The 71619-nt window shown below is 38.1% G+C and overlaps 6 protein-coding genes across 7 annotated transcripts in view; 3 read left to right on the top strand and 3 right to left on the bottom strand.

The window, feature by feature from the left end:
* LOC108779562 (uncharacterized) overlaps positions 1-1809 on the bottom strand; it is a 43763-nt gene extending 41954 nt beyond the window's left edge. The window contains exon 1 of the mRNA XM_018546991.1: positions 1750-1809. The gene's annotated coding sequence lies outside the window, so the exon portion shown is untranslated. The remainder of the gene's footprint in view (positions 1-1749) is intronic.
* Positions 1810-13814: 12005 nt separating this feature from the next.
* Positions 13815-17444, top strand: LOC108779496 (uncharacterized). The gene is made up of 4 exons (XM_018546918.1): positions 13815-13910; positions 14503-14769; positions 16390-16650; positions 17315-17444. The coding sequence occupies exons 1-4, from the start codon at positions 13815-13817 to the stop codon at positions 17435-17437; spliced, it is 747 nt and encodes a 248-aa protein (XP_018402420.1). The 3' UTR covers positions 17438-17444.
* Positions 17445-24145: 6701 nt separating this feature from the next.
* On the top strand, positions 24146-35494 carry LOC108779583 (breast cancer anti-estrogen resistance protein 3). 2 transcript variants are annotated; one of them, XM_018547026.1, is made up of 7 exons: positions 24146-24216; positions 28097-28319; positions 30893-31007; positions 32232-32471; positions 32767-33928; positions 34122-34424; positions 34676-35494. In XM_018547026.1, exons 1-7 carry the CDS (start codon positions 24174-24176, stop codon positions 35005-35007), a joined length of 2418 nt encoding a protein of 805 aa, XP_018402528.1. In that variant the 5' UTR covers positions 24146-24173; the 3' UTR covers positions 35008-35494. The 2 variants fall into 2 exon arrangements, with proteins under 2 accessions (XP_018402528.1, XP_018402527.1); XM_018547025.1 differs by lacking the exon at positions 24146-24216 and having other exon boundaries at positions 27901-28319.
* Positions 35495-36534: 1040 nt separating this feature from the next.
* Positions 36535-38142, top strand: LOC108779543 (protein phosphatase inhibitor 2). Its single transcript, XM_018546971.1, has 4 exons — positions 36535-36825; positions 37353-37523; positions 37633-37712; positions 37784-38142. The coding sequence occupies exons 1-4, from the start codon at positions 36746-36748 to the stop codon at positions 37996-37998; spliced, it is 546 nt and encodes a 181-aa protein (XP_018402473.1). The 5' UTR covers positions 36535-36745; the 3' UTR covers positions 37999-38142.
* A 76-nt stretch (positions 38143-38218) lies between these two features.
* On the bottom strand, positions 38219-41001 carry LOC108779542 (tRNA pseudouridine(38/39) synthase). Its single transcript, XM_018546970.1, has 7 exons — positions 40913-41001; positions 40669-40799; positions 40029-40597; positions 39661-39952; positions 39440-39576; positions 38703-38767; positions 38219-38227 (listed from the first exon to the last, which is right to left on the bottom strand). The coding sequence occupies exons 1-7, from the start codon at positions 40985-40987 to the stop codon at positions 38219-38221; spliced, it is 1278 nt and encodes a 425-aa protein (XP_018402472.1). The 5' UTR covers positions 40988-41001.
* A 4762-nt stretch (positions 41002-45763) lies between these two features.
* Positions 45764-71619, bottom strand: part of GABA-B-R2 (gamma-aminobutyric acid type B receptor subunit 2) — a 29171-nt gene continuing 3315 nt past the window's right edge. Inside the window, exons 2-19 of the mRNA XM_018547002.1 lie at positions 66353-66598; positions 64514-65011; positions 56972-57109; positions 56611-56778; positions 55622-55975; positions 54869-55102; positions 52934-52994; positions 52203-52437; positions 51829-52069; positions 51622-51744; positions 51348-51458; positions 51048-51272; positions 50284-50466; positions 49548-49647; positions 49165-49276; positions 48213-48763; positions 47101-47367; positions 45764-46044 (exon numbers count right to left, since the gene is read on the bottom strand). Coding sequence (XP_018402504.1) covers positions 45851-46044; positions 47101-47367; positions 48213-48763; positions 49165-49276; positions 49548-49647; positions 50284-50466; positions 51048-51272; positions 51348-51458; positions 51622-51744; positions 51829-52069; positions 52203-52437; positions 52934-52994; positions 54869-55102; positions 55622-55975; positions 56611-56778; positions 56972-57109; positions 64514-64903 — 3687 coding nt within the window. The 5' untranslated portion in view covers positions 64904-65011; positions 66353-66598 and the 3' untranslated portion in view covers positions 45764-45850. The remainder of the gene's footprint in view (positions 46045-47100; positions 47368-48212; positions 48764-49164; positions 49277-49547; positions 49648-50283; positions 50467-51047; positions 51273-51347; positions 51459-51621; positions 51745-51828; positions 52070-52202; positions 52438-52933; positions 52995-54868; positions 55103-55621; positions 55976-56610; positions 56779-56971; positions 57110-64513; positions 65012-66352; positions 66599-71619) is intronic.

The following is a 71619-nucleotide window of genomic DNA, read 5'->3' as shown; positions in this document are numbered from 1 at the left end:
ATGTGCGCTCTCTTTGACTGTCATGCACTCCTTTACTATCGATAATATGTATGCTCTATCTATAGCAACAGACGGCAATGTTTGATACCGTACAGAGTTGTAATCACAATTCCAATGCAATAACGACATTAAACTGGTGATTACTCTCTTTTTCCTATCTCTACACACAAACGAAGAGAACATAATTCTTTTACCCGTATTAAATTTCATAATTTAATACGCGCGCAGGAGATGTTTAATATCGTATGACTACAATTTTAATTAGAGAGCCGCTCTAATTCTGATTGTTACATCAGTAATTATTCAGAGCCGACCGTTAATCACGGTTGGATATAATAGTGTGCGAAGGAGCCAGCATTTGGCACGTGATAATGTCAAATGTAACTGATCAATATAATGTGGTAACTTCAGCAAACTACTCTTATACATTCACTCTCCTCCAAGCAAAGATTTCTTCCTTTTTACTCTCCGTTCACTATACATGTAGGGTGTAGACCGAGGCGAATCGGATCACGGGGAGAATTGGATCAATATATATTTTGAGACAGTTAATCGATATTTGTCATTAGTTTCATTATTTATTTGTTTTAAAGAAGCTATTTTTGAGAAATAAAAAAAGTAAAGATCAATAATAAATATCGATCTCCTCAAAATTTACATTAATCCGACTCACTCTACGATCCAATTTGCCTCGGCATATCCTACTGCTAAATTTTTCCTCTCTAAAATATTAATTTATTGTGCTCAGGAACGAATTGCAATCAGAATATACGACCACAAATGCTATAAATACCTTCATTCAATGCGTGTGAGCAGGCACGTACAGTGAGTGAGAACTTTAAACACGTTGCCTTCTACTACGTGATTGCGACCGACGCTCCAATCAGGAGCTAAGAGAACATCGTTGATTCTCGGTTTATTGGCGTGCGTGCCAACGATGTTACCGTCGATATGAAAGTTTCGCGCTCTTTCCTCATGGGAAATGAGATCGGTGTTCTGAAAGAGACAGCTATATCTGACTGTCGCCGTGAATTCCACTGTTCTTAATGAAGATGATAATTTCGGCTTTTATCCAATAATTTGATTATTCTGTTATTATACCAATTTGTGTTTTAGCTTAACAATTATCATCAATAACTGTCTCGTATACGATTTCACATGTATAATATATCGAATAAAGGTATTTAAAGCAAAAATAGAGATAATTTGAGAGAAAATAACTCTAATGTTTTTGAAAAACAGTAATTTTTAAGAAAATATTTTAAATATACGTATATAAAAATTGCATGATTTCGAAGAGAACATTGAATGACTTCAATACATATTTCTTGTAAAATATTGTCATTTTTAAATATATTTCAATTTATGTGTGTGCATCTATAATAATATTAAATAAAACTGTGGTCAAAATACATAATTTAAGAATGCAATATAAATTCAATATAAATTTGAAGCGCTTTGAATTTACATGGTTTCCAGTAATTAACTTACACTGAATAATCAAATTTTAAATAATAAAGATACAGGATATCTTTAGAATAACATGGTCGCGTGCTCAGTGCGGGCCGCGCTCACAAACGAAGTGAAGCACTGGCATCAAATATTATCAGAATAAACCGTTAGCTAAAAAGATCTCATTTAAAAGAAGTCGCTATTAATTGCTCATTAAATCTCTTGTTATCTAAAAATCTATCAAACAATGTGTCAATTATACGATACGTTTTTTTCTCGGTTTTTCTATCTACTTACCTTGTAGGAATTGTGGACCTCCGAGAGAAGAAACATCGAAGGTTTACAGGACTCTTCTCTGTCTTCTCCTTTGCTAATACGTGTATACACCTCACGTACTTTTTCTCCAGAAAAGAAGGTTTGAAAGGAAACGAGAGAGAGAAAAATAAATAAAAGCAAAAGTAATTATCAAGCTGCAAATTTAGAAAAAAAAAAAGAAAGAAGAGGTAGTCTCAAGATCGCGCGCGTATGGGAGAGCTTCCTCTAGCTTGCGACGATACGCGAACCGCAACGGCCAAGTGGCGCAACTGAACTCAGCTGAACCGAGTCGGAGCTTAAATTACCGAAGAGAGAGAAGGCGGCGAGGGTGGTAGCGGCGCTGATGGTGGTAGTGGTGGTGGAACAGAGGGTGAGAATCGCGTCGTCTCCCTCGCATCGATTTACTGACAGTGGCGCGCGCTTCGTTCTTCACGAACACTCGCGAGAGAGGCTCGTGCACTCCAGAAAAAGCGCCAAAACGCCGCGAGCTATCTCGCGAGAAGAGCGTACTTCCAGATTCAGAAATTTTTTCTCGCACGATTTGCCGCTTGAATATCGTTTATGTTGTGACTTTCTTTTTGTGGAAAATTGAGACTTTCCAGAGAGAGAGAGAGAGAGAGAGAGAGAGAGAGAGAGAGACAGAGGTTTTCAAAACACTCCCTTGAGCATATCAAGATTATCAATTTTCAAGAAATTGCTTGTAAGATGAAAATTATCTCGTAGTAATAGTGATTGAAAACGTTCGCTCGCATTTTAAAATGTAACATGATTTAAAAAGATAGAGAGAGAGAGAGAGAGAGAGCGCGAAAGAATATTATTTTTTAAACAAATGACTTTGAAGAAAAATTGACAGTAAATTCTATTCGATTTTTACCGCCGATTCGCTAAGTTAATTTTTCAATATTTAAACAATTATTATTCGTTTTTGTTTTATAGAATTAAAAAATATTTGAAAAGTTGCATTAAACAAGAAATATCTTAATTATTTATAAGTAAAGTTTTCACATAGTATCCATTTATAGAAATTTAGAATTTATAGTCAAATATTTATTTAACTCAGAATTAACAAACAATTATAAAAAGCAATTTTGAACTATAAAATCTACGAAACGTTTCTCCTTTTCATTCCGTGTTACTTTTAATAAGAACCGAAGGACCTCGTACATTCTGCGATCGATTCGCTATAAGACAGTACCTCTTATGCGCAGCCAAAAGCCTTATGGCAGTTGGAGGGCAAGAGGAATGGAAGATACTCAAGATATTTTGTTCGAAATGAATATTACCCTCTAGAAAGTACTAGTGGCGCAAAACTCGCAAACTACGGCACGGTTATATCATACAATGAAAGTTACAATGAAAGTTAAGTTTTAGAAACGTGAAAATTGAGGAAATCGATGAATGCGATAACCAGCATCGAGAAAATTTCAGGAACATAGGAATGTAACTCGTAATGCGACTGACAAAAATCTGATGATAAACGATTCAATTTCCAAGCAATCTTATTCATTTACTCGACATGTTTTAAGCAACATTATTCATTGTATCTGTATAAAATATATAGTCGGTATATTTTATAAAAATATGAGATGACTGAAATAAAAGAATAAGTCTAACTTTAAATTATGTTTAAAAATTAAAATAATGGAATTTCTATGTTTTAATTAAGTATTTACATCAATTATTTCTATATAACATAAAAAAAAATCAAAAAAATACTAATTCTTATAAGCGACATTTATAAAAAATTTAAATTAGAAATAGTGACTAAAATAATCTGAAATAAAAAATAAATATTATGTTCTTATTTTTTGTACTTACAGCTATCTGTTCACGTATAGAAAAATCAGAATTTTTCTATACGTGATTTTTTAAATTAAAACTTTTTTAAAATTTTAATTTCATGTTTAAAATTTGAAAAACGGCAAAAAGAACGATCATTATCTTGATAAAAAAAATTAAACTACCAAAATTTTTTTCAAACTTTTGCGAAGGCCAACCTTTAATGAAAATATCCGTGGTATACCTATATTCGGAACGTATGTAAGGTTTTTTTGTATAATACTTCTCGATGGTGTTTTTGGTTAACCAATGACAATTAATTCCAACAACAAGGTTTCAGTAATAAAATTCACCACGTAAGTGGAAAAAGGTCCCCACGGGAAGAGATACTCTTACGGTCGAGATTCGTCTTTGCTGAAATCAGCGTTTTCCGAAACGCGATCTCAGGATGCTCAGACCCATGTCTACCGTCGATATGCTTCAACCACCATTCGCTTGTAATTGGTATGATCGTTATTTCGGCACTCATACTCCCGACTGAAATTCCCCGTGCTAATTAGTATTTGAAGCTCGCGGCGCGATTATTCACGATTTGGCAGTGATATTCCTGATAGCTGAAGGTTGTATTGTTATAACCCTTTGGTGAGCAACATGCCACAGTTAAAATACCTCGAATAAGACTATAACATTTAACGTTGAAATTCTCAATACTAAGAAACCAATATCCCTTTTCTAGAGATATGTATAGCTTTGCACGTCAAACTATCAAATTTCTGGTATGAAACAACGCATCTCAACTTAACTTATCTCATTAATATACATTGAAAGTTATACATTATTAGTGCGTCAACTTAATGCACACAAAAGTGAGTTGATTATGGTGCGCTTGATTACACCCATTACTGAAACCGGTAGTGAAGAACCGTGCAAGGTTAACGTGCGTGATTAACAATTCAAGTTTATATAACTTTATTATCGGGCCTGTGTTCTCGAGCGCTTCATTAATAATTCGGCGAAAAAGCAAAAACGCGAGAATTCGCCAGGGAGAGGAGCGATTTTGCATGCATCATCTTGACGACCTTCTATTCGTCCTGCGCGTGACACGCAAGTGATTGCGTTATCGCGCGATGGTAGTCCAACTGAGAAAACGAAAAAATATATAACGAACATAAAAATAACGTTGGTAACGATAAAAATTCGCACGGGAACGAGCGACACGAAAACCGTTCGAGTTTCTGCTGTCGCTTCTTCCTTTTTTTTTCCCCCTGGCGCAATGAGGACAATATATCGGGGATTTGGATTTTAACGATTTTTCAGCAGTGATGTTTTGCAGCAGTTTGCTCTCGGTGTTGTATATGTTCGAATAAAAAAAAAAGGCGCCGACTCTTGTCAAGAAAATTTGTACAACTATTTTACACAAAAAATATATTACTTTAAAATTTCATTTCTTGTGCTACACTTAGCGGTACACTTGAAACCTGTACTTCATGCTTTAGTCGACTAATTAATAGTTTGAAAATATTAATTACATCTAATGAGTTTAGTCTCGATATGATATAAACGAATGAATAAACGATAGAGCGACGAAGAAAAAGATAGCCTTTAGCATCTTTATGAAATATTAATTTTTTACGGTGACAACGTGACAAATGGACCACGCGTCTTTTTCTCACACATTTATTTCTGTTATATTTTATTCGTATATCATCTGTATATTTTCTACTCCTAAAATAAATTTCGTGTTTCATCAAGCACAAATAATTTACAGTTAGAAATTTCACATAATTAGATTTTACTTTTATGAAATTAGAGTTTGAATTTTTATTACAAAGCTCAATACAACACTTTCTCATAAAGTTTTATAGCTTTATTATAAAGATATGTAAAGATATATACAGTGAGTCAAAAAGATTTTTCCAATACAGGACAACCATTCTTATTGTCCTTAAAGACACATAATACCCAGTTAACCATGCAAATAATTTCAAAACATCCTGTATTTAAACATGTAGATGACATCTTACAAATGACAGAAGCAATTATTCTTTCATTTGCAGTTACTACTCATCAGCGAAACAATCCGACAACTTGATTCTTGCTATTAACGGTGTAATGAGTATCCGTCCGTTGTAAATTTTTAATTAAAATATTCTCCTTCAAGGATCCTCTGGGATTTCAAGCAAAGAGATATGGAGGTCTTGATGCGGGAGGTCGTGGATCCATTTAGAAATCTCGAGTCTGATTACATGATAAGAGGAAAAATTCTCGCGGGAGGCATTGACGGGGTAAATCGGCGGGGTGACAGATAAAAATAGTGTGAACGAGGAGTCGGCCATTGCGGGAAAGACCAATATAAATCGAAACGGTTTCCTTATCCATCTTCCATAACCGATAGCTCATCGTTTCTGCAGAAAGGCGAAGGAAGGTCGAATCCTGACATCTCCCGCGGCGAGTACCTCTTTACAGTAACGTGTAACTGCACATCTAAAGGGAGATTTAGAGGTTTACCTTTCCCCCCTACAGGATGCTCGATCGCATTTTGTCAAGAAGGAGAATTTTGTAAGAAGCGTTTTTCAATCGTGAAAGCGATTCTTTTTACAGTAACTTCTTTTTACAGTAATCGTGAAAAAGAAAAAATAAGAATTATATAAAAATATAAGAAAGAATTATATAAAATTTTCTTCCGTATATATTTTATTTAAGATAATTGAAAATTTTTCTTTATTATTATTATTATAAAAGTTAATAAAATTATATAAGAAAATATTTTTAAAATATATACAGAGGGTTTTTAAATCACCGGATATTGTTTTTATTAAGTCTTTAGTCTATATATAATCAATTTCTTTCCAACAAAATAAAAGCGTATAAAATAAATAAAATGTATGCGATTAACTTTTAAGAAAGAAAAAGTAAATATTATAAATTGTAATATATATGTATAATTTTTTTAATAATCATAATCTTTAATTAATTAGAATTAGAATTTATTATAATAAAGTCTCAATCAAAAATTTTTAGTAAATAAAAATGAGTCATATTAAAAATTGAAAAATTGTTATAAATTATCTCTTTGACATATTTTGTTAAACAAATTATTATCCCTGTATTGGATGTAAAAGCAGCACGATCGAAGAAACATTTAACATTTCCGAGATACCTTGTACTATTATCTTATTTTATGACGCGTTTATTGAATTAAGTTTCTCGATTGATTAATAATTCGCGCATCAAAAATTTCATTCAGTGTAACAGCGGTTGAGTGGGTGAACGGAAGAGAAGGCGGTGGTGGTGCGAAAGGGGTGAGAAGAGAGAACTTGTGCTTCGTGGCAGGCCGGTTAGGGGCGCTACACCCTTGCCAACATGGCTGTCGCGGTCTGATACTCCGCACGAGTCACCACGCATCCAGGTACCTGTGCCACGTCTGTTGCCAAGAAAACGCAGCGATTCGCGCGAGCGGAAAAATCACGTGAGTACAAAGGGTAGCGGCAAAAATCCCGCGCCAATGCACATTCGTGGATATAAAAATCCACTCCGGAGTAACGTTGCAAAACGTAATATTCGCGTTGAACGGAACGAGTGTTATCCGACAAGGTACAGCTGCCCCTGCGTGGTATATGTGTGTGCGCGTGTATACGTTCGTGTATATCCCCATATCCTTGTACGTACAATTGCGTCGGAGCTTCGAGACGCGTGTCTACATCGGCGATCAATAAAATGATGGCGGAGAGGAGAATATTTTGACACAATATGCGTGTATTTTTGCGCCCGCTAAAGACACCCCTGACATCGTCTACGTGCCATCGTTCGATATATATTCGCACCCTGTTTGCACCCTCCAACTGCATCCGTGTGTTATCACCTCCCACAAACTGTCTCTTCCCGGAAGTGATCATTCTGCTCTGGCCTTATCCGCTCGCCCATATATCGCCCACGAGATGTCGCGTTAAGGGGGATTGATAACGTCGTGGATGTTTCTTCGTTATCGCCCACGTCAAACGATAAGTGGCGAACGCTTTATGATTCAAAGAACAACGTCTTGGGAAAGTTAGAGATCTTAAATGTTTCATTATATTTTACAGTTTTATATAAAAAGTAATAAAATAGATTACACGCCAAGTTATGGTATTGTTGAGGACACGTGCGACAAAAAGCACATTTATCTCATCTGTCGATATCTTAGTTCGTAATGTTCGCATTTTCAATACTTTTATAAAACGAGAATTTCATGTCTCGTGAAAGATAGCAGGGTTCTTGTTTAGAGTTAGAATATTTTGTTTATTTTATCGTTTTCATTAAGAAACACGCACGAATCTGACCTAAATATATGTATCAAACATCTTACTCATCTAACCATCAACAAGAGACGCAAACTTCGTCTTTCTCGACCCTCGCAGTATCGACTTACAACGGCAAATACAATCTCGCGTGGAGATATAGAGAATGTATCAGAAATGCGTTTTCTTTGGTTGCAAATTCACTCAGATAAATCCAAAGTAGATTTTGCCAATTAATTAAGATTTACTGGCGAACGCAGCTGCAAGCTCACGCAGAAATATTAAGCGGGCTGTCTAAAATATTGAAATGGGTCACATGTTTGAAATAAATCAAAATTAATTGCTACGCGTATTTTATTTTGCTTTATAAAGCTATAAGTAAAATGGTCCTGAAGTAAATATTTGAATTTTTACAAAATTTGTTTTATATAAAAAAAAAGGATTTACTTTATTTTATAAAGAGTATTTTTTGTTAATAAAAATAGAAAAGAAATTCTTTCGTAGATTAAAACCAAAAACTATGAAAACGTGGAACTAACGTTACGCCTTACAGACATAACATGTCACCGCGACGTAGAGGCTTTCTCTACGAACGTCAAAGAGTGTCATACGGTGACACGTTGTGACAACGACGAAAGTGCAGCCAGAAATTCGACGAATGACTCGCAAACTTTTCAGTCCGAGGCGATCGAAGGCATCTCGTGAGAAACCTTGACGTACTTTTCACCGAGATATCCAGTTGCAAGTGGTAATGCATCCTCGATATGTATTCCCAACACGTACGATACGTAGGTGGAATAGTGCAATACGGGTGGCGCATCAAAGATTCTACACGGATATCTCGACACAATAATTAATAAAATTTGTCTACATCCTTGTTCGTGATAAATTTTTTATTTGAAAAAAGAATGCGTGTATACGAAGAATGCTAAAATAATACGGAGTCAATTTAAATAAAACATATACACTAAAAATCCCACTGTCAATTTATCCAATTTATGATATTTTTTGGCTGTCATAAATTCGTTACACGATAAGTTCATAAGTGTGTATTAGGCTTTTAAAGATAATTTATAAAAGTCTCCATTAAATATAATTTTATATATTTAATTAATGTTACAAATATCATTATATACCATTTTAAGTTCTCAAATTATTTTTTCCAAAACTTACGATACGCAAAAAGAATTTTGTTGCATACTTTTTTAATTTATTTTTATATGAAAAATTACTCTTTTTAATATTTTTCTTTCTTCTTTTAATGCCTTTTCGCTTATATAAATACACATAAAATGCAGACAGAAACTTTTTTTTGTAAAAAAAATGGTTTGGGTAAATATTCTTTTCTGATTTTCAAAATTATTAGTTCCAGTTTACACTTTGATCGAAATAATTAAAGCACACTCTTGGAATCGTATCCTATAGAATTTTCCCAAGTATTGTGAAAGAAGCAAATCTCATTGAAGGGATGGCATCGAGTCGCCATCTTGCTTGATAAAATTGATACTAGGTCTCGTAGATTTTTCTCCTTGGAGCCCTTTGATGACGATGTGTATCCGATTTCACTAAGGATATCCTCCTTTATATTCTTTGATAGTGATCAAAATTGCAACAAAGTTGATTGAAGAGTCGATCATCAAGTTTCTTCAGAAAAGTATACACTACAACGTATCAGTTACAATGCTCGCAATTCTGTCAATATTTTATAATTAATATAATTGCCGCGGCGTTCCTGTTTACTTTGCGTAAATAAGACAAAATTGCATAAATTTATTTTCGTTTGACTGATAAAGCGCCGTAAAAGTTCCTATAATTTAATGGCCAGTTTTAATGGCCGCTTTTATCACTCTTCTGAGACGCTTTAACGTCTTCTTTTTTACTACTCTGTCACATTTATTATTCATACATTCACTATCTGCTTCAATTCAAACCCGCTCTTAAGAAATTTATGGTTAAACGAATTTATAATTGATGTTGATGCATAATTTATATATATGACGATAATGAATATTACTTTTAAATTAGACAAAAAAGAAAATTTATTTAAATTTTTGTTTAAATGTTCTCTTATTCAAATCCGACTCCTTTCGTAAATATTTAATTAGCAAAAATTTTTGCAAAGACTTTTTATGATTTTTAGAAATTATTATTATATAATCTCACTTGAAAATTTTTTATACTTTTAGGATAATTACTATTTTAAACATTAATACATAATTTTTAATTGAAAAAAATTGATTTTGTCATGTTTTTTATTGTATTTTATATTGTCTATTTGTATTGTATCACATGCTATAGAAAATAAAACTTGATATTATTATTTAATTTTTCTTTATCTGCCCTCATACTTGTCGCTGAAATGATTTTATTTATAACAAAACTTAAGTTTTGAAAATGAAACGTTTCTTTTAATTAAATAGGCTAATTAAAAATAAAAAATTAACATTTTATATTTCACTATAAAATAGCTAAATTTATAATATAGGTACAACAGAGACAGCCATTTCCAAACACAATATTCACTTGGATGCGCGGTCGATCGTGCAACTTATGTAGTTACAATTGTTTTCATTCGTTAACATATTACGTCAGCGTGTTCTCGACACCCAGTCCGGAGGTGCGAAAAGTTTCAATAGAGAGTGTATGTTTCATCGATGGGCGAGACATAGGTAAATGATGTGGCAAGCAATGGCGTAACGTCCAACAACGTCAAGCATCGTTCGATTGTTTCAGAACAGTTTGCGATATTTGTTGCTTGTTGGAAACGCATTATGAGGCGTTGATATTTTAGAGGACTATTCACGAGAGGTGGCTGTTAACAGAGATTATTATGGAAAACTTACGATATACGTCCGATGTTTGACATGTGATATCTGATATTCAATAGAAAGATTCGTTTTTCAGAGAGAAAAATCTCGTTAGAATCTGCAGATGTTCCTTCATTGGATATCGGAATGTCAAATATCTGCCATCGCACATAATGTGAATTTTCCATTACACGTACATTTAACGACGAGAAACGTCCGCCATGTGCATTTGATCCTTACTTTCCGAGAATCCTTCGTATTTTGATAAAAAAGAAAATTACCATTCGTATATCGAATGTGTAGTATAAGTTATGAGGGTTGAATAAGGAATGAATTATTAGTACTGTCAGTAGGAAGTTTTAGAATACCCCGAGTACGATATTTCACTTGCACTGCACAGCTGTCGATTAATGCACCTTCGAACCTAGGATACCGTCGAATGACCCAAATCCACTGGAAATTTTACAATCGGATGTCACTGGCATTCCATCGCCATCGGCGACACAATTATCTCTTACAAAATACGATCCACGCTGAAACCAAACTCGATCGCAAGACTTCCCGTGGGCATTCAAACTGCGCATTCGTTTTCAAACGACTTTTATGCTACGTCAAAGCGTTAACTATATTGCTTCTGGCATGCCAAGAAATAATAACGGAACATTTATCGGTTTATATTTAACGCTTATGTATTTGACGCTCGATTTAATGCTTATGTACCTGACGATAAACAAATGGAATAATTCCATTATATTAACAAGTCACGCCACTTTTTTCCTCGGCCCTGAAAATCCTACTTTCCGTTTCGATGAGGGTTCTCGTAAAAGCCCCCCAGGGCTTTTAAAACCACGGGACCTTGTTTACAAGAGAGGTTTGACAGAAACGTGCGCGTAGGATTGGGAGAACTGACATAGATAAATCCTTTTTCGTCTCTCTCTATTTGGTACATCACAAAATTCACAACTGGGATGTCGATTAATCATTATACGACAGACGAACAATGATCACCTTCGTAAATTATTTTACGATTTGCGGATGGAATATTCATAAGAATCTGACGTTCTCTGCTACTCGGAAAAGTTTTAATAAGATCGCACAATACATGTCGCTACGATTTTTCAAATAATTCACGTTTTTCTCATAAAACTCATAATCCCGTATTTACATCTCGCGACAATAAATAATAATACAACAGTAATAAATAATTATTCATTGGAGAAACAGCATATCAAATAAAAAGAATTTTCAACTGTAATATATTTCTTCTGTTAACCCTAATTCAATATTCAAAATTTCTTTATATGAATAGTATTCGCTAGTGTTTTAAATTAATGTATATAAAAAAACATTTGTTATAACAGTTTTCCATATCATAATTGAAAAAAAAAAAACACTTATATTGGACCCACGAATGTCGATAAGAGTTAATACCATCTCACAATGGATTTCTTTTTTATTCAGCAAATGATTAACTTAAATTCTTCATCTTACTGATTCAAATTGCGTTTTTAAACGTCGAAAAGATTGGGCGTAAATTCCTAGACAATAAGTGGCATGCCTCTCGCAATTTTCGTCAAAAACGCCAACTAAACCGTATGAAGAGAAAATAAGAAAAAGAAAGGAGAATACAAGCAAGAATATTGCGCATCTTGTACGCGTCCTAGCAAAACTGAGATGTAAACACGTCGAAATGCCGTAATGGAACGAGAAAACAGAGAAACGACTGAAAATGCACCGAGCGGAAGACAGACGCGGCTCCTAGATATACACATATAGAGATTGCCAAGTAAAGAGAGAGGAATCGGTTGATGGGTACCTCTTGGACACACACAGGGATGAAAGTAGCAAGGGGGTGGGTGAAGCCAAGCGAGAAGGAAACTAGGACGAGAGGTGTTGGCCCAGGATGGGAGTGCGTTGGTACTAGCTCGGGACACTGACACGCCGTCCAGTCCTGCGCAGGAGTAGAGGTGAGGGGGAGGGGGAGGGAAAGGAAGGAGCGAGAGACGGATGGAAACGCGTGGATGGATTCTCACCTCACCGAACGATGCAACCTACTTTGTCGCCCGTTTCATTTGTACGATAAAACGTCGTTCTATCCGTCTATCTTATCAGTTGAGCGGTGATTTCCGTCCAGATGGAATTTTTCATCAGAGCTTTACGCTCGCCGTCTGTTTGTTTGCACGAGTTACATTCCGATTAAAACTTGGCTGTGTTTCGCGCGCGTGCGACGGAGACTTTTCTATATTAAACTAAAATGTTTTTCGTGATAATTAAATATCCTCAGAATTGATTACGCAGAATGGAATATGCTTAATAAGCAAGTTTCTTTGTTCCCGCTGCAATTGACATAAAACTTCCGTTAAATTTCCTTAATCCTCTGTTAAAGTTAAGTAGAGAAGCGTAGCTGTTCCTGCAAGTTCTCGAATACTTTTAAGCTCTCGTTATCTTTTGTTCGAACGCGATGGTCTTCCTACTTTTTTCGCAATCACGCGCGCTAAGGATTGTAATTCCAGCGTTATGCCTCCACGTGCAAGAGCGGGAGGAAAGAGATCATTTCGAGAGATGCAATTCCGTTATGGGGAACGGCCATTGTCCAAAATGGCGAATGATCTCCGTCAAATCTCAACAACAGCTGCCGTTTATGGCATCGCGACACGTCCGGCTGAAAATAGGTTTGTTCCACTTGCGAATATACGTATCGGAAAACCGTCCGTGCTATTGTTCTTGACTTTGTCAACCGTGCAAGGATCCGGTGACACAATTTGAACAGTAGGAGGCCTGACCTTAAGTAGAACTTACTTCATTTACGGGAGAGATGCGAGGGATGATCAAGATGATTTCTAGTTCAGTCTTTATTAGCTTATCGATTTATCTGATGGTTTTACTCCGACATGACGACGAAGACTAGCACTTTAATCTCCTCTGTTTATCCTGGGAACTTGCAACATGAAATTCGGAATCTCATTATCCTTCATCCATCACGTTCAATAACGAAATTCAGTTAATTATTAACGGCTCCAACAAATTCAATCATTTCAGGTTGAAATATTAATGTGCGTGTATACGATCTTTATTAATAAGAATATTTTAACGATATAATTCAGAAAGCTGACTTAATATTTTATTTGAAGCAGAGAACTAACGACGGGGCAAATATTATTTTCACGTGCCGCATCGAATCGAAATGATAATATCGAGCGGCACAACGTGCCAGAATCATCGTTCGGGCTCGTCCTCGATTCCACCGACCTCTCCTTTCCGGAAGGAGCTTAAGGGCGGGGTAAGCTTCGCGTCTATAAAGTCGGCCGCAAATGCACCAAGTCGAGTGGCGGCGGTACGTCGACCGCCAATATCCGCAAACTCGGTCAGTAGGTCAACGACAGATGCATCCGGTGCAGTTGCGTGATCTCGCGGGTATAGAGTAAAGTTCTCGTTCCGCGAGCTAAATCACCTCTATTTCAAACTAAAAAATTTCAAGTTGTTATCAATCAAAAAAAAAAATTTTTCATTTTCGTTCCTCCATTTGGTCCATATTGGTCTCCAATTTTTTTATATTTTTGTTTTTGTACTCTTACACATATTTTAGATTGGCTCTTGCATTCTTGTCAGTTATTACAAAATTCTTTTTTTCATCGATGTTAACATATCTATCGCTTCTATCTTCTTAACGTGTTTTTTTTTTACCTAAATTCTCGTATTAAATTCTCAGAATTATGCAACTGTTATTTAAAAAAATTGGCTCGAAGGGTAGAACAAACATTTCACTTTATATCCGCGAATCCTCGAATATGCCCGTTATACTCTTGCAAAATGACTTCTGGAAAAACCCATCTCGCGATTAATTCGCAAATGAAAACTCGTCCTCTTCATAGGCCACGAGAACGAAGAAATTCGTCAAGCTGGCGCCGTTCAAGCTCCGTTTCTCGAAGATGCTGAAATCGCGCAGTTCCGGCGATAGTCGCAGCAACAGCGTGGAATCCGAGGAACAGCAGCGGCAAATTAATCAGTCGTTGCCGTCAGGTACAGACGAGTTTGCGGATGCACCCGAGACGGAAACGGACAAGAATTGTTTGTCGGTTAGAAACGAGCAAACAATTCCCAGCTCACCTCCACCCTCGTACGAACACGTTCTCGAAGAGGTGAGTGCGCCATACCTCGGATGGAAATTTAATTGATTGTTCTCGCGCGATACACGAATCAAATACCACCCAGTGGGAGACTAAAAAATGTAGTATGGTCGACGTTCTCGATTGCGCCAATCGAGAACTGTTTATCGCAATCAGAGTTCAGTTTCAAGGATTATATGTGTAGCAGATACGCTCGAATAATTCTACCTGGGGCTGCGTATCGGCGAAATGCGAAACATACGGCCTGAAGCGAAGTCGATATCCATGACAATTCACTGATGGAAAATGTAACGAGCGGGATTAACGACATACACGTGGACTGTGTAGTTACCTGTGTGATCCGCCGTGTGATAATTCGCGCCACGTTGTCTGTACTTCGTAATGTAACAAATACAGTCGCGTCACACGTACTGCTACTGCCAGTAGCGATCACTCGTCATAGGATCTATGCTATCAAAGCATTTCATATAGGGGCCGTCCATATACCTATTATGTGAGCAAATTTTTGGCCATTTTTAACTTTCTCCCACCCCCATCATGTAAACAAATGTCAGGATTTCTGAGATCCTCCCCCTCTATAATTACGTAAGATTTTTTTGATATGCTTGATGTAAAATAAAAAAGAAGCTACTTTGCTGATATTGTTAGTAACAATTCGTTTTGGCATAATTTTTTTTCAACGTAATTATATAATTCTTTCAATATTATTATTATATTTAAAAAAAAACATATACGTACTATATGTACGGCCTCATATACGCGTGTAAGATGTTGTTTTACATAATTTTTTATTGATATTATAAAAATTCGGAATCCGACATCTCGAAGTTCAATATTTTTTACCTTTATTTCAATTTTTTTTTAAGTGGTTCTTTAATAAATTGAAGTTATCATAAAAATGTCTAATTTTTTTATATAATGAAGTTGATGTACCGAAATTAACGTGTGCAATATTCTAGAATAGGTTAACGGTAAAATAAGAAAAAAAAAACAACGTTGAAAATGTAATTTTTATATATAACACACTTAATGACAGATAAGGCTCGAAGACGCTTCTTTGACGAACTGCACTCAAATCTTACCACAGACTTTTCTCAAAAACGAGATTATAATAGTTTAAAAAATTACGATTTTAATGATTACAAAAAAGTAATAGGTTCACGGTCATTTTGGAAAAATATTATTAAAACAAAATATTGAGTGAAATGTAACGACGACAAGTGACAGATAAATCTGGCAACATTGCTAGAAGACACTTGAGCGCTGCAAAGGACGCGAATGTTTGAACGAGTTCAAATACTTTCGCGAAATAGCAGAAACCCGTGAACCGTAAACCGAAAAGATGAATGGGGAAAAAGAAAAAGAAAGACGATGCAACGTTGCTAAATTATCATAAGAAATTGTACAAGAAACCATTTTTTTTATTTCGTCATTTTTGACATACTATTTTTGCACAATATCGTGTATTTCACTACATAAAACTACGGATATATCATTAAGATATATTCGTTGTTTTAGTATTATATATTTTATCCAAATTATTTGCAGATATTTATAATTTTGAATGAGGCACTTCAAATTTTCGATACTTTACTAAAGAACCACCTTAATCATAAAAATATTATAATTTAGACACGAATGGAATCATCGGCCATTGCACTACGAGAAGCAAAGGAGAGAAATATGGAAAAGCAGGTTTCCAGTAATGAAAAAAATACGGAGGACGTTGACGACGGTGATGGAGGTGACGATGGCAGTGGCGGCCCAAGAGGTGCGGACAAAAAAGCCAAAAAGATACTCCATAAATCGAGCAAAGAATTCTACAAGGCGATGGCAAAGCAGTGGGGCATAACTTGCAAAATGAGTGATCATTGCAGATGTTTGGATTGCCAGGTATGTTTGTAAAGCTTTATTCTATTAAGTTCAGATAGATTCAAGCTTCGAAAATTCTGATTAAAAAAAGAAAAAAGTAATTTGAATCGAGAGATTAAATCTTACATATATATGTATATCGATGGAACTGGACCTAAAATTGATCACTTTGTCGCTATGTTTGAGCCAAATAATAGGTTACCATTTCTACGCCCACCTATTCATACATATATACCTAATCATATATATGTATATACAGTATGCATTGAATAAGTGAACGTAGACAAGAACTTGTCGACATCACTTTTGTCTGTTTCTATCGCATGTAAAATAATCGAAGTGCGAGTAGTTTAGTTAGAATTTACCATTTGTTGACAAAGTTGACACAAGGGTCCTTCTATCTTTGTTACTTATTGAATGCCAAGAAATATAGATTGATGTTTATATCGATTTGTGTCACCAAATGAAAAGCCTTTCGAAGTCTACGATTGTACCGATACTAAAATATATAATACGTTGAAAAATTCTTTGTTTTCTTTTGCAAGCAAAACTGACAAAGTGAGAGGGAGAAATTGAAATTAGGATGATTGATAGCAGAATTATTTCGTTGACTCGCAATTTTATATTTGAAATTCGGAATAGTTGCAAGCTGTATCACGTCATCATAAAACGCGTTCTGTCGCAGAGCCATTACTTCGACTGTGACTACGAAAAGGACGAGCAAGCGAAGGGCGATGGCGGTCTTAGCGCCGGTACGCCGATGTTCATCTCCGAGGTGATGCATGGCACCGCCTGCGCCCTTCTTTAAATCGCCCCACTCTTCCGGTTCCGCTTCTTCCCTCGACGGGAAAGATGTCTACCTGACTACATACGTAGAAAGACGTCTACCTGATTACACGCACAAAACGGGAATCAGCGCCTAAAGAACGACGGGGGAGCTTCATACATTTATATTCTGTACAAGATACGCGATGTCGGTGAGACGTCTACGTGTATTTCGACGTAAGAGAAAGAAAGAAGCTACTCATGCGCGCGATGAAAATATAAAGGGCATCGTACGTTTGCGGCGTACAAAGATGCGAGATAAATTATTTTCAGATTAGACTACTAAATCTGTGTACACGAGAGCACATCAAAGACAACCGATGTATAATTGCGCTGCTCTTGTGCGAAAAGGGGAAACAAAAAGAAAATTCTTGGTTCCTTTTTGCATAAGAGTTGTTCATTTATCGGACATAAAATAAAATAGGAGGAGATACATTTGAACAGTACACAATTTTGAACAATTTAAATATCATCTTCGGATAAAAGGTTTTCAACATCTTTTGAAAAATTATTTTAAGAACCTAAAGAACACTGAAAATTTTCTATTGCCATATATTTAAACTGTTCAAACATGGCCTAACAGTCAAATGTATCGCCATCTCTTTTACAGACATATTTTTTCAGCATTCGATGTAATATGTGTCATACTACGTTGCAAAGAGCCGCGTCAACTGGCGAAACGTGCAAGGCCACTTTTACGGGTAACATTGCAGAATTTGCGACGCGAGTCGTTTATCCTTATCGCGACTGGCGCTTAAAAATTAAACGTAGAGATCCATGGACGTGCGCTTTATTACTGTCAATTGCATTGCACTCGTTCCGGTTGGAGTTTTACGACAGAGTTAAAAAGACATAAAAAAAACATATAAAACGCCTTAATTCAACGCCGACATTCAATTCTCATTTTTTAAACGTAATTGATTAATTACAAGATTTTCTCATTAATTTCTACACTATATTGAAATTTTTCGCTTTAAGATTTAAAAAAGTACGTAAGGATAATATTTAACCTTCCGGAGCTGACAAAATTTGTAACACAGTTACTAACGCTGGGTTTGTAAGACCCATTTAATTTATGTTAATTGAAAGGCACTAATTGATTTTATGGAGTCAAAATAACATAACTCTTACAAAGAATTAAATACTAAGTATATTTTACAGTTATCGTTTACACTGCTACAAATTCAACTGTTTTAATTCTTGATTTTATTGTGACTTTTTATACATTAATTTGTTGTTACCATCACTATTGTATACACAAATTTTATTTTCAAAGTTTCGGTTTCGCCCTCACATTCTTGGAACTTACATGACCGACCTGCAGCCTTGAAACTCTCTTCAGTGTTTGTCCGGAAAACATGAGATTATCGTATACTGCATATACAATATTACATAATATCGCTGAAGATGATCGAAGCAGAACCGAAACATTCGATCATTCTCTAATTATGTATTACTTTAAATTCAAATTTATAATACACAACTAAATAACTATAATTTACATATTATTTATGTACTCTCATTGCTAATTATTATTCTACATTCTTGTATTTTTAAAGTATATTTTAATAAGAATAATCTCTCTAAATTTGTAGATGTAACATTAAGAACATCGAATTAATTGATATCATTGATAAAGAGATTTATAATTGAGTGAATTCAATGGATTCATCATATACTCCCCGGAGGGTTAAACTTTACTCTTATTTAATGACATATGCTTAAGATATTATGAAGAAAGAGAATCCATACCAGAGCATGAAAAATCTAATAAAATCCGCGTATATGAGCGCAGAGAATCAGTTATTCCATTATTGGATGAGACGCAGGCTTCACATATTCTCCCGTAAAAATTCAAACGATTCAAAGATCGCCTTACGTCGAAATTCTTTTAAACCGGCTTACGCGTTCAAAATACGTTCATGTATTTTCCATTATCCTCATTGTGTGTCCAGCATAACAGTAATTATGTTAACAGTGGTATAAATTGTTTCGTGTCGCGTTAGATCTACATTGAAGGAAAACCAAAACGTAGGTATACGATTTATAACAATCGGCCTATTTCCAATGCCGTTTTTCAACGCGAAATTATTTATCCAGCGTTGGATTTTTCTAGCCTATACATTTTGAACTTTGTAATTTTATTCATCAGTCGTTTTTCGTATTATGTTTACTGTGTCGTATACATATAATATCAAGGTTCTAACTTGTACTACGCAAATGCGCCAAATTATCTTTGAATGTAGATCTAACTATCAGACAAAACAAAGTACTTTGCATATTATTTACGCGTGTCAAAAGGAATTAATGAATAATATACTCTCGCAGGAGGAACTCCAAACTATTGTAAAGTTCTTTTGAAAGGAACGAGTGTTGAGAAGTGCAAAGGCTCCCAGTTTTCTATCTCGGGGAGAAAAATAGTTAAATAACTAACATATGTTAAGAGTAGTGAGAGATTTGCCGTGAAGATACGTTCGAAGAAATCGAAAACTCATGAAACACATGAAAGTATTTTAGATGAGATTGTCGAATCCGTGAACTCGACGACGTTAATCGTGGACCCTTGGAGGGCAAAGTAGTGAGACAGTAATCGAGAAGAATTCCAGCGAAACATAACACACAGTACCTGCCTACACTTGTTTTTACAAGAATCATTTCTTTTGTATCTTACAACGCGAAAGGAAGACAACTGTACGCAGACTACACGATATTGCCGTACTTCCTTTTATACAGAACATCCTCAAAATACTTGTACTTCGTATCGAATCTTAAAATCATACGAAATCTTCTAAAGAGATCCTGTTATTTTTTAAGTTTCACAACTTGAAGAAATAATAAAATGCTACAAATTCTTAATTCTATTATTTAGCAATGTTGTACAGATTATTTATTCTTTACAATTAGTTTTAGATAAAATAAATTAGTTATGAATTAAATTAAGAAGTGTTGGGTCTAAAAAAGTATTTAAAAAATTTCAATTTTTTATTTTTATTATATTCTTTTTTATAATATGTTTCCTATTGAAATGTATAATACTTTATTCTTTCTATTTAAATTACATTTTAACTCCTGATTATCTTTTTATTTTTCTTCTTCTATCTACTTAAATTTTCTTTCTTACTTACTATCTCAGGAAATAAATATTTCCTCTTAATTCCAAATAATCGCACATTTTACAGCTGTGAATTTTGTTTCTCTTCTAATCTATATAAATCATCCTTCTAGTTATTAAATGAATTTCCCTCGTCGATATAATTTGTTATGTGTGTTTCTACGAGAATATACTCGTCTTAAAAATAAAAATCAAATTTACGCGATGTTTGCGTGAATAATTTTCTAATACAAACGTAAATAATTTTCTGACGAGCCATTTCTTCATTCGGAAAGTTGGAATGCGAACGTCATCGGGCATTCGTATATAATTATATGTTGTACATCGTTCGTCTGCCCGTTTATAATATAGTATACGTATCTCTTGTGTGTCTGTGTGTGTATATACAATACAGAGGCAAATTAGAAAATAATAAATGAAGATTATATGTACTATCTCTGGGATATGTACAAGAGGAATATTAATGAATCGATTAGATCGCGAGGAAGAACTGCGACGTGACTGTTTAGCGTTATAGCGTTACAATCGGTGCTTCCGATTAGCCTTATTATTACAAAGTTATATTCACTCGCTCCTTGTCGAGTAAAATATGTTGCATGGACGAATCACTAATTACTCTTTTGATTTTAACAGTTATCTCGTTTCTATTTTATAAATATACTCTAAGGTACGATGAATGAAAGAACGTCGTTGATCATTTAAAGCATTAAAAGAATGACGAAAAATGAAAAAATAATAAATGAATTGTTCGAATTTCATTTACAAATTAGCCTCTGATCACTTCGGAATTTATTTTTATTGAGCAAGAACTTTTGCAAGTGGGTTATTTACATTGATTTTTCTCTCTCTCTTAATTTGTAGCATAAAATATTTTGGCAATGCTAATCAGTTAAGAGTCGCTACACGATACCTTTGTGTAATTCTCAGTACTGCATCTACCGTGTCTGTAAATATTTCAAAGTGTCAGAGACAGCAAATCCACCTAAGACAAATATTTATGTAATCGCCGATATTCAATCACTGCACGCGATAGACATCGCTCATGGGTCTAGTTGGAGAAAAGCGCATTTATTGCGTATCGGACCACTCTAATGAGCTGAACTCTATAAAACTCGTACTGACAATTAGATTCAGTTACGACAGATCGGAATACAGTTAGCCTGCAGGAAAATATGTCAGCAATCGACGTCGTACGTTAGAATATTAGATCCCGTCAATTAGCCACACATATTTTTCGGACAGCTCTCCAGAAACAAATATCGGGAAAAATAGACGGGGGAGACGAAAAGTCAATTGGTTTGTAAAGGAAGTGTAATTTGTTTAGCAAATGTATTTCTCATTCAGCGGAATACGTCGTGAAACTGTTTCTCGTATTAAATCAGCGCTTTGCAGCCTAAGTAAAACGACATTATAAGATCTAGTCGACGTGTGTCAATACAAAATAACTATTCTGTGTATGTATGAAGTGTATAGAGAAAATGTGTAATACGGCAGAAATTGTTGTATAGAAAATATTGAATGTAAAACTTGATGTATTCTAACAAACAGCACCAATAAACAGGGCCTAAACGGTAAGCGGTATCTTGTTGCGCGTTATTTCCAGGTTTAGCGTAACAATCAACCTTCTCTATATAGAAATATAAGCATATCCCACGCTAATAAAAACGAAAGTAAAAAGTTGTCGAATGGAAAATTCCAACGTTTTACTAGAAATGCTTTTTAAGTTTATTTCCACACAAACAGAATTATGGTTAATTTCTTCTCATTGCGATAAATGAAAATATGCTGTCACCTGTCGATGAGAAACTCTTTGCCGCCATGTATGTTCAGAGCTCGAAATCCAGAAAATATTTTGCATTTGAGAGAATTTGTTAAAATCAAAAATGCAATCGTTATAATACATAAATGTAGTAAAATATAATCTTCTTATATCAATCGTTAACGCACGATAGCGCCACGCATTGATATCTTTCCATTCTGCAACCTAATGTCTAATCGATTCTATCATCACTCTCTATTTATAAATAACTTCGCGAATGAAGAATGTGACGTCGAGCAAAGTGACGTGAATTCAGCGAGATACCGGTATGCATGTCCGCGGGAATTGAAATGTCCAACAGGTGGTTCGCAATTCATAATTCGTCGCTTATTGCATTTCCTTGTGAAACCTGCTGACACGGCGCAAAAGAAACCTCGGATTAATGCGAAGAGTTACATTTAGCTGGAACAAGGTCCGGGTTTCCGATGACATCACAACCATGCAGTTGACTCCTCGGAAAGAATCACGTTGCCTTGCATCCGCGTGTCGAGCACTTGCGCACGTATCTCTCTCTCTCTCTCTCTCTCTCTCTCTCCTCCCACTCCTCACTCTTTCTTTTCCTCTACGGTCAATGGAATTCTTTACACTTACTTTCTCGTGAACCCAAGTTCATTTTTGAGATTGTCTAGGTATACTAACAAAAGAATCCTCTATTAAAAGCATCCCGTAGGGAGTTTCAGAGATGTTCTTTCCTTAAACCTGTTCTGTACCTGTATCTCTGTATTGTATACATCTATATTTTAAAATTCCAAGCAAATGGTACACAATAGTATTCAAACAATGAACAATGTTTTTCTAAAAAGTGTCAAAAGTATCGATTAAAATATCAAATAGTTTGTCTTTATTTCTGCACCGCACTAGAACTTCCTTTCTAGCTTTTGACAAATGCAAACATGTACCTGTCTCACTTTAAGTTCCAAAAGTATACACTAGTTCAGCCATAGAAAATTGCAAATCTAATAAATACTCTCAAATGCGATCAAATATGTTCCGTTTATCGCCCTCGACAATAGCGAGAGATTCAGCTCGTTCGAGCTTAATTATTTAAATAAATAAAATATATGTCGTGTGAAGAGGTATAGATTTAACTGTTCTTTGCAAAATTATTCGACGCGGCTCATTTAAAAGTTACTTCCAATTTTAAACGCAGTGTCGCAAATCCATATTACGAGAAAAATATCGAAGAACATATTTTATAGCGTTGTTCAATTCGAAACGTTCAAGAATGTATAAAGGCTCGAGCATCAGTCGAAGGCCATTATGCACTATACGTCTGGCGACAGTATCGTTTGTTAAACGGCAGTCGTCTCTGCCATTTGCTTTAGCTTCCTCCTTTTCTACCACATAACTCTCTCTCTCTCTCACTCTCTCTTTCTTAAGCCAGTTATATCTCTTTCCACCTATCTGTTTCTCTTTTTCTATCATTCCGTCTTTCTCTCTCTCTCTCTCTCTCTCTCTCTCTCTCTCTCTCTCTCTCTCTCTATCAGTCTTCCCCGCACCCTGCGTCTCTCCTCATGCTGTCGTTCTCCTTCTCCTACTATAGCACCGCTTGCGTATCTGTCGGTCGGTCGGTTGGTCTGGTCCCTTCTTTCTAGTGTGTTTGTGCTCGGTTAGCTCAGTATCGCATTATGCTACGGTCAGATCGCGTCGCAGGGTGCTGCAACTGTTCCGTGTCAGTGCCGCGCCAACCAAATCGTTCCGTTTCCCGCAGTGCACCCTCGATTGAATTTACCGGCGGGAATTCCTGCGGTGCGCCCGGGAAGCCGCTGGCATGCGACTGGCGGGAAAATGGGAAAGACCGCCAGCAAACTGAAGTCGCGAAGAAGCCAAAGTCAGTGCGAATTTTCCTATACCACTCGCCACGTAGTACACGCGGTGTCCCCCGTGTTTGCGTACACGTCGTGCGTTACTTCAAGCACGAATTCGAGTTCGCCGCCCTTTTTCGATAAGAAATATCAACGGGCGGTGAACACGCACGATATCGCGCCGAGATTCTCGCTTGTGCGTAACGAGGTGCGTATTTGTACAAACTAAAGACGAAGAAAGCGACTGTTCTCAAATTTCAACAATATTCTCGACAACGTTTTCGCTGTATCACTGAATTATTTTTAAGTTGATAAATCATTGACGAGAATCATTAATGTGTCGTGTTCTTACTCCGAGATTCGTGATATGCTCGTGTGCTCTATACTGGCAAGAGAAAGGCGATAGTGCACTTATCGCGGCATACTCGCGGATCGCGTTGCGGAGACACGTGTGCGCTCCGCTTTTGATAATCCCGTCGTTATCCGAACCCCGCATCCGTATAACGTTACAATCGTCGAGGAAAACCACATACGTAAAGCGTAAACGTTACGTAAATCCTACGACGAAAGGAGGAATATCGGTCACCGTCAATGATTCGACACGTGTGACCGCATAAAAGCCAGCGTGATTACATAATTACTGTTTTTAAATGATTACGCTCCTTCCGCGATAGCTGGAAATGAATTGCAAATGATTATACAGGGTGATTCATTCTAATCTCAACAGGCAAGTATTTTGAAATTGTGCTGCAATTTTACAGAAAACATTTCAAATAAAAATGTCTAGGATGAGAAAGTCTTCTCTATACCAGACAACTTTTATTTAGAATGTTCTTTTTCTTTTACAAATCTGCACATTTTCGAAATATTTGCCTGTTAAGATTAAAATGAATCATCTTGTATGTGTGCACACACATATAATCAGCTGTACTCCAAATAATCATTGAACGGTTTTCACGAAGCAAATAATAAAAATCTCGATACATTTATCGTCGACGCCTACGACTCGGTCGTGTAAAATACCGAAAATTGAAGTGGATTCAATTATCATTCTGAATCGAAGCTCGAAACTAATCCAGATAGAATCTGATATCTATCAAGAAGACCGATTGATCGTGTTACGAATGTTTTCCAGTCGAACGAATAAAAGTATAGAAAAAAGTAGAAATTAAGGAAGAGAATGAATTGTTTTCAGTAACTGGTGCATTGGAATCCACGTATATAATATAATAAACATACGACTGATCGCGCATCATATTCGCGTGCATGATGTAAGACCGTGGTGAAAGTAGAACTTTTCGCTCTGTTCGAACGCGATGTGTAATTTACACGCCGTTACATAAATCGCATTCTATCGCTATCATTATTTTGAAAACCGTGACGGTGAACGCGCATTTCCCGCAGTACTGTAAGTCTCGATAAACGGCTCGTTTTGATTGTCTTTTTCTCTGTACGTGACTCGATTGAAATTCCTTTTGCGAAGTACACGCGTGTAATTATACGACGACAAAGGAAACGGAGACCTTTTGGGCGCAGGTTACGTTCAGGTAAAGGTACTGTTTCATGAAAGTAAACGTTGACATTTGAAAACACACGCACGGTATCCTCACGTTCTAGTAATAACATTCTTTACTTGGAGGTAATCTTTTAACAAAAACATTATTTCTCATATTTTCCAGTTTTTAACATTAAATATTTTCAACAGTAATCGTTAAATAGCCAATCTGTTAATTCATAATTTATTTAAAATTAAACATACGTTTATATATGGTATTTATTTATTTTCAAAAGAAAATTGCTGTCTTATTACTTAAAAGCTATTGCGATTATACATTCAATATTTTTGTCAAGAAAAGAACAATTAAAAAATCTGTAAAAATTAGTTTAAACTTTAAATCTTACCATTCTGTAATATTTTACAATGTCTAATTAGAGTTATTTTAAAATAAAATAAACTTTATCATCACAGTTATTTTCCAAAAAGGAACATCTGATTTTCACAGTGGAATAATTTCCAAGCGAGCTAAATGTGAGAGATAAAGAGTGACGAACAGATTGTGAACGTTATCAAGCAGGCTCCACATCAAGCGGTAAAATATTTAACTTGGTTTATCTCATATACAACCATATGCGCTACCGTGTATGATTAAAGTACAATATATATGGTCTGCAAAATTTCACAGCTTTTTTTTTTTATTGAATTATGAAACAATCTTTTATATTTATATATGACTAGACATTTCGCTACCGGTGAATTCTCCATTATTTCTGTTTTTGAATTTTTTTTAACTCTCGTCCGTGCAGTATCGTCGTTGACAATAACTGACGTGTCACAAGAATTAGATTAAAAATCATTCGGTTTTAAAATCACAATTATTATATGTAGCAATTTTACAATTGTACAAAAATTAATAACTTTGCTGCGACTAAAAGACTTTGGTTAAACTGTTTTTCGCTTTTATACGATCGATGGCACTTCTCTCTCAGCATCGCATCGATATCTCCGGTAAACGGGGACGTTATCACCATCAGCAGGTATTATGTTCGCGAGGGATACGAACAAGAAGTAGGCAGAAAAAATATATATATATATTTTTATATATATATATATATATAGACAGCCAGAGCGGAACAAACAGGTAGACGCAGCGAGTGCAAAGGTGAGAAAGAGGTAGGTAGAGAGAAGCCGGGTAGCGGGTACGGGAGAAAGAGAGAGAGGCGAACGACTTTACAAACCGGCATTCCTCTACTCCGCTTTTTCAAACGCGTGCAAGCCGCTGCATCAAGAGACCGGCCCCGCTCGCGGTGCATTCAAGTTCGACGCGAGCCGTTTACGTGCGCGCGTCTTATAATGCGAGCTCAATGAGATTGCGATCGCGCTCGTCATCCACCGTCGTGCGAAATCGTGCAACGCGATGTGAACACGATCAACAGGATGGAATTTGTGGATTCCATAAAATTAGGAGACGGCGCGATCAGTATATGTGAGTGCACGCCGGAACACAGTAATCTTCATTTTCACATCAGCCAAAGATTTCAAGCTGCGTGCGCGAATGGAAATGTCAGCCGCGAAACGTTTTATCTATAAAATTACATTGGACACGATTTTGTATATACTGAATTGTATGTACAGCGGTCGTAAATCAAAATGCTAACTGTCTTGAGACGAGGATTAATAATAAGTGAAATACTAATTAATACGGAGAAATTGAACGAAAGTATATTAAGCAAGCAAATATGCACCTCGTTCTAAGTCGCTTTGGAATTGCTTTCTTTTAATAATATGTGGGTGCTTGTTAATTGTTCGACTAACACATATCGACATAAATGTAACATTATGCATGATTAAATTGGAACTAAATATGCATTAATGTGTACTATGTACTGTTATATACGTGGACAAAGTTGGATTTATCGTTTAACATCATGCTTGATATTTTTCAATCCGTGATGGTGATGGAAACTGCAGAGAGAATTTTTCTATCTCTCCTGTACCTTTTTTTTTTTGTTTATAACCCGCCGCGTTAGTAACTATTTAACTGTCACTATAGGAAACACGAGCTTACACAGCTGACTATTATAGCTCTCAAACTAACAATATAAGTAGAGATGTGTAATGTTGTGTCGACGGCAATTGGAACGCAAAGGTGTCTCCAATCTTTCCAATCGCGATATTCTGTCAGAATATCGCAATTGGAAAGCATCAGATATTAATCAGCATTGAGCGCGTATTTATCGGTGCCATGTATCCGATAAATCGCCCTTTATTATTCATTCGTAAATTTATCGCAGTTCTCAATTTCGTCACACTATTTCACATCTACGGCTACATTGTATACGTCTGTCGATTGAATTCGAGAGGAACGATAACACTTTTACACGTAAATTTCTTTACGGCACATTCAGGCATAGCATGGAGCTTTCGATTCCCATCTATGGGTACTCTGCAGAACCTAGGTACCAACAGCCGACGGCGCAAACGGAATGATCTTGCTTCGTCGGACTCGTGTAAGGATCTTCGGCAGAAGAGACACACGATACACCTGCAGCCGGAAGTAATCATTCAGAGAGAACCCTGCTTGATCGTAACTCCGCCATCACCTGAGAATCTCGTCGAGGATAACTCGAGGTTCGTGTAAAGTGTTTTAAATATTGTATGTACGACCCATATATTTTGGAAGCGTCTGAAATATAGCGAAGACACTAAGAAAATGACGTGATAAACATCGGAACATAACGGTAAATTTTAATTTTTTAAAACTTATACAAGAATGATTTTATTGAAATATATTGATACAGAGATCTGAAAATAATTCTGGTGATCCATCAAAATAATTATGTGCGGGAAATAATTAGAGTAATGCTGCAAAAAAATGTTGATATCGTATAGCAACCAGTTTGAACGTCCTGTATAATTATTTTGATAATCTAACAAAATTATTTTCGAACCTGTGTATCTAGTTAAATTTTTAAATACTTTAGCAATGTCGTTCTTTTCAGTGTATAATAACATTCTGAAATTCCGGATTATTAAATTTTGCCTACTTTTTTTATCTGTTTGGATCTCCGTGTAAAAGGATTAAAGGGTTATAAAACATGCGAGATGAAAGCTGCGGGAACGAGAAACATGAATAAACGAAGGTGAATAAGGGATTAGGTACCGTGCAAGAGGGACACGGCTTTTTGCTAAAGTCGAACACTCAAAGTTATAGCTTATATGACTTAGCCTCTTTTGAGAGTACATCGAGATACCAGTATAGGAATATAATGGGTCTGGCGACTCTCGAACCGGTTTCTCTCGATCTCTACCTTCAGAATGACGTACTCCGTTCCCGTATATGACCGGCTAACAAATGCGGGAATTCCGTAACAGGAGTATAAAACCGGGAAACTATAACCGAGCCACCTGTCATCGAGAAACGACCTCGGGTACCGTGACCTATCGAGGGAAAAATACGTACGTCACTCCAAGTGTTACGGGATGATTGACGGATCAAAGAAACCTATCAATCATTCTCGAAACGTTCTCTCGTGATTAATCACGGCAATACAGAAGTTCATTCCCGCGTGTCCCGTATAAAAAATTTAAAACAACATTTTTCCGAGAACGGAATACACATGCATGGATACATTTGGATCTCAGGCGACTTTCGAGATAAATCCCGGTACAAATGCACGTCGGTCAGCAGTGGCAGCAATCTTCGCGAAATATTACATTTACATGCGAGATATGACGTCGACATTGTAGCCCGCGGGAAGATTTTGCAGTTGCTCTTCTCTGAATTGCGATTTTCACGACCGACTATGCAAAATCTTTGTTTCTCTTATTTTGATTACACTTGCTTCGTATCGAATTAACCTGTGAGCCTTTATTTGTTTACATTTGTATATGCACACATATTTTTATTTTATTCATATATTATTGCATTGCGTCTAATAATATGGAAATTTAATTATAATTTATACGAAATTATAATATTATATATTATCAGGAAGAGGTAGGACCGCACTTCTTAATTGCAGAGTAAAAACTTGAAATAAAAATGGCCTAGGTATAAATCATTATACTTTAAAGTCATCTCTTATACGAGCAAGTACAACACATCGGCTCAGAGCATCTCGATGATGCCACTTATCGAACGTTTCCGGATGACGCAAGCGCACTTTGGGCGTCGACTCCCTCTGTACACGCAGCCCCTTGTCCGAGGGGATCAATAACCCCCGTATCGACGGAATAACCCGGTTGGAAGCGATAAAAGCGATGCACTTTTACTCTATTTTGCGTCACATCTTTCGATATATAAGAAGATACGTCGTAACATGAGAAGCATTTATCGTCGATACGCATCTACTGCGATATCCATCGTCTATCAAAACCACTAGCTTTGACGAACGAGAAGAAGGAGCGGGTGTAGAACGGGTGGAAACGAACGAGGGCGATAACATCGCAGTAGTGTACCATCAGGGGTTCAAAGGTGCATAGTAATCACAATCGTTGTCATCGAATGAATGTAAAATATGACGGTATCTTTTTTTTTTCAATTACCTTTGTATGCGAATTGAAGCAAAAAAATGTAAACTATAAATAATTACAAAGTATTATATTTTACGTAGAAAAAAAAAAAAAATTGAGCATTCAACTTGTTCTATGATGATTTAATCAAGTTAACAGACCATGTATGTCGGAGTTGCTCTCACACTAACCGGCAGCATTATTTTTTACACGCTCGTTATCCGCGACGACATGGCCCCTCATCGCGCGAGTTCAGCTCCGTCGGATTTAACCGCTGGTTAATCGCCGGCAGCGTACACGGATGAACAAAGAAAGTCAACGGGAAGAAAATATTTTCCTTGGCACGCGTAACCAATCTTCCCTCTCTCTCTCTCTCTCTCTCTCTCTCTCTGCCACTCTCTTATCTTTCGCTCTCTTTCTCCGCGATCTATTAATACCACTCGAAGGTACCCCCGCGATACCCCGTGAAAATACGATCCTGCTTGAGTCGCTGGTCAGTGGGGTGCGTGCGTGCGCGCGCGTAGTCTCTGAACTCGACAGTCGCGGTCAAACTCTATCCGCCCGTCCAAAGAGCCGCACGGAGCTCTTCTTCTGGACGAAGGAACCGAGATCTGTGAGAAAGAACCTCGCTAGAGGTCGAGCACGAAGCGCAGAGATGTGAACGACTGAAGGTCTCGTTCTGATCGCAGGACGCCGGAGGAAGACAGCGACGCGAGGGTGGATCACCGCGTCTACCCTTCAAGCGAGCAGGAATTACCCCCGACGAAGACACCCGAAAACAGCAATAACCTGTCACCACTGATGGTGAGTACCCGATCGTATAATATATGAGTTGTTTATCACTGAGGATCAGGTTTTGTTCACTGCTTGGAGAAATTGAGAGACGTTGCATTAATTAAATTCACTACGATCTATCTTCGTATAATCATGAATATGAATATTCATGTGAGCACTGATTTGACTTAATTAATTCGACATCGTACACCAAATGTCGTGTACTCAATGTCTATCCTTCGCCGATTCTCTGAAATCCGGAGTCGATTCCTAAACTAGTCAATTCCTAAAATGTTATAATGTTCTCTCTAACTGAAATATTAAAGTTATATTTTATTTTCATTCAAGAATTAAATCAATTTTTAATTAATTTTGAAATCACATATATCTTAAAATAAATCTTCGAAAATTAAAAATGAGAAATTAAAATTTTAATTTCTTTTCGTTCTTTTTCTTGAAACTTAAAGTTTTAAAAAAAACCCACTTTTTTCGATCGTATGTAACTAAAAAAACTAATTCCCGATATTTTTGTTCTTACAAACTTTGAATTGATAAAAAATAATAATAAATACATACTGCACCACATCCGGGGAATATTTTATATGCCACATTGATCTCTAATACAGATTTGCGTAATCGATTAAACATGTAATTATGGGTTTAAGTTGAAGCGGCAACGGCACGTTTTTTTTTTGTCGTACGATATAGAAAGAAATTAAATAGAACGATATACTCAAGTACAAGCCATGATGGGTTGTGTGATAAACTGAGCTATTTGACGCGTTGATGACGAGTCGCAGATAATCGAAGGCAATGTGATGGGGAGCTCAAGGCTGCTCTTATTAAGCCAATCTTCGCCGGACCACAGACTCCGGTCTCTAGCATTGATTGCTACAATTGTTTTACGCGGAACGTTCGTCGTTTCTCTTCTCTTATTCCAAGTAATTAATTAACGATGTGAAAATGTTCCGACGTAATATATCCAAATCATGTACGACAATATAATAATTCATCATTTATATAGTTTTAGAGAGAAGTTCATTGATAAAGTCAAGTTTTTGATTGGTATTAATAGAGCATTTTTTATTCGATTTAATTCACACTGCATATCTGCGATGTCTCAATTCCGTTCTATTTAAAAGAAATGTACATATTTAAAATGAAATATATAGCACAGTATAAATGCTTCGAAATTAAATTAGAATTAACGAAATCCAGGTGATATAAAAATCCCTCCTTTTATCGGTTTTAAAGGAGCCACCTGAGGAATCCACTCGCAAACTCTTGGAAAGAGAATTGCGACTTCTCGATCCTCGAGATCTACGATCGCACGCCTGGTACCATGGTAGTACGTTGCGTGGCGGCCGAAAAGGTGCGGAGGCGGAAGTGTCGAATGACGGCGACTTTTTAGTGCGCGATTGCGCCTCCCAACCCGGCAATTATGTCCTAACTGTACGATGGAAAGGTCAACCGTTACATTTCGTTATCAATCGAGTAAGTTGTCACAATCAAATCGAGGAAGGTTGCTTTAAAAATTCTAATCGCAAGATAATTGTTTTGGATTAAACAAAACATCAAATATACTTTTCTCGTGTACAAAGAAATTAGAAACAAGTATGTTAAAAGAGTTTCTTTGAATGTCATCAGTCGTATTATGTTGAACTGAAAAATTTTCCCTTTTTCAATCGTTTTCCATTAAATATATAAACATATATAATTTAATATCTAAAGTGTTTTCAATCTATTCAATTTTACATAGATTTAAAAATAATCCGATTTTTCTCGATAGGTCGTAATTCAGCCCGATACAGTTTACGAAAGGGCGCAGTATCAGTTCGAAGATGAGGCTTTCGATACGGTCGCCGACCTGATAACCTTCTACGTTGGCAGTGGTCGACCGATTAGCCAAGCAAGCGGGGCTCGAATCATTACTCCAAAACCCAGATCGGTGCCACTGACATGCGTCGCAGGGCCTACGAGTAATCAACACTGTTCTAGTCCTTCCTCCACCTCTCTGTCGACTGGTTCGCCACCTCGCTTACCCAGAAAACAACAACGTAGTCATTCTCTGACCGCTCAGCATCATGCTCCGCACGCAGATCAGCACGTTGCTCGAGATAGCAATCAACAAACGGGATCGCAATTACCTATCCAATCCAGTACCCTGCCACGAGTACCGCCAATTCAGAACCAACCACCCTCTTGTTCTCTATCGCTGGGTCGTCAAAAGATCACCCGGGTGATATCGGATCCAGCGTTGCAACAGCAACAGCAACAGCCACCAAGTTTGAATCTTCAAAACGCCATGAACACGGCGCCACCCAAACCTCCCAGAGTGCCCTACGTGCCGAATCATCAGCAGCATCATCATCATCACCATCATCATCATCACCATCATCATCATCAAAGCTATCAGGCCTCTGGCAGTGACAGCGGAAACGGATCGGGAGACAGCGAGTTTGAGACTAATAATTCTGGCGGTGCCAGCAATCCCTCTTCTTCGGTGCCAATCAAGGGCGTGGTGATACGTAGTCATTATAATACCAGTAACGACGGTATCAATGGCAATAACAACAGCGAATACGAACTATCGGCAGAAGAACAATTAGTGGTAGCCGCACCGTCTTTAGAAATCACCACCATGCTCGACATCGAGGGTTTTACGACATTGTTGTTACCAGCCGGTGAACACAGACCTCTGGATCCAACAGCCCTGAGGGGAGTCTCAGGAATGTTATTGGATTCAGCTCCAAGAGTGCTCGCCTCTCATATCACGAGGCTCGATCTTGAAGTGGCACTTCAACCGGGACCAGGAAATAGAAGCGGATTAAGCGGTATCGAACTGGCGACCCTTCCTCATGGTAGACAAGCTAGAATGGACCTAATTGAAAGATCTGAATGCCTGAAACTATTGGTGGCGGTGACCGTGTTGACTGGCGCTACAGCTATAGGTGAGTTTCGAAATTTTGTTTTATTTAATTTTAATTAATTTTTGGCTGTGATATATATATAAAATTTAGAAAAATTAATTAAAAAAAACATATTTTAAGTTTAGAGCAAAATAAGTTAAGTATAAGTTATAAAAGTATTAAAAGGAGAATATTTAATTTTCCTTGCTTCTAAATAACAATTGTGATATTATAGAGAGAGCAGCTACCATCAGCAAATGGATCAAAGTAGCAATCGATACTAAAACCGCACTTGGCAATCTTTATGGCTTCTGTGGCGTAATGCTCGGTCTATGTTTACCCCAAATTCAGAGACTAGCCAATACATGGCACTTGCTACGACAAAAACATACGGACGAAGCTTTCAGTTTCGAAGCAAAACTGAGACCTACTCTACGGGCTATGAACGAGTGTACCAATCCACAGGCGCCTAATACAACGTTACCACATTTGCTACCGATTGCGCTACTTGGCGAACGTGGTCCCGAAGATATTTTAGGTAATCACATAAAAAATAATTGTAAAATAAAATTATTCGCGAATTAAGTGAATTAAGTTAAGTTTTAATCAATGAATAAACAGAAAATATCTTCCTTCGTTTACATATTTGCCTCATAATTTTAAATCTGATTTTAAAGTCAGATATCTATTTTTGTTAGTAATTCTTTTTCATTATTATTAATTATTGATTCACTCTCTTTTTCTCTTTCAATACTATATCATTTCCTTATTCAATAAACTTTATTATAGGTACTGTAGCACCTTTCGGACTTACAGCAGCGATACTTTCACCATGGGAAAATTCGGCATCCGATTGCGGTTTAACAATCGTCTGGTCGCATCTTGAAGCGGCTCGCAAACTAGCCGATAGTCTACCGCTCTTCCGCAGGAATGCGGAAATCGTCCTAGAAGGTTGCAGAAATGATGAATTATTATCGGACGCCTTTCGCACTGAATTTCATATCAAGTTCTTATGGGGCAGCCGTGGTGCTACTGTCGCTCCAGAAGAACGTCATTTGAAGTTCATTCAAGTCTTAGATGCAATGTACGACAAGTGTTCGGCTAGCGAAGTGGCCGCTTAAAAAATAAACCAAAGGATCTCAAAGATCTGAATAGAGAGAGACTGAAGAGAGATAATTCTCCATGTGAGAGTTTATCCTCTTCTTTTAAATGCGGGAAATATCACCGTTATAGATCTTTTTTTTTTTTTTTAGATTTTTATAGTTTCAAAATGCGTTGGCTAACACGATACCACAAGAAATTAAAACATCCCATGCATTAATAAAGTGGTACCTTATTGCTACTACATATAATCTTAAATCGTAGAGCATATCTCTGAAATACCGAATGTTCTTCCTAAACCTAACGCTTGTTCTGAGTCGTGTAAGCAACAGCATCCAAAGAATTGATCGAGAGGCTTGATCGAAGCCTACATACGTATCGACAACTGTACTTAACTTTAATTGACAATGTAATTCTATAATGTTATGTTGTAAGTGTTGTTCATATATTTGTTCATACTTAATATACAGATTTAAAAAAGTATTTGTCGTGATTTTTTATTTTTATCAAAACACCTTCATTAAAATTCTTGGGAAAACAAATTTATGTGATATTTATACATTTGTAATATTTTTATGGATTTATTAACTCAAATTAAAATTTTAATTAAATTAAAACTTTTTTCAAAAACAATACCGTTTTAAGATATTTATAACAACTTAAAACAGTATGTAAGATAATTTTAAATATAAGAACCGACTATAATACCGACCATCATAAAAACGCTAATGAACGGCGGCTTATACTTATGTTCAATTTCTTCACCTCTACACACAAGACCATTATTCGGCAGATATCTCCTGGATACAGTTATTACAGTTATCTGCAACTTATCTGAAAGTGAAAAAATTAGGCATTAGAGATCTTCTACTAAGATTCGATTTGAGCTAATTTTTGTATACACAATAGAGTTTCAATAAAATCTATAACAGAGAAAAATATATTGTAGGTATCTTTTAATCTTAGCACGTGTCTAATCTAAATTTGCAATGCTAGAATACGTGTACGATGTACACAACGTTCTACACAAAAATATAATAATAAATCGATGGCGATGCATTTGTAAAATAAATATTAAAAGTATTAAAAAATTTTTATTTCTTTTTCTTTACTTACCTGAATATTAAATTGTATATCTTGAAACATGTGAAAATTACAAAACTGAATAAATTTATTGGGTAAAAATTTATTAAGTATTAATAAAATTATAAATATTCCAGTAAACTTCACTTTAGTAATTTTAACTTCGTTTCAAGATACACAATCAAATCTTTAAATTTTCCATTAATTTTGTAAAAACAATTCTCGCACACATTATTTCAACACGTAATGTAAGTTTATTTGTCAACATCTTTCAAATATCTAATTTTAATTACATTGTTGAATTTTAAAAATAATACAAATTTAGGTGTTCAAATATAAGGCGGGAATTCCTGAAATATGGCTGACCAATCAACGCGCGACTTTGTAAGATCGTAACTCTTAACAGAAATCGCTTAAAATACAATCGTGTCGACTCTCAGCTTCTCTCTGATCGCAGGGCGGTGCCAAAGCCGCTGAGCAGTCTATATTTTCTACGTTTATGACCATAATAGAGATCGTTTTAGAGTAGGAGCGCGCGAGAGGATGCTCCGCGAGTAAGTGACACCAAGTGACACCCACTGCAGGCAGGTTATTCCGCTAGAACGAAATCCATTGGTAAACATGCAGCCGCGGTATTACCATCGTGAGTGACCGTCGTAATTACGCCCGATTATAATGGCAGAGAACCTGTCGAAACGGCCTTCCAAAGGAATCCTCAAGACGTCCAGCAGTTTTGACAATCCGGAGGCGCCTAGGTGAGAGACTCGTTAATTGAATTTCGATTGGCGTAAAAATAGAGACGCGTGCAAAACCCGCCGTCGGCGTCTCCCGTTGACGCTGAAGGCGGTTTGCGTGACTCGCGTGTCACGCGCGGCACATTTATCCGGTATTTATAAATTGCGAGTTCACACGGACCGTGACAGACGTCCCGGTAAAGAGAATAAATAATTATCGAACATTCCTCTCGCGGGATACGTGATCTTAATTTGATATAATTTTTTGCTCAACGTACTTAAGAAGCGTATCGTTCAAATTCGCGATTACGTCTGTGAAAAATATTTTATCAGAACATATTTTATCAGAATATGATTAAAGCATGTATACTTTTCTGGAATTATTCAGTTTAAAGTTATAAGAACTTTGCAAAAAAAATGTATAATACTGTTTGAATATTCTTAAGATATAAAGTAATTGACATTACCCAGCGTTAGTTGACACAGATTCTATTTTTAGACCTGGTGATGATCACCATTTTTTTATTTACCTTACATTAATCATATAGACCGAGCAAAGAAACAACATGGGACGAGATGAATATTATTGCTACTCTTCATCCTGCTGATAAGGATTATGGCCACATGAAGATTGAAGAACCAAAAACCCCATATAATTTTGAAGGCCTCCAAAATGAACATGAGTTTGATCAATTAGATGCTAGTGCTCTTGCAGCAAAGTAAGTAAATATAATAATTACATATCATAATTTTAGTTATTAATACAAGATATTAATTATGTGCTAATAAAATTATATAATATTCATCTACTTTATTATTAAAATTCAGGTTAGCTGGAGGTAGTAAGCCCAAAATTTTTGAAGAATCCAGTGAAGAAGAGGAAGATGAAGAAACTCCTGAAGAAAAAGGCTAGACATCTTATAATGTAGAAATTACTTTATAATGTAAAAATTTTAATGATTAACATGTTATATTTTAGAAAGGAGAAGAGCTTTTGAAGCAAAACGAAAGGGCCATTATCGAGAATGGCATGCTGTACAAATGGCGAGACGACTTTTAGAGCAAGAAGAATTAGAAGAGGAAGATGAAGATGGCGAGGGTAAAAATAATGAGGAAAATTCATCAGAAGAAGAAAGCAATTTTGACACGAGTTTCAAATGCATGCCGTCCTGTGATAGAACCGAAAAGAAATAAACGAAAAACATCGATTGATAATTTTCTGTTTAAAAACGTCGATCACAGTCATAATTTCGCAATAATGACTTCACTGTTTAATACTATCGTGACTAAAATATATCAAACAGCAGAGAAAGTGTTTACATCAATTACATTTAAATACCCAAGATAAATTTCGCATTTTAATTATGTATATACACTCTTTTTCAACTCCATCTTTATAGCTCTTTAGCGCGCCTCATATATTCTCTGTAAATAAACATTTCAAAATGAACCTGAATATTTAGCATAAATCGCTGTTAGATTTTCCAAGTTAGATGAAGTTACAATAACGTTACGAGTACTTAAAAATACTAGTAAACTGTGCACAGAAAAATTCATTTTGTTTAATGATTTATTTTAGTCTTCATACATTATAAAAATTTCAGTTATTGCTTTGTATAAACTCTCGTCATTCTTTCGCAAATGTATTGTTCCAGGCCTATCAACATCACATATTCAACACAGCGTTCGTGTAAAATTTAATGCTTTTGAGAAATTCTAATCATTATCAAAATTTGACGAACAATAAGGCTGAACAAAGCCCTCACGTATAATGAAAATTTAAGACGCTGTATGTAACATTTACATGAAGAGAGAAAAACATATATTTAAAATTATTAGTATATGTGTAATATATTACACAAGTTCTGTGATTAGCATAAGTATATATGCTATGTAACCTCAGAATGTATGACTTCAAATTTTCGTTTTTTCTCATAATGTTTGATTTTATTTTCTAAACTATCTGTAAAAAAAAATAGATTATATACACATAGATATGTAAAATTCAGTTTGTACTAAGCGGGTTACGTAGTATAAGTCTGTCCAAGTTCATCTCAAGTTTATCACACAATTACTCCATTTATCTCCATTATCAATCATTTTCATTTCTTTAATGACATCTAATTGATTGCAACGCATGGATACAACGAACACGTGTCTATATGATAATCTACTCTTTTTTGTTACTTACATCTTGTATATTTTATTCATCGAAATAACAAGGAGAAACATTCTGCTCGTAAATCAAAACACTTGGACAGGCTTAACTTAATTAAATTGTACTATTCGTAGAATGTATATTTAGGAAATTGTAATCTCAAGTATAGAACGTCCAACTGCGGCGACATTGTGTTTAGTATAGTATTAAAAAAAAAAGATTGTGAAATTACATATAATGATCATGCAATTATTTTGAATGTCTGTATCATAGTCGAATACAAAACATATTAATAGACTTAAAATAGTGTATTTGTATGCATAATGTCTCGAAATTAATAAACATGTGGGTTACATCACGAATATATAGAGAAAAAAAAAACGTTTTTGAACATCGTACTGAAAGTTGAAAATTAAATTTCGACTTTATCAATGAATTTACAATCACTAGCTTTGATAAGATTAATCATATACTTACCACACATTTCTCGTTTCATAAGTGGTTGATATATTTTTGATTGTACTCCGAGAAGTAGGCAATCGCTTTGAGAATCAGTATTTACACAGTTAACAAAACTTTCCAATTTCATCAACATACTTTTAATCATTGTAGATCTGTGTATAATGGAAAAGGAACTTGATTATAAAATCGATCACATGTACGATTATATGAATTTCTCTTTTATTGTATGAACATACTTTATAGAATTGAGAGTCCATTCCTGTTGTAATACTTTAATAGTGTTTAATAATTCATTTTCATCTATAAACCAATTTATGCTTTCATAATCACAATACCAGAGATTCAATGGAACTTGATGAGCCATATTGTACTGTGGTTTCTGTGGACAAGATTCAATGTCTAGAAGTTTCAAAATTATTTCAGGCTCTTCTTTCCTTTGCCCAACCAACAACAAAATGCCCATCAAACAACGGATTTGATGCCAGAGAAAGGCTTGACTTGTAATTTCTAATTCACACATATCATAGCCTTGAAAACAAAATAAAATTTAGTGTACATTATAAGTCGATAGTAAATAGTAAATAGCTGAAGAAATTAAAGCTACCTGTTGACTTTTCTATATTTTGATTATTAAGAAAGCTCACTGTTGCATCCATTACAGTTCTTTTAAAATTAATTACACCATTAGCTACATCCATTTTACAAATATTACGAAAATCATGATTCCCTATGACATACTTGGCAGCTTTGTCCATGGCTTTTATATCTAATCTACCTCTTGGAAAGAAATACCTATAGCTTCTAAACTTGCAGTCAAATCTTGCTGAGAAACTAGATGAGACTGGACACCATGCTATACATCTTATTTTTGCTGGTAGTAATCTGTTCAATATTTTACAATATGGCAACTCGTCAGATAAGTTGTCTTGATTTTCTGATTCTAATCTACTGCGTACGTCCAACGAGATTACTTGAGAGAACGAGCTAACACCTTTATCGGTTCGTCCGCAACGATGGTAATTTGCACTCTCGCGTGATTCTATGCAGCAGCTTTTTAGCAGAGCTGCGAATAGATGATGCTCGATGGTATCAGTACTATCTTCTTGTATGGCAAAACCGTGATAGTCCCAACCAAGATAATAAAACTTTAGTAGAATGTGCCTTTTGTGACATCTGCGATTAAAATTATAGGATAACACTCGTATGAAAGAAGAAGGTGACAAGTTCAGGAGCAATGTATTTACCGTGAAAAATCAAATGATTTTCTTACTTTCCCTGGTGTCTCTTTCTTCATTTTAGTATCCGTACGTTTTGTAATGATTAGTTTTAATTGCTCGTTGTGAGCTTCCAATTGCAATATCTTATCGATCAGTTCCTGTAAGCCGGACACGTCCACGTACAGATATATTAAGTAATGTTTTATATAAATACATGATAAATATAAATATATACGGAATATTTCACAAAGCGCGTTTATAAGCGTCATACCGATTTATCGAGCATTTCCAACTGCTCTCTCGTGCTTCTCGTTGTTTTAACACGTTTCCACGAAACCTTTGCCATAATCGTGTTTTTGCACCAAGATATAGAAAGAAGAGAATAAACACGGAAAAATATTCGCAGATCCTTTATCTCTCTGTCGCATAAATATTACAAGCGTCAAAAGTACAGGTTATGTTGTCACGCTACACGTGTGCAGCACTCAGCTGCGCATCATGTGACTTCCCTGACACAGAAGGCGGTAATTGCACTGCTTCTTGCACTTAAATAAGATAAATATATACAATTTGTTGTCGGGTAGAGAAAGAGGGAAGATAAACGACACAAAAAGTGCAGCTGTAATAAATAAATATTATTTCTGCTCATTGTAAGTTCTAATTGCAGTTGCACTGAATTATATTTTCTGCGTTAAAATGAGATAGATGTATAATTATAAGATGTTAGGGGAAAAAGAATAAAAAGGACGAGAACTTTAAAACTTTATTAATTGTGTTCCCACGGGAATGGAGAGGTCTATTTTAGATTTATTTTTAAAACAAATTTAATATATTACAAAGAATAAATTTTATAGAATTACATGGATATGACCTGTGAGAAGCGATGTGACAGCCAATCATCTCCTTTACGTGTCTGCCTCGAGAAGCAGACGATTAAGTGGCCACCGCAGGAAATAATAAAATCAAATGTCGCCTGTCGAACAATTCTTTTCTTTTGCAGTCAAACGTTATTTTAATCAAAATATACTTTAATTTGCGATTGCATACATTAAAATTTTAAACTAAATGTATGTAGTACTTTCCGTTTTGTTTCAATTTTTCATATGCATCACAAAATTACGAAAAAAAAAAAAAAAATAAATTGTGTTAAATTGCGTTTTGTTTATTCATGATGAACCGCGATCTCTTGTTGTATTAATGTATTCGAACTCGAAAGCGAAATTAATTTTTAATTGCTAGTTTATATGCAAAAAGATTTATTTACAACGAAATGTCGAGAGAGAGAAATTCAAGTAATGTATGCGTATTTTAAATAGCATATTTACGTGTACATATATTAATATATAATTTATAAATATTAATATAATATACATATGCAATTGCCAGTTTTTCTTTTGTCACGGTCAAATTAAAAAAGTAAGTATTTTATTGAATGACAGCCACTTTATTGAGAGTAGACAGCGGTGAACATTAAGATTCGCCTTGCGCAGTAATTACCTCGATAGACTTTAGATAGTAAGATATCACACGTGCCCGGTAACTTGTAAGAATCCTATCTTTATCCGGCATACTATCAATCTCTCACATTACGACGAGCCTCGATCGTCTCGTAAGTGCACTCGTAAACTATTTTACTCTTCTACTGCAAAAAATAGGCGAGCTAAAAGGACGGGAACGCGACCTGCGACACTGTGTTCTCGATTTCATTCACACACGAGATGGGCTCTCTCTCTCCACAATCCCTTTAAATTTACTTATTTTTTGCAGAGTTCTTTTCCTTCGAAATGGAGGTAAGATGGATATTTTAAACGCGTGATAATTGACGATACATGCATTGTCTTTTGCGAAAATATATGTACAGGTATTAGAGAGATGTAAATAGTAATAATATATAAAAGTCGATAACAATGTTAACAAATGTTAATCACACACCTTCCCCTAGAAGAGTCGTTATACTTCTCGCTAGTAAAATGCGCTTGCTGATAATAAAACATTTTTTAGGTTTTCTCCACAATCCCCTCGAATTAAAAGAAATCGGCGGGAATATTGAGTTTCCGAAATCGCATCCAATTTTTGTTAACTCCATTTCTGGGTCTTATTAGAAATTTAACTGCTCGAATTAGATTTTATTTGATCGAGAGAATCGGGAAAGGAAACTTTCCTCTTTACGAGAAGAGGTCGAAAGAGAAAACTACAAAGTTTTAACGCCAATCTTCCGGTTTCGAAGTCTGGCAATCGGATTTTACAGAATGAATTTCCAGTCGATCACTTTTAATTCGCCCATTTTTTTTTTTTTTTTTCACAACGATACATCCGTATGTTACACTGATGTATGTATCTCGAAGAAACAGCGCTTCTCTCCTGTCACACTTACTTAGTCGCCTCTTCGCTACACGCACGCATACATTAGTCGCATACTATATATGATATATATATATATATTGCTGTCGGGTTTTTCTCTCTTTATTTTGCTCTCGCGACGATTTGTAAAAAACTTTTGGCATGGCTTGCGACACCACTGGCTTACGTAATTATTACGGGATATCAAGAGCATGCTCTAACAGTATATAGGAATGCGAGTATAAACGCGTCGAATGTTTCGTCATGCGATCCCGGTGTTGCGACCGGAAATAAAATTATCCTTAATTTATCTGGAATATTGCACCGCGTTGTTCAGAGCGTCGTTTCATCTGTTAAAGTTTCAACGACGCGAGACCGTCATTATGAGAGTCGCGATGTTATCCTTGATGAATTTGAAATCGTTGTGTTTCTATATGTAAACGCGAGCTGCACGACGGTACTTCCATGCCGTAAAACGGGGTACTATTACACGAGAACAATTGCGCGTCACAATGAAAAGAAAACGATAAGAAAAGAAAAAAAAGAAAGATTTTATCTCTTTCCTCTTAGATTCTCTGTTAACTTTGCTCGTGAATACACGTCACAAGTTACGTCGACTTAGGCCGCGCCGTCTGAGACCCTCGCAACTTAGGAAACTTAGGAATCTCACGGAAATACTCAGTGAGCTGTACTTTTAATGAGTTCACTTGCAAGTTGGAATAACGAAAACTCAATTTTACTCGCATAAAGGAGCGGTGTATCCATTTTACCTTTCAACCGCACATTTTTCCTTCGTGATTCGCATTCGGATAAAGTCACCCCCGTTTTAGAGCAAGAGAGAATGTACAAATTCGATTTCCCCGTACCGAAGAATCCTCCTCTTCGTCGTGATTCGCGTAGAATGGAGAATCGTGTGCTTTCTTCATTACTCCTCGTAGAAAACGAAAGGATATGAGGCAATTGACAATGCATGCATTGATTCGATTCGATTCGATAATTATCAGTTCTAGGGATATACCCGAAGGCATTTTTATTAACATACTCCGCTATACTTCTCGAGGTATTTTTGAACACAGCACCCTAGCGGAGAACGAAATATACTCGGTGAACGTTCACATAATTACCCCCTAGAATTGGCTAGACGCGCCAAGTTAGACGTGTGTATATGTGTCTGCATGTGTATGTATCCGTGTACGTATTATATGTGTATGTAGGAAATATTCAATGAATATACATTACTTTGTAACATATATTTACAAACACATAGTTATTTATTTTAGAAATGTACGCGAGGGAAAATCTTACTTTTAGTATATTTGTAAAATACCGCCTTCCGGCCTGAGATTTGGCGAGCCTCGTGAAAACGGGCGCTCGAAAAGGAGAGAATTAACGAACACGCTTCTAATTAACATTCTCTCTGCTTTAACAGTTTCTTATACATTGTATATATACACACACATACACATTCTCTCTCTCTCTCTCTCGCTTTCTCTCCTTCTCTTTGTAAGACTCTTGTTAGCCGACGGAGATGCTTGTAAGCGAGACCTCTTCATTTCTTCATATAGGGTTCTCGCAGTCGTGAACGAAGAATGCTTTACAAGTTGGAAATCACTGTAACAGTTAAATCTATACTTTCCGATCTGCCGCGGCTAACAAATATAATCTTTCGTTTTTTTTTTATGTTTTCCTGTAATTTGTGTTGTAAATATCTCGAAGGTATATATCCGTTAATTAATTAACCGCATTAACTAGAACTAGTTCAATGTTTCAAAGTCGCGTCACAAAAATATTCTTCGGTCGTACTAGGAAATATTTAAACAATATTTGTTCGCTGCTAGGGTTCTATCTATACCCTCTTTTTCCCTCTTCCCCGAAACCGATACGCTATATCGATTACATAGACGACTCCCATCCCTCCCTTTCTCTCCGACTCCGTTCTTTCGAAAATGCGTGTGCTGTATCACGGATGTGTACCAAGTTTTTCCCTCTCGTTCGCTTCACCGTAATGTTTGTTATATGTCGCGTGTAACATGCTGCGTCACTAATGAGATACAAGATCTATTGACTGACGTTCAAGTAACTAAGTGTGCTCGATAATATCGCGCGCAAATCCATACATTTACTCCGTTTAGGTCTAGAACCAAACAACGACGAGTGAGAGACGAGCAGATAATGGGATTTCGGTGACTTTGAGTCTTTTCGAGCTCGCGATAGACCTCGTTAAACTTCGAATTCTCGTTTTCTTTTTATTCTCTCCTTATATTTTCCTTCTTCCGCTTTTGCATTTTCTTACTCTCTTAAATAATCGTCGTCTTTAGAAAATATCTCTCGTGTGTGTATTATAGAAAAAGTCTTACCTTTACTCGCCGACCGTTGTCTTTCTCGTATATCTCGATGAGAGAGAGTTACACGATTCGAACATTATTATTACTAGAGCGTTACGTTTATCCAATTCTCTTCTTTTTTTTTTGTCCTCGTCCGCGCTTTACCGTGATATATATCGAGTGCAGTAGAGCGAGGACGCGAGAGACGGAACGAATAATTAATTAACCCGGCTGCGGTGGCGCGGTATATAGCGCGGTATTCCAAGTCCATCGTCATTCTTATAAATAAATCAACGAAATGGTAAAAACCGTATCTGAAATACGTTTCGATTTAACGATGCATTATCGCGAACAACGTCGCCGACCGCTCGCTCGGGGCGCAACAATCTAAAAGACGCTCGCGCGAAACGCGAGATTAACTATAATTAACTTAGATAATCGATCTAACACACGCCCCTACACGATCGATGAGTCCGTGACGAGAAACGTGATTTCGCGTGCCGGCGCGATGAGGAGAAAGCGTCAGGTCGTCGCCGGCTTGGCCGTTAGAGGTACTCGACGATGTCGCACTTGATGGATATATTCGGGCAGCTAGCTATATTCGAGCGATATCCCCGTCTGGCAGTGCTCTTGTGCCGCTCGGTGAGGAGCTTCTGAAAGATCGGCAGAATCGTCAGATCCAGCAGTTCACCGTCCGATACGGCGCTGTACATCTTCGACACGTTCACCGCGGAACCACCTGCAAGCGAGAACGTCAAGGTCGAGGTCAACAATACGTTCGTGCCTCTGTACTTTGTTGCATCCACACCAAAATCTAGCACCCTCGATCTTATTTTAAACACACGGAACACAACTTGCACGACATCGCGAAACTATGCCAAAACGATTAAAATTCATTTTTCAATCCGCCCGGTTACAATTTAATTATTTCAACGTCATATTTTGACGTTCTCGCAATATTGTTGTGTTCTGCACTGCTATATCCCTATATTCCTCTCGAAGGCAAACGTTCAAAATACACCAAATGCATTAGACTGATGTCCGAATGGAGATTTCACATTACGTGTGTACGTACATTTACGTATATTACAGCGTTCCCTTAATCGGCCTTAACGCTCGAATAATGAAGGTATGAATATTTTGTGAGGCTTGGGTAGGTAATTATCCGATGCATTCAATTAGCTGTATATCAATAACTTCGCTGCGTAATTATACTGCTATTTGGACATATTACATACTTTATTCATTGTTCGCTGCAATTCATTTCGTTATTAAACGTTTGTTATTACTTTAATCTAAGTATATCTTTAATTTACATATCTCACGAGATGTAATCGCTAGTAAGCGTATATATAAATATATATAGACTGGAATGAAATTAGTTTATCTATCATCAATATTTAAAAAATTAGTGTTTAATACCGGAAAATCAATATTGAACGAGTTAATTATTTATATTACGTAATCAAACATCAGGCAAATCTATCGATTTTTTGTATACCAGATTTTGGCGCAAATGCAACACTGTATCGTTGTATAGCAAGAAATCTGCGGTATCTCCAAGTGTTGCGATAATTTTGTGCAACCCCAAGTAAATTATTGTGGAAGACTGATTGTTGTGTCTGTACGGCTACAGATTTGCTCGAGAGCTAGATCGTTAGGGTTTCTAATCGTTTGTTAGTTAATTTCCTTCTTTCCGAAGGAACGTGTGCGTGTCTGAACGTTCGGTAATTCCGCAAATTCCCAATGTGACGCGTACAGACGAAGGAAACTGAGAGAGAGACGCTCTATATACCGTTTACGTCGCCGCTTCCATCGCGCAGATTCGCCGCGGCGTGCTTGCCGTTGTGCATCGTCGCCACATTCGGGGTGCTCTGCACGTACTCCAACCGCGCCTGATGGCGCAGCTTCGAGCCCGTGTGCCGGCACATGCGGCGTGCGACGCGGTGCGAGCACTCGACTACCGGGTGGCCGCTACCGATATGCAGCCGCAGGCACTTCTCCCGCGTGCGTTCCGACATGGAACGCTGGATGATCGTCGACATCGACTCGTCGTACTTTCCTGTCAACAGAAACACCCGCCGTATCGCTCCACGTCCCGCGCACAGTGTCTAAAGTTCTAGAGATACCTAAGAGAAATCTATTCAAACAAATCAAATCTCTCGGATACGAATGCCGAGCGACCTCAATCATAAAGTTGAAACGCAGACGCGCTGTTCAAATAACCGTAGTTAGTCTGGTATGCTGGACTTTGTAGAATAAACGGGCTCATAAAATTTCATAGAGTTTACGTACTCGTATAAAGTCAAGTTAAAAAGGCTCAGAAAGTCAATCCTTAAAGTGGTTCTTCCTTTTTTTTCACGTCACGTAAATGGAAGTAAGCAAATCAATTGCTCTCAATTTGAAAATATTTCAACTGACCTGAATATTTATCATACCTTTTTTATTCGATTTAGTAAATAAACCGTCTAGTCTTATAAAGTCTGAATTCTTTTTGAAACTCTATAGTGTGTGTGTGTGTGTGTGTGTACGTATTTTCACAACGTTCGAGAAACTGATACTTTCCAAAGGCATTTCACGATTGTGTGTACAACGACTGAAAGTATAAAAATTATTTTTTCTAACAAATTTTATTTATATACGTTTGCCATACCAGAGAAACACTCAAATAAGAGTCTGGACATGAGAAAGCCACTTTTGATTAGTACGCTATGTTTTAACAATTCCTGAGAGAGGAAGAGAGAGAGAGAGAGAGAGAGAGAGAGAGAGAGAGAGAGAGAGAGAAAGGGGCAGAACAGAATAAGAAAGAGAAAGAAACAATAAATATATGTCCTTCTCGCAGATTCTTATTGGAGGGTTTCTTACGCCGACCGTGAGGAAGATCGAACTCGGAGCACCGATTCTTACCGGCATGCCGATGATTCGGCACGTATTGCAATGAAAATGGCATCACATGCTCGATGTAGCTCTGTTCGTGGAGCTCGCCGAAGGAGACGTTCTTAGTCGGCGGCGGCGTCGACAGCTTCGCCCTGCGGTCGTCCTTGCTCCTTCTCCTCACGCGGCACACGTGTCTCGCGATCTCAGTCTCTTCCAGGATCACGGAGTCGCTCTCTTCAACGACCGGTGGCACGAAACTGTATCGCGTGGCCATAGCGTCGGTGGGCAAAGGCTCCGGGATCCTGTGACGCTTCAGTAATGGTTCGCTATCCTTGGCCACCTCGTCGGGGATGCTCTTGCGCCGCGACGCGTCCGCGCCACACGTATGCCTCATATGCGTCATCGTCGTCGTTGTTATCGCCGTTGTCGTCGTTGTTATTAACGATAGCGACGGCGGCGGCGTCATGTCTAACGCCGCTTCAGCACCTGGAGAGGAGCTCTCCTCGATCGCCTGGCTCATCATAGCCACTCTTTCGTTGTCGATGATGATTGACGTGGTCTTCGAAAGGGACGCCCTTTTCCTAAAACAAGCACCACGCGACTACCCTGAGGCTGGACGGCGAATCGGGTGCACCGGAGACTTCCGGGACGTGGTCAGCAGGGTAGATGGATTATCGAAATAATTACAAATTTAACTCTTTTTTGTTTAAATTTTGAAGGAATGAAAGAAACAGATAAAATTATAAATGATCTTAATGAGAGTTATTGCGATCACAAAACACGTTGTGTGAACTGTATTTTTATTAAATTTCTTTTATACGTTGTGGAATCACCACTGAATTGTCCACAATTAATCGACAATCCAAGTAAATAATTTGTTTATGTGAAATAATTCGTCTATACGCAATGATCAATTTAACTACATTCCGTTTAAAGGGTTTAGATCTAAAGATGGAGTTTAATATCAAACGCTACGACGTACTTTGCTACTTGATCCACGTTGACGTAATCACCCTCTGGCTGCGAAACGGTTGACGAGTTCAAGCTGCACATTGACATTGAAACGTCAGTCGTCTCTGTGGTTATTGATGGTCCTGTCAAATAATAGTAAACGACAATTATTAATATCGCGCATTAATAGACGCACAGTGCGATTTGCCCATTAACTTTGGTTTTAAATAAAACTCGTAGTTCGGAATATTAAAAAAAAAAAAAGGTTTTAAAAAATTTCCTTTTATGTGAGAAAAATGTAATTAGAGCCGAAATGTATTTTAATTAATAATAACTATTTCGAATGTGCAGTTCTGCGTTTTTAATTCTATTCAATAAATATGACAACTTCTTTTGAATAAGACGGACCTTTACCTTCCTTCTTAATAGCTTCGTCCGGCTTCGGAACCGGCAACGTATCGACCGTCTCTTGCGTTTCGCTTTCAACTTCCTCACCCATTCTCCTTAAAAATCCCTGAAGTAAAATATAAGATAATAAAATAACTTTCTATATAGCCGCCATCCACACGCTCGGTATATGCAACATTTATGGATTAAGCAATATTGCTTAAACATGCGAGCTTATACTGGGAGCCCATCAAAATAATTGTAGATTATTATTCGAAGAGTGTACCGCACAAAGCAATGACGTCGTGATTACTCATATATAACCGAATTAAGATGGATGGTGCGTTCGCTTTTCCGTTAATCGAAACCCGCCATCGACCTTCCTCAAATTAGTCCAGTGCATGAATGTTTTATTAAACAGCATACATTTTATCAAGGAAATATTTTAATGAAATTGATTGTTAGACAGAGATAAACATGGAATAACATAAACAATTATTATTTAAAATATATTATATGACACATTTTCTATTTTTCTTAATTTTTATCTCAAACTTAATTCCCTCGATACAGCTTATGATTTTAACGTAGAGCGTTAAAACCGATTCTAGGTTCACCATAGAAGGAACAAAGATGATGATTGGAGATGAACAAAGAAGATGCGACAGACTGCGTAATGTATTCCTTGTGTAACAAGTTCATAACTCCGACGAAGATAGTACTTGTAGTACCGTTTGGAAGTTTGATGAACGGTAAAGCTTACCTGAAGCTCGGAATCCTTTTGTAACAATTGCTTCCGGTATTTTTTATTCGTCAGCTTCGCTTCCTTCAAACGCTCATCCAGTTCGCTGACTGTCGAGTCCCTTCGTATCTTCAGCATCGGCCTCAGAGTCGCCCTAGTCCGTTTATTTATCGCCCCTTGTGGATTTCTGCGTAACTCTATTACCTGAAAATCCCACGAGATTTACTTGGCTTCTCTACCTCTTCTCATTGGACTTACCCCGAGAACAGAATAGATAGAAACGTTTTATTAGCGCTCTAGGGCAAGTCCTTTAAAAACATGCGTATAAAGAAAACATGTTTGAAACATTAACTGAAGCTCTAGTATATAAAATTAGCATAAAATAATGGAAGAAAAGAGAATAAGATATAAATAGTAAATATACACGCACACGCTTTCTCTAGTAATATAAATATAAATTCTAAGATTAACGCAAAAGATGATTAAAAAGTATCTCTTTAAATAAGTATATCGACTTAGACTCCGAAAAACAGCTCTCTTATAGAGACGTTCTGTTGCAATAAGAAAATTGCTGAAGAGTGAACGCGCGGCAAATATATAGTATTAAACTAATCAATAGTATCATGCTTAAATGAACAAGAACTTTTGTGAGACTTTAGCGATTTAAAATTAAATCCATTTGACAAAGTTTCAGTTCGGAAAATGCCAAGGAAGGCATTCACAATTAGCTAATCTCTTCGATCGGTCGTAGCTTAAAATGTGAAAGAAACGAGATAAAAACGTACCTTAGGAATAAAAACCAGACAGAGAGTGGCTGTACTACAAAATATAATGAACACCGCCAACATTATAAACATGGCGTCTTGTTTGTCAGTCAGCACGAAGCTTATAGCTGCACCGGTGACGCACATTATAACAACGTTGTACACACTCATCCCCACGTATTTACTGTCATTTAATGCCGGTATACTAACGTGCCGCGTTTCCCATGCCAGAAAGGCACCAAATATCTGAAAGTGGCCGGGTAAGTGGCTATCGTATGCCATTTTATCCGTCAAGGCGCTTAGAGATTCAGCTTAACTTACCATTAAAAGGCCTTTGTATGCATATATGCAAAACAGATAAATATTCATTTGATTGCTCTGACAATACTCATTTTCCGGGATGATTATTATATCTTCGCTGGAAGGGTGATGCTGCAATGGAGAGGCAACTCGCGTATTAATGGCCATTACCGCGAATTTATTTCGCGAATTACGATGGAAGATAAAAAGAGGAATATAACGGCGAATTTGTATAAGCGTATGTTTGTAATTAGCATATATATACATATATCTGTTTGTATATTTTTGTACTCACATAGGGCTCCATTTGTTTTATAGCCCGATAAAACGGATCGGCCACTTGCCACGTCGTCATGATCGTGAGATCGACAGCCAACAATATCCCGACGACCATGAACAATTGGTAATCTTTTATCACCTGAATCACGGTATGGGCTCGTTAACGCTGAACACGAAAGTGTATGTGCTCCGTGCTCTCGTTATACAGTCGTTAACGAGTTACCTTTTTATTGAGCTTCACATCAGTGAATATGGAATGTACACGCCACGTTTTCGAGAACATGGAACCAAAGGCCAACGAGAAACCAGCCATCAACAGCCACGCTCGAGCCGTACAGATATACGGGAAAGCCGCTACGCTCGATAATTGCGAGTCTAGTCCGAGGAAGATAACGCTGCTGTAGGTCAGCATACAACCGATGATGATAAGGTTATTCAGGTGAGGCGATGACATTTTGATGTATCTGTAATATTGAGTTTCGCGTGTAAGCCGCGCGCACACATTGGGGGGAAAGTAATCTCTGGGAGGCAAATGGAGGAACCGTGTTACGCGAGTGTGTTGCATAATTGTTACATATTACGACGGAGCCGTCACACCTTTGATTTCTGTATCTGATATTGATGGCGAGAAAAATGGATGCCAAGACGATACCGACACTAGCGGCCGAGGCTAGCACCGCGTACAGCGTGATGTCCACGGTCGAGTGCTCGATGATGCGAACCGTCCTGTCTTTCGGTGGCGATTTGCCGTTCCACAGCAAGGCCTTGTGTCTCGTCAGATCCAGAACACCAGTTATGCTATCGTACTCGCCTACGTTTACCTCGCGACCGTCTAAAAAGTTCACATTCACAATCAAGAACGCGCGCGCGCCGTGCATAAAATAACAATCCTACTTTCTATCAAGAGCTGGCACTTATATTTCGAAGCAAGCAATTTTTAATATCCGTATCTGTACTACTATTAAATCGAGTCGGTCGCGAGAAATGTATACGCACACTGGTCCGTAAATTACACCGCTCATCTGAAATACCCGGTCACCAATATCGAGCAAAAAAAGAAATAGTGCATCTAATTGAAACTGCGTTGCGAATTCGTATATCCATAGCACGATGTAAAAAATTTCTTTTGTTAAATTGAAATTGCATCCGCGCTTTCTACATGACATATTTTTCTCATTTGAATTCCTTCATTAATTGCTGCACTACAGCCAGTACTCGGAAATTTATTTCGAAATAGATACTTTATCCGTTTAATTCTAAATGCAAAGTTTTCTCTTTCTCTCTTACTTTTCCCCGCCGCCGCGGGCCTGTATCAAGAAGTAACTTACCCAGGAATTGTTTTAGAAGAATGTACGCTTTTCTCTCGTTGTCGTAGAAGCGGACCGGTCCCTGCAAAATGTTAAACTTCTCACATTCATGCCGCGTTATTATACAGAACGGTTACCACAGGCGATCGGGGGATCGTGAATCGGATTTTAAAATAAAAGCCTGCACTCGCCGATTCAACTCGCTATCAACTCATGCCAATTTGCCTCGCTAACTCGTCCGGCGGTTTGTCATGTTTTTGATTTCGTTTTAATTTCAATTCGGTTCACCACCGATCGGTCCCATTCTCCCGCTCTGTTATTGCTATACCATCATACATGTACACGTATATGCATCCCTTTTTACTAAAACGCGCTCAACCGTACCGTTGCAAAGCACTGCGTCACGGATATGTAGTATATACGAATGGAAGAAACAGAATAAAGAGAAAAATTAAAAAAAAAAAAAAAAGGAAAAAACGAGAGAGAAAAGAAAAAGAGGCGACTCATTAAGTTTGCCGGTAACGCTCGCGCGGTTAGGCGCGTGTTCAAAAGTGATGCCTGCGCTTGAAGACACTCGGCGGGGTCAGGCAAAAAGACGGTCAAGTGTAACACGCGCGCCAGTGCGAATGCTGATTACTGAGAAACACAGCTCGTGTTCCTTCGCATCTCTCTGTCCATGACAGGCACAAAGTGTCGGGCAGCTCGTCGTCACTGCGAGCCCACGCACACGACGATCGAAAGCAAGGGTTGTCGCTCGTCTAATGAGAGCGACGTCTCTAAAGACCCGCTCTCCAATCTTCACCCTTCTTTGATAAACGTCTTCTTCTTCTTCTTCTTCTTCTTCTGCCTTGTTCTCTGTCGTCTTTTTAAAGCGAGTTCCTCTCGGTTCCGCAATGCCCGGGGCAGTCTCACGACACAATGAATATCTCAATGCCCTCGACACAAATAACAACTTGGCGAATTGGAGCTAAGTGATGCGAATCAATCGAGCGCGGGAAGGGAAATATTTTACTTTGAATTACGGAAATTATCATTAAAAGGCTAAAGCGAAAGATGATAATCCAAGCGAAATTCTCTTTCTTCCATGAAATACAAATATATTTTACAAAACGGTATAAAATGTCTTTAGAATTTACTAGAGCGATCACGCGAAAAGATATCGTGTAAACATAAGTTTATTTTAATCGAAAACAACCTCATAATTACTGATGGGAAATAAAAATTTTATTATTTTCGTTCAAAATTTTTATCGCTATCTAAATATAACACACAAGCGGGGTACACGATATTAATATTATAATTTAAGAAAAACAAACTGAAGCACTTGAAAGTAGAAAAGTTAAATTATATATTTGCAGTGCATTTTCAGAATGTGTTTTTTGAACTCGACAGTTCAATATTAAGAAAGTTATCAGAAAAATTAAATTTCTGAAACATTAAAAAGTCTTAATCTGTTACAGTTACCTAACTTTTTAGATATCTTTTAGAAACTCGTTAGCAACCGATGGCGTCAACGAAAAGTAGAGAAAACTAGTATATAGACTTCAAGACCGTAATTTTTTAAAACAGAATTACTCGGTACAATTTTCTTTCTCGGAATTTTTCTGTTTATCAGTTATAATGAAAATCAAGTGCACGGATTAGAGTTACAATATCCTTTTAAAGACCGTTTAAAACTGTTTATTAGCAATAAAGCGGGAAAAAATTGAGTAAGATGACATTTTCGTCATCTTACTTATCCAAGATGATCTGCCCAGAAAACCGCTACAGCTTTTTACTCTTACTATGTGGCACGTTCTATAATGGCGTTCGTTTTTAGCACTAAGGGTTTTATGTCGAATGACATTATCCGGTTTGTGTTCGGTGCACGAGGGTAGGAAGGGGGTGCGGGGGGGGGGGGGGTGGGGGGGGGGGTTCGTCGTTGCGGCGCGAAATTGCCAGGCGGGCCAAGCTTACCGTGACACCGTCGAAGCTTGTATTCCTGAGGGCATCGAGGAAGAGCTTCTCCCACAATACGTCCCTGTACCGAAAGTCGGATATAGTCTGGTTACGATGGAAGTGTCGTATCCTGCGCGCGACATGTTTCACAGCCAGCGCGACCGTCCAGATACCATCGTACGTGTATCCGTGGAATCTGGAGTACTCGTTACCCCGCCTCGAATCGTACTCTTTCCAATACTGGTTCGGGGTCTGTGGGGGGTGAAACACATGAAATCGAATAGAGACGCAACAGGCGTGCTGCCCTCTCGCATATGACGAATCTCAAAGACTCGCGTCGCGTATGTATATACGTCGTTTCCATTTGAATCATTCTCGATCGCTCCGTGTGCCGCGATTAAACGCAATTTTCGGGGATCCGTATTCCATCAAAAATGCAATCGAGCAGACATGGATATATCTATACGATACTCGGAGCGTTGCGCTCCATCTACGGATCCTGCAACCAATCTGAATCGCGATTCTTCCCTAATCCTTATCGAATCGTATTCAGCTATTCACGTGGAATTGAAGAAATAACATTACGTCGCGTTTCTGCCGCGAGGCAGAAAAGAGACCTCCGGATATGATTAAATTACATTTAACAATTTTTCGACCGATTCTCTAATTTAGAGGCCAAGTAATTTTTAAATTAAATATAGGATCTCCGACTTCCCGGAGCGTTCCGCGCGTGGATTTAATCGAAAACCAACAGTAAAGTTTCACACTCACGATTCCGGACGTAGTGTGTTGCCCCTCGGTTGTCAGCGGAAGCAGATCCGTTAGGATGACACCATGAAGGGCCTCGGACAGCTCGGAGGGGGCACATCCGCCACCCGGGCGCAACCACCACTCTCTGGTGTAAGTCCCGATGATGACCCACTGGTACTTTCTGCCATATAAGCCAAACTTGTAAGCCTCGCAGAATATCCGTCTAGCCCACGCCTCGTTGAAATTTCCCAAGAGGATCCTCACGTCTCTTTCCTTAAGCTTTTCGAGCGCCGTTGTCACCTCGTTGGCAAAGCTCAGCGTCTCCACAAGCTCCATTTTGCTCTCATCCAGGTCGGCCACCAACCGATTGTGCACCTGGAAACGAGGTTCGCAGGAAGAGTGCAACGAGAAAGAAAGAAAGAGAGAGAGAGATCTGCCATTTTCGATCCGAATGCTTATCACGTGCCAAAACGCGAGCGCATTCGCGCATTTAGCTTGTTCAAGCAGGCCGCTAGCGACGGCAAATCTCCATTTATAATGTAAATGGAACAGTTGCTGCATATACATCACCCACGCCCGCGAGCGCACGTGGAAAACAACGCGCTCTCGCGATGGGATTAATTAACCCTTTCATTTTCTCGAATTGCTTCCAACTGTCGAGAATCGTTGTTTGAATCACTTTCTTAGTGGTATCTGACGCGTGGAAAATGTGTAAGAAAGTCTTGAGATTTTCAAAAGATCTCCTATTTTCTTTTCATATATACACCGAATTTTTATTTCACGAGCAAAAAAGGAGAGTATTCGCAGTACAGAAACGGAATCTGAGTTGTTAAATTTAATTACGTTTGCGATAAATAGGTACGAGACTTCGAAGGAAGTCATGATACAGAAAATTGTTTTGAATTTTATAAATTTTATTTCTCTCTCTTTTTTTCATTTGGTTTGATCATTTCTTTCATTTGGTTTAGACAAGTACTCTCTTGATCACTGCATCAAGATTGACACTTTACCAGGGCGTATCTGGGCTCGTTCTGATAAATCGTGCCGACCCGGGTCCAGTTGAAATGCAGAAGCAACGCCACTCGCGGTGCGTTGAGGGCGTTTTCCGACGGCACGACCCTAAAGAAATTCGGGAAGCTATTGGTTGTGAACATAGGATGGGTGTCCGCGTAGCTGAGCTGCAACAGTAAGAGTAGGAGAGCGAACGTTGATAAAGAATCATATCTCTCTTACGTGTTCGTTTCTTTTTTTTTTTATCATCCTCTCTATACGTGTCTGTGTGTTAGTATGCAAATAAGCCAAAGAGCAAGCAAGGAGAACTGTCTTCCGCAAGTCATGAATATTTACGACGACGTTTTACCGTCGCATTACCTGCGTAAGGCGCCAGTGTTTCGAGGCTTTCGCTATCGGGTCCGTGACTTGTGTGCAAGCTCCGCCGAAGAGTATCACCTTGTGCGGCCCGCTGTGCACCATGTCGAAGAACGCCTTCATCCCGACGGCGGCACTGCACTGCAATATATGCGATTTATTACCTACGTTCGTTTCCCTTGATACTTTCGCATTATGAAAGTATGAAATTTCAAGGCAATCTCGAGAAACGTATCTGGTGGAAATCAAGAAAATATCCGAGATATGAGGAACACTTTAAAATCGCAAAAAATATTGGACGTAATATGGGGAAATGCGTCGTATGTTACTTTTTCTCGATGTTTTCACGGTTCGTGTTTGCTTTCAAGATGAAAAGTGATCATTTCTTATATCGAAAATCTTCTTTGATATTTGCAGAATCAACAAGTGTTTGTTGGTGTACAGCCAGAAAATAGAGAAGAACGGAGAATAGAATGCCAAATCGGCAGGGAGGGGTAAATATTATCATAATATCGACATTGTTCTAATTATCGGAAGATTAGTCCGGAATGCTTGTGTGTGCGCGGGATTAAAATTGTGATATTAATAAACGCAAGTAACACACTCTTTGATTTTATTTACCTCGGAGAGAGGCAGCGCAGAGAACTCTAACTATTCGTATATTATAATGGATTTTTCTATAATGAAAATAGGGAAAGTATTTTAAATATTTCCTGTCGAAGGAAAAACTTTGTTCTCGAAAGTTGAATTTTTGCTGAAATAAATATAATGCGAACGGATAGAATGCGAGCTCTTTGTGCGTTGTAGCTGAAATAACAGTTAAAGCAGGAATGATCTTTGAGCTATGAGCTATATTATCTTGGCGACAGACGATCATTGGGACTGACATCGCATATTCCGTTTGAGTCACGATGTCTACATACTCTTTTGATATATCAGCATCGTTTTCGAGTGTTCTTTTTCACGTGGAAATTGATTTCAACGTATCGCTACGTTCTCTTTGCGTTCACCGTGGATGACCCCGTTCCGAAGACAAGATGTAAAAGGATATAATTGTACAGATGAAAATAGGAATTCTGGCTGGACAGAAACGGAACGAGTTCCTCCCCGCGTATATACGAAGCGTAGAATCTATTATGAGCTGTCTGAGATTTCCACAGAAAATCAATCAAGATTACTTTCAAAATAGATATTTCGCACCAGCAACATTTTCTGAATCACTCTCTCACTCTTCCTCCCGCTGATGCTGTTGCGCCATTATTTTTCTCCCATGCATTTTCCGTCCTCATAATTCCATCGCAAGCTACTTACATTATCTCGGGTTAATTCTTTATTTAAAAATTCATAAAGGTGAACGCGACTGTCCTTCAAAATTTTTTTTTCTAAAAATTATATCCACATTTATCGCTACTTAGAAGATATTCCGTCTCGCGTTTATTGCACGTCCCCTCATTTTATTTTACATCGATTTCCGATACATTGGTTATCACGAAGCAGAGAGATAAAAATCCGTCCTTGGAAATTATGTTACGAGAGAGATTCGTGCAACTCGAGGAACAACTCGTAAGTTCATTAGTCACCGTTTAACGATCTGCACCATAACCAGCGGAGATGTAAAAAGAAGAAGCTGGCAGGAAGAATAAATCCAAGCCTGCTTGGAAAACTAGGTGCTATGGAAACGAGAGGAAGAGATATCATTTCATCGATCTCAAACAACAAGAGCTGTATTGTCGCAGCGAATAGTAAAGAATAATCTATACCATTACGAAAGAAAAGAGATGGCATCTCTTTACGCTTAGACGTCTCGGGTTAAGTCATGAAAGCGATATCGATTGAACGGAACGGTGGATAACTTAATTATGCGATTGCGTGTCGTGGAACGCCCATGCGGAAAATTCGACGCGTCGATTTCCAGCAGCAATTTCTTTCGCGGGAGAAAATGGAAAGAATTAATTTTAAACTGCATCGCTCGATTACACGGTTGAATTAATCAAATCCGATGCGCATCGATTGGCGAGCAAAAAAAAAAGCTGTTCACAGTGAAAAATATACGAAAATAGCCAGACGCGTCTACACGCGTATTTAGCGGTAACTACTGTCAGCGCACTTGAAAATACCACGTGGTCCGGTTGTCCACCGAACGCGTACATCTCACAATATCCTTTCGGCAAGTAATCGGAAGCGATTAATCTTTCCCGTCTTTGTACAAGCTGCTCCACTTTTTGTCGTTAGCTCAGCTTCCTCCGCGGAGCTAACTTGGAGACTCTCATAATTCGATATGTCTGGAAGTCTCGGCGATTTTCCGAGCGTAAGCGCGCCGTGTCGTAAATCGCGACACGATTCTCCGGGTTCAGCGAACGAGAAATTATGTTGAAGAAAAAAAACGCTGTTTCACGGCTGTTTACCTTTCATTGCGAAGAAAAGAGGATAATACTGTATTACGTGGCTATGCACAGACTAACGTTAAATATATATATTATATATATATATATATGTGTAGAGAGCGTCGCGCTTTATCGAAAGTACGTCAAGTATATTTAACGAGATAATCTCGTTGCATTCTTTCATTCCGGTCAGCGAACGCTTCGAGTGTAAAGCACGCGTGTGAGAAAATTTCCGACAGGTCTCTCTCTACATCCTCTCTGCCATATTTCGAGAGAGAAAGAGAGAGAGAGAGAGAGTCGATAAGAGAACAAAAAAATAGCAGCGCGAATCGCAACAATAACACCCCACTGTACTTTTGTTAAAAAAGGCGCAATAAGCGTCTCTCTTTCTTTCCCTCTCTCGTCAATTTAGGATGAAATAAAATTCCAGCGCGCTTCCCTCGCGGACGGATGGTGAGAAAAAGAGGGTAAGCACCGAAAATATCTTACGTCGAGTGCGCGTCCCCCGCAAACTCTTTCGTTTCTCGAAATGAGAAAAGCTGCGTGATTTACACCCTCTCGCAGTTCCGCTCAACGACTCGCCGGCGCATTGTTTTTCATAGGCATTGCGCGACCCATAGAGCACTCGCATAAATTTCCATCTATAATTTAAGGCGTGCGCGCGCGCGCGCTCGCGAATCCGCGCCACCCCTTCGGATGCAGACGTCAGCCATGAAGGGACCTAATTCCATGAGACTCTCTCTCTCTTTCTCGCACGAGTTCGTATGGGTGTCATACATATAGTTCCACCAGACGCTACAGAGAAAGGTAAACGTTAAAGTTTTCCCCCTCGAAGTTGCAGTCGCGCGGTCGGGTATCCTTGACTCGGGTGTGCGCTCCTACTCCAGTAAGTTTTCTCCGCAATTTCCCCACGTCTACCTCTCTGGTTCGCGGAGCGACTCGCGAGAGGCGGACTACGTATATGCACACGGTCGACGTGCAGACGGAAACGTCGGAACGTCTCCCGTCGATGTCTAAGGTCTACGCTCGCGAGAAATACCTGCACGCCTCGCGACGAGATAGAATTTGTTAGAGCGCAACCCCTCGAGCGCGGCGACGCGATCGTTCATTTTGCGGGTGGAATCGAAGAGGATTTCGCGCAATTCGCGACGATCGCTGTGCCGTCGCGACGATCGCGGCGGTAAACAACGCGATAAATCGTCCTGCGCGTCGATAGCTCCCTAATTCAGCGGAAATTGAGATACAAGTGTGGCGGTTGCTGGCTGAATGTATCGACCGATGCGCAACATCGGCGATGGCTGGCAAAGGCAAAGCCCAGCCCTCCCTCCTATATATGATCCCGATTCTCTCACCCTGTTTCTCTTTCTCTCTCGGGACAATGCGTTCTGCACCCGTCAAATATTCCCCGACAGATCCAAATGCGTCACGTTCGCGCGACGAATTTTGCTAGCGGCGGGAAGCTGTGTGTGATTTCGGTGAGTTTAATTCTCGATTCGCAAAGTGGAAAAAAACGTACTATTCCGCATCTGTCCCCATTACCATTATCCCGAGCGGAGATCATTTTCGCGCGGCTGTAACATGGTGATTCGTAATAACGACTTTATGTTACAGTCTCGATGCGCTGAGCGAATCGGAGCGTGTTTTAAAATGTATAATGTAACAGGGTGGCGCACACGAAAAAATCAATATCAATAAAAGTTTTATTAATAACTAGCTAGCGAGTAGTCCGTACTTCGTACAGCCATATTTCTGATGCCGTTTCAAACGAAAATAAATATTTAATAATTAATAAATTTGTTTAGTTTTTAATTTTTATTAAATGTTACTCTTTTATAAAAATATCATTACCTACCGCTCTATAGAGAACTATGGAGAGGAATTAATGTTGCGTCTGGTGTTAAAATTCAGATAAAATTGGTGGCTCTTTTTTTTTTTAAATAACGTTATTTCAAATAAACAAATAAACGGAAACAGATTAAGAATCATTCGATTAATTATTTTGCAAAAATGTTCACCGTTTCGACAATTGGTAAGCTGTTTTCAATTAATATTGTTTTGAAAAAAAAAAACAAATATACGCATTCAGCTTTATTATTAGAATAAATAAAGGAATAACGAATGTCACGTTCGCCGCCGATGGAGGCCATTTCAAGTACATTAAAAAAAAAAGTGGTAATAACATTGCGGTTGACCCACTAACCCATTAAAAATATAATTGTAAAGAGAATTTCATTAGATTTCCCACTGTATAGTATTATTCTCTGAAAAATTTTAATAGCAAAATCCGAGGTGCGAAATTTCCAGAAAAGAGGTGTAGCGCTCGACGATAGATAATGGCGTGAGCATGGTCGCATACGGCCTGACGCTATTTTTATGCACTTGACGTCGAGACGCTGCCGTGTGATAATAATAACATAGCAAAATAACTTTTCAGGATGTAATAACGCTAGCAGTGAGCCACCCTTCCGCGCGTCAATCTGTGTAAAACAGACACGATGAGTCTGCTTTAAAAAATCCGATAATAGATTTAAAAGAAAGAGAACGAGATCAAATCACGCTTTTCGCCCTACAAGTATCAAATTTCATATTTGATATTTTGCGATAAATATGTATATACATTTTGTATCACTCTTTCATTTTCTAAAAGTTTCCAAACGATAAAAATTGATTCATTCCTTGACCTAAATTTCAGATTGCATTTTCGCACGTTGAAATCCAATTCTATTTTCATTATCTAGTTTCTACAGGCATACATAATATTTTTGGATAAAACTTAAACAGATTCATATTATTATCACTAACGTTCGAATCATGAATTGTTAATTGAATTGGACAGATCGATAAGTTGCATAAAAAAGTACGTATATACGTTTACATGTGCACTCGTTTAATTGATGAGTATTGAGAAAATCATAGAAACTGATCTATACGTTAGCGGATACAATTGTGAATGATAAGTGTACGATGACGTGGCATAAAGGCTAAATTTGTTTCTATCATCCTTTATCGGTTTCTCATATGTGTTTCTCAGCGCTACATATATCTAAGGGTAGGACATGTTTTTCCCTCATGAAAATTCGCATATCCACCGGTGGGTCTCACATTTCGTTTTTAGTCCGGCATGGCTACCCGTATAATACACGGGTTATATGGATTTTATGTATACCAATAGAATGTGTCCTCGGAGCAACATTAGTTTGGCCAGTTTTATTATATTACGTATATTCAAGGGATTTCTTACGGATATACAAAAATCCTACATTCAATAGTTTTGTTATGTTACTTGTTTTTAAAGGACTCTTTTGTAAAGTACAGAAATTTCAACCATCCGACAACTGAATTTTTATAGATGTACAAAAAGTTTACAGATACAAGAAGAGGAGTTTCGCGATAGTGTAACCCAATTTTACAATCATGCTGTTAAGCAGAGAATTAAATATATAGGTCATTAAGTATGAAATATCAGTTTTTCACATTACTATTGATAGCAGCCGTAACTTTGGTAAAAATGAACGAAATTTAGTTTTAAAGCTTCAAATTTTTATTTTAAAAAAGCCATTGTGTTTTTTGAGAGTTTCTGGGAGTTTAGTAACTTTTATACGTGTTAGTAAGAAGGCTCGTTAAGTTTTTAAAACTAATAATAAAGAGAGACAAGGGTTTACGAGCAAATAAATTCGTTAAAATATTTAATTTTATTCTAATATATTGCGAAGAATATCACGTAAATTTTTATATACGTCGAAAACTATGAGCAGGATAAAATACAATTTTTTTTGTTATTTTGTGGGCTTGTCACATGCTTAAGAAGTAATTTATGAAAATTTTCGACTTTCTAACATAAAAAGCTCAAAACTTTCCCTATAAAATCATATTTAAAAATTGTTCCTAAGATTTTTTGCTACCGAATTATCGCGGATCAAATAAAGGAAGCATTTTGACTTTAATTACTCATAACTCTGTTAAAAATCGTTCTAACGCAGTTAAAAACTAGGTTCCAAAGCTGAAATTTTGCTTTATGGAATGACATGACGGTTAATTTTTTTTTAAAAACGTGTAGATATTTCGTAATAATACAAAAACTGGACATCTCAATGACATAATAATGCTACACGTAAATAATTATATTCTACATTTTAAGATTTGAATTCTTTACATGGTCTTCATATATATCAGGAGACGCGGTAGTGTCTCCGGCCATGTTCATATATTTATTATTAACTTTTAATAAATATTGCAATTTTGTACGACGATTTATATTACCAGAAAATTATTTCTAAAGTGCTTTCTGTGATTTTCTTTTAAGATAAAATTTAAAAGCTCACTACAGTTATCTCGCCACTTCGCTACGTTATAGAGTATTGAATCTCCTACAAATTGATGTTTCATTAAATACATTTACCGAAATTGGAAGCTTCCAAGCTATTAAAAATGGAATAGGATTTCATAATATTACTTTTTTTTCTTACGTATTAAACTGGATTCCTTACATTTGAATGGAAAACAGAAAAAATCATAACATTTTTATGAAAAGTTTTCAGGAATTCTGATCAGTCATCGTTTTCAATTTAATCGAGAAATAAAGAAATATATCTGGAGAGAATGACGAAAGAAGATGTAAATATCCAAATCTATGAATAATTGATCAATTTTCGATTGAACATGTTATTTTTGTGCGCGGCCGCGGGAGTCAGTGGAGTCCCTAGAGGCCTCAAGTATATTTCCCACATTACTGCTACCAAATGTCATTATTTATTCAACAATTGAGAATTCCGATCAAGAATTATTAATCTTAATCTAAGCAAGATTGAGAGAGATATATTTGAACAGTAATAAAACATGCTATAAGCGAATTAATAATTTATTAATCTTTAACGAGCTTTATATTGTACCGTAATACTCGCAACTCGACAAAAGACTTGCCCGTAATCAAATAATAATGAAAAAGAATCTGTCTTCGACAATACATAAGAACGGGATAATTGGAAAAAAGATAAAGAGAAAGACAAAAGGAAATAACATCGCGTTCTAGAAAGGTATACGGGTATTCTTATTGAAAAAAGTGATAAATCCACGAAGAAGAGATAAATTCACATTTAGGGATTCGTTAACTATCGTTCCGGGATTTTGCGCTACCTTATATATTTTAGAGAAAGAAACTCACCTCCGTGTCGTTCCACCACATGTGTAGCCGATAGTCCCTGAGTATCGTCGGGTGCTCGTTGATGTGCTCCACCGCGAGTTTCACCGCGGGCATGACGCCGCGGCCGATGTGACCCTCCGGCACGTGATCGCCGTACGGGAAGAAGCCGGCGATGTAGACGTCGCGCTTCTTGCCGCCGCCGAGGTTGATCGGCTTCTGGCCGACGCATTCGCCGATCATCAGCAGCCAGCAGCAGTACACGATCGTAATGAGCAGCATCAGCGAACGACGTCTCGAGTTACCGCCGATCACCATTTCCCCGGCTGTCCTCATCCCGTTCCCACGTCCGCTCCCCTTCATCCAGTCAGTCCCGACGACATCCCGCGATGTGGAGGTAACTCGCGTTTTCATCTCGCGCTCATCCGAATCACCGGGTACAAGCCCGACGAGAAGCCCCGCGCGACGCTCGACGCCGCACGTTCACCGACTTCCGTCCGCCGCATGACGGAAGAAACGACCCTGGAAAGTGCGGTGGTACTCTCGACGCACGACACGCGGGCCGCTGTAATTCTTCGGCGAGAATTCCGCGATCGATTTATTACGACGATCGCTTCCGTTCTCGAGGCAACGAGCGTAGCATTCCGCGTCGTTGCACCAACACCGGGATCGTGACTCCCACTCACGAGAATAATCCGTGACAATTGAACGTACGTACTATACGCGGAGAATCGGCTCGATCGGAAGTTTCGTCAAGTGTCCGTCAAGATACATTTTCTCATAACCGCCACGAGAGGAGAGAGAGAGAGAGAGAGAGAGAAAGAGAGAGAGAGAGAGAGAGAAAGGAGTCGATTGACGCTTGCGTTTCCGCAAATTCAACCGAGTCCAGCTAAACGGACAGATGGTGGTTCGTCGCCGCGATGGTGGAAAGCCGCGGGGCTTTGTGCGCTCGACATTCGATATGAGCGACGACAGCAAAGAAAGCTGCCGATATTTCGCGAAGGGCACGTACTTGATTATCTTTGAAATTCGTGAATTCCGAGCTCGCGAGTCTGTAACCGGTTGAGATCTCGTCGTAAACGTCGCGCAGGAGTGGGTCTTTATCTTAATGCTTCATTCCAGGCGATCGCACCTTAACGTCGCTCGTGTCTCATCGCTTCCGCAACTGACTCCCGGTTACATCTACAAACAAACTCGAGTCAACTAGTTATTTGTTTTGCCAGATTAGAACCAGCAGAGTGTGTAGGGGGTGGCGAGTAAATCAAGAATATTATCAGTTTCCATTGCCTCGTCTGTTCCCGCGCGACGACTGGCGTTGGCGATAGCTCCCAGTCGGGGATTAACGGAGATTAATGAGGAACAAGAGCAAGGTTAACGAAGAATAATGAGGATTAATGAAGGAATCGGAGCACGAGAGATCTTGTCCCCCGAGCACGCGGGATATCAAAACCACTGACCTTAATTCTCGCGACGCGTTTCTCTTACACTCGTGTTCGTGTTTACGCGCGGACAAATGGTTCTTTATACCTCTCTCTCTCTCTCCGAAAAAATTCTTCTCTCAAAATAACTTAGAAAAGAAAAAAAAGTGTAGTCTCTTTATTTATTTATTTATTTTTTTTTTTCAGATATCTATTACGGTAAGTGACGCGCCGTTCACGCTTTATCGCACATCATATCCGAAATTAAAGCTTTATCTTGTTCGGTGTCATTTTCGGTATATAAAGCATCGCCTCGTCTCTCGCGCATTATCAAAGTAGATAAATAAAGTTCGAGATTCTATCTAAAGTTTAATCCCGCAGCCGCGAGGCGCTATCGAACCGGGCAAAGGGATGAAACCGCTTTACATTGTCGCCGTTAACTTACCGGCTCCGACAGCCGACCTGGCCCACTTTCCGCCGCCATTGCGGGTGCATTTGATCCGCGCGACTCGAACCTGTGCCTTCAGGAATAACATATCCTCGAGGTTAGCAGAAATTTCACAACTGCAGGTCGTCGCCGTCGCGTCGTTATACACTTCCCCGACGTCTCGGATGTTTGCAGTGTGTTTCCACACTACGTGAACTTTTTCACTTCTTCTTCTTCTTCTTCTTCTTTCGTAGCGTCTGTTCCCTGGAAAATGCGCGAGAAAACATCTCTGATCACAGACGAAATCGAATAAATCTATTTATGTTCGTGCCAGAAGCAAAAACCATCTCTCCTCTCCGGCTTCTCGTTGTCAGTCTGATGAAAAGAAATTGTCGCCCGGGAAAAATTCTGTGCGCGCGAAATGAAAAATACATATCTCGTGACTATTATACTGATGCGACTTTTCCGGTGTGAGACCGAACAACGAATTAATTGATAGAACGCTGACACACTATTATTTCACCGAATCCAGCGACATCGCATCGTATTATCATTTTACAGGATTACCGGACGGTGAGGAATGATCGGGAAAATTGAGATGGAAAAGGGACGGCTTACAGCAAAGAGGATTGACGGCGTTGCTTGGAACGATAAGATTATAAGGGATGTTAATGGCTTAGGAATCTATCCATAATGAACATGGATTTGAGATTGATGCAAACTATGTATGTGTTTGCGTGCGTACGTGTGGGTGAGAGAAGAGGAGAGGAGGGGGGGGGGGAGGTAGTACAGAGAGGTAGACAGAGAGATAGTGTCAAGAGAGGAGGAGGAAAATTCAGTTGCAGTATTTCGAGAATGTGTGAAACTGATCTGCCAACACACGATGCCCGCAGGATGGTTTATGTTCGGTCATGAGAGCGAGTGATCTCGCTAGTGTTATATTAACTGAGGATGACGTGAATGACAAGATCATGTCGCGAACTTTTTTTATGGGAATATATATGACGCCAGAAGGGAAGAGCTGCGTGAAGAACGGCGAAAAGTGGACGAAGGAGTGATATAAACGGAAAGGGTGTAGAAAGTCGACGTCTGCAAAACACGATCCGCCATTAAATTTACAAGAAGATGCCTCCTCACTCTAACATGACCGTCCGACTTTGAGAAGGAGGACACCCACAAGTTTCCCTCCAGACCTTCAGTCTCCACTCTTTTTTTTCGTTTTTTTTACCGGTCGACTTTTATTACAGCAAGACAAACTTCCTACTTGATAAACATCCGCGTGGTTTCGCGCGTTCTTTAAATTCGAGCGAAACTTCCACAGAAGTGTATGCACTACGAGGAATCGTAAAAATGTATGCGTTATGAACTTTCTTTGAAACTATGTGAAATCTGATAAGTTGGGTGGATCCCGACATTAGCGGGACGACCATTTCATTCCGGCAAGATTTCCAAGTTACGTCGAACAATAATTTCAGTCCCGGTAGAACGAACGTCATTCTACAAAAGAGCTGGAATAATAGACTACTCGTACTACGCAATAAACCGTCACGGTTTCCTTCGCGTTATTTTTCAAAATTATTTATCGTTGACAATAAAATTTCAAATAATAAAAAATTATTAATTTAAAGATGTAAAAAGAGAAAGAACACAAAAGATTAATAACAGAAGAAAAAAAAAATTAGATTATTCCAATAACAAATATCCCTTTCTCTTTTCCTTTTTCTCTCTTTCTTCGGACTTTTAAGATCAAAGTCGGGAAACCTTTCCACCGAAAGATCGAACATGAAAAGCATTTCAAGCCAATCAGACCTTCAGCGAAATTAGAGCTATAAAATTTGAAACGCGCTTCGATCGTTGTCGCGATTGGCCGATGCGTCAAGAACGGCTCGTAGAACGACCTCGTGCAGTACTTGAAATGACGATCGATGCATTCCCAGTTGACTTGCTACCTTTTAGAACCGTACATGTACGTCAATGTTCTAGTCCGACGTAGAAAGCGATCTTATTAAAGCTGTTTGAAGCACCCAAACGGTCGCAGTTTCTGCAATAAAACGCAATGAAATTTAAACTTTGAGTCAAGAAACTAATCAGAATTTCGAGATCTTATTTCAAATGCGAAATTAATACAGAGATTAATTACTCCGTCTGGCCCCACTCAAACGTCGCTGACCCCCACAGCGTTAACGAGATAAAAGCGGCTTTAAAATAATTCAATATCCTATTCACTTTTTGCCTTGGACCTTTCCAGATGAGACTTATTAAGGTGATAACGCAATTACGCGAGCCGTACGGCTGTAAGAGTTTTTGCGAGAATTAATTACGTCGGTTATACCGGAGCCCCGAACTAAAAATCTGTTGATCACGAGAATTCCGAATGAGGAAATATAAAAGGTAGCGTGAGAATGGGACATTACACGACGTCTCCCGGAGATCTCTAAAGGTTAAATGTAACATCGATACATTTTTAATCACGTTTGTATCGTTCTGGCCATCGGGCCATTCCGTTTCACGGGCGAATCGTTATTCGTCGGCATTTAGTTTTCAATGAGTTCGTTCGAGAGGCACTTTCCTATCTCATTGTCAACAATCTCGACTAGTAGCTTCGGTTCGCTACACGAAGAGAGAAAGAGAGAGAGAGAGAGAGAGAGAGAGAGAGAGAGAGAGAGAACGCAGTATTGTGTCGTGCCAAGTGACTCGTCGAGATGACCTACAATTGCTGTTTAAGTGGTCCGGTACGAAGCCAGTTATTACACAGTCGTAAACGGTCGCGTTCAATTTCCGGTCGTGGAACATCCCCCTCTCGAAGGCCCCTTAGGCTTTCCCGATGACAAAGAGCGCACGAGGGATCTCCGCGTTTGGAACGGTAAACAACACGGTGGCGTGCTTACTCTTACTAAGTATCTCTTGTGCCGCGCAGAAAACAATTCTCTCTCTCTCTCTCTCTCTCTCTCTCTCTCTGCGAGTTTCTTCCCTCCCTGTTACATCTCACTGCGTCTCGCTATTCAGACTTTTCAGAGAGGTGACTATTCTCCAGAGTGTCAGTGTCTATTTTTAACTTATGCCGCGCGACAACGACGATTACTTCTTGTTGCGACCGAGTAATTTTTCTCTTTTCCGGGGCACCGGAAACCTCGTGGTATTCAAAGTTTTTTACCTAGGGAAACGGGAGGTTTGTTAGTTCAACCTTCTATATCTCCCGCGCTCCGGTATTACCCCGGGTACTATATCCCGGGGTAGCCTCTTCAGCGCGCGCACATAGCCACTTTAACCGAGGGAATACCCCGGCCAGAGGTGTTGTATGCCACACTGTCAGCGCTCCCGGGATCTTCAGAGTACACAAACACTTAAACGCCTTTTCAGCTTCGATAATATGAAAGAGCTCACCCCGTCGGCAAGAGGAATATAATTTTCTCAATTTAGCTTGACGGTGTTTATTACACTATCGAGATATCGAACGTGAACATTTAGTTACGCGGGTTCGTGCGACCCTTGCCCGCTGAAACGTTTCTCTCGATTTCTCTCTCTCCCTCCCTTCTTCTCTCTCTCTCTCTCTCTCTCCGTATGTAATAGAAATTTCGAGCACTGCGGCGTTTTGATGAAACATGATTCCACTGTTGCGAGATTGTTAAAAAAAAAAATCGAAGTATTTATTTTTACCGATGAAATCCGACTCTATGAAATGTCGAAATTTTAAGCGTGTGTGTGTGTTTTATACATGAAACAAAATGAAAAAAAACCCTCGTAACTATATACGGATTTGAAAACCGCTTTCTCGCCTCTCTCGGCAAAGACAATGCATCTTATTAAGTTTGATAAATCTAGGCAGCGCGGCGCGAAACTCATAAATTTTTACTAAACCATAATACCGGCAGTTGCATGGCGAAATATTGTTATCTATCGGTTTTTGGTGGGCTACATTTATACATGCGACTGCATGCATATTGCACGCCCTTTGACCCATGGGAAATATAAATCGCCGCGAAACCGATTGTCTCTAAATAATTAATCCCGTCGTACTGGCCGCCGTGACCGCACTATCGCTTTGCACCGCTTGATCAATATCGAATAACGAAACTGTCAAAAATAAAACGCTAGTTGTCGACTGGGGGTTGAAAAATGGTGGAACGAAGCGAACAGTCGTGCGCAGTTTGTCAATTTTTCACACAATTGTCCCGCGTCCATCGCCTTGGAATTTGTTTTCTCTGAAAGCCTCCGAATTGCACGCTCTCCCCCTTTCCTCTCCCTCCGGAAGTAGGTCCGGACTGTCCGGAGGCATTTACAGAATAAACCCGCGACGCGTTCCCTCCTATCGATCCCAAAAACAAATTCGGGAGCAGTCCGAGGGTAGTAAAAAATTGACCAAGTGTGCGCGACGACGCTCTACTCAGAGCCGACCAGTCATGCGCGTCACCGTTTAGTTTAGCTCGCTCACTTTAACCCTCTCCGTGCTTCTCCCGAGTTTCTCTATTTATAGAAAGGAAGATTTCCATTCTTTGTGAATATTGTTTCCGCACGGCTACGGACACCTCCAGGAAATTCCTGAGAATCTTTCGACGGACGAAACGATTCTCGCTCTTCCGTCGTTTTGCTTATCTTCAATTATACGCTGTCTCTCCCGTTCTGCACAATGTTTATTTACTAAAGAAATTACTTCGAGCCGAATGTGTGTAAAATTTATTCAGGAGACGTTGTATAGAAAGTATCGCGAGTACTTTTTGAATCAAGAATGGAAAAGAGAACGCATTCTCGCGAAGAAATGAGAACGTATACGAATGATTTTCTCCATGCCAGAAAACTTGGTTTTTCTAAAAAAAAAAGGTAATTTTGAAAAATTGATAACGTATTCATAAGTCGTTTTCTTCCTGGCTATACTCACAATGTACATCAATACCAATATATGTATAATATGCAGGGTTGAGAGTAACGCGTTATTTATAGCGTCGTTACTGTCACAATTACTTTGATTCAGTAACGAATGGGTGTAACGACGTTACATTTTCTCATTTGAGTAACATATCAATAGTAACATTTTTGGGAATAACGCGAATAATGAATGTAATTGTATAACTTTTATCGCTACACGTACAATGCATTTAAAAAAGAAAAAAAAAGTTTATCAAAAATTGATGAAAAAATAACAGACGTTGTACTGGCCCGTTGATTTTTGAATAACGATAGGTAATGGTAACGATGAAGTTACCTTTTTAAATGAATAACGAGTAACGGTAACGCGAGTTACATTTTGATTAAATAACTCTCTTTTTCAACCATGCACGTATATAAAT

Source organism: Cyphomyrmex costatus, unplaced genomic scaffold, assembly GCF_001594065.2.
Source record: "Cyphomyrmex costatus isolate MS0001 unplaced genomic scaffold, Ccosl1.0 scaffold60, whole genome shotgun sequence".
In the NCBI taxonomy this organism is placed as follows: Eukaryota; Metazoa; Arthropoda; class Insecta; order Hymenoptera; family Formicidae; genus Cyphomyrmex; species Cyphomyrmex costatus.
The sequence above is the reverse complement of the archived record's forward strand: the minus strand, read 5'-3'. Positions and strand labels throughout refer to the sequence as shown.

What these genes read in the sequence shown, in the direction of transcription:
- LOC108779496 (XM_018546918.1), top strand. Translation starts at nt 13,815, where the DNA reads ATGATAATATCGAGCGGCACAACGTGCCAGAATCATCGTTCGGGCTCG. An exon ending in ACGAACACGTTCTCGAAGAG is followed by an intron (nt 14,770 to 16,389) that starts GTGAGTGCGCCA and finishes ATTATAATTTAG; the next exon opens with ACACGAATGGAATCATCGGC. An exon ending in GCAGATGTTTGGATTGCCAG is followed by an intron (nt 16,651 to 17,314) that starts GTATGTTTGTAA and finishes GTTCTGTCGCAG; the next exon opens with AGCCATTACTTCGACTGTGA.
- LOC108779583 (XM_018547025.1), top strand. Translation starts at nt 27,934, where the DNA reads ATGTATCCGATAAATCGCCCTTTATTATTCATTCGTAAATTTATCGCA. An exon ending in TACATTTCGTTATCAATCGA is followed by an intron (nt 32,472 to 32,766) that starts GTAAGTTGTCAC and finishes TTTTCTCGATAG; the next exon opens with GTCGTAATTCAGCCCGATAC. An exon ending in TGGTCCCGAAGATATTTTAG is followed by an intron (nt 34,425 to 34,675) that starts GTAATCACATAA and finishes ACTTTATTATAG; the next exon opens with GTACTGTAGCACCTTTCGGA.
- LOC108779543 (XM_018546971.1), top strand. Translation starts at nt 36,746, where the DNA reads ATGGCAGAGAACCTGTCGAAACGGCCTTCCAAAGGAATCCTCAAGACG. An exon ending in GACAATCCGGAGGCGCCTAG is followed by an intron (nt 36,826 to 37,352) that starts GTGAGAGACTCG and finishes TTAATCATATAG; the next exon opens with ACCGAGCAAAGAAACAACAT. An exon ending in AGAAACTCCTGAAGAAAAAG is followed by an intron (nt 37,713 to 37,783) that starts GCTAGACATCTT and finishes GTTATATTTTAG; the next exon opens with AAAGGAGAAGAGCTTTTGAA.
- LOC108779542 (XM_018546970.1), bottom strand. Translation starts at nt 40,987, where the DNA reads ATGGCAAAGGTTTCGTGGAAACGTGTTAAAACAACGAGAAGCACGAGA. An exon ending in TGGAAATGCTCGATAAATCG is followed by an intron (nt 40,800 to 40,912) that starts GTATGACGCTTA and finishes TCCGGCTTACAG; the next exon opens with GAACTGATCGATAAGATATT. An exon ending in TGGACTCTCAATTCTATAAA is followed by an intron (nt 39,577 to 39,660) that starts GTATGTTCATAC and finishes CATTATACACAG; the next exon opens with ATCTACAATGATTAAAAGTA.